A 72,089-nucleotide genomic window follows, 5' to 3' on the forward strand; every position below is an offset into this window, starting at 1 on the left:
CACATTCGGTGCATGACCATAAAAGATGTTACTCATAGAAATAGAACAACCATTATTCTCAGACTTAAAAGAGTAACCGTCTCGCAATAAACAAGATCCAGATATAATGTTCATGCTCAACGCAGGCACTAAATAACAATGATTTAAGTTCATCACTAATCCCGATGGTAGTTGAAGTGACACTGTGCCGACGGCGATTGCATCAACCTTGGAACCGTTTCCTACGCGCATCGTCACTTCGTCTTTCGCCAGCCTTCGTCTATTCCGCAGTTCCTGCTTCGAGTTGCAAATGTGAGCAACAGAACCGGTATCAAATACCCAGGCACTACTACGAGAGCCGGTTAAGTACACATCAATAACATGTATATCAAATATACCTGATTTTTCTTTGCCCGCCTTCTTATCTGCCAGATACTTGGGGCAATTGCGCTTCCAGTGACCCATACCCTTGAAATAGAAGCACTCTGTTTCAGGCTTAGGTCCAGCCTTGGGTTTCTTCGGCGGATTGGCAACAGGCTTGCCGCTCTTCTTCGAATTGCCCTTCTTGCCTTTGCCGTTTCTCTTGAAACTAGTGGTCTTGCTCACCATCAACACTTGATGCTCTTTACGGAGTTCAGACTCTGCGACTTTCAGCATTGCAAACAACTCGCCGGGAGACTTGTTCATCCCTTGCATGTTGTAGTTCAACACAAAGCCTTTATAGCTTGGCGGCAGTGATTGAAGGATTCTGTGAGTGATAGCTTCTTGCGGGAGTTCAATCCCCAGCTCAGCCAGACGGTTTGAGTACCCAGACATTTTGAGCACATGTTCACTGACAGACGAGTTTTCCTCCATCTTGCAAGCATAGAATTTATCGGAGGTCTCATACCTCTCGATTCGGGCGTTCTTCTGAAAGATAAACTTCAACTCCTGGAACATCTCAAATGCTCCATAACGCTCAAAGCGACGTTGAAGTCCCGGTTCTAAGCCATACAAGACTGCACATTGAACTATTGAGTGGTCCTCCTTACGTGCTAACCAAGCGTTCTTAACATCCTGATCAGCCGTAGCGGGTGGTTCATCTCCTAGCGCAGCATTAAGGACATAATCCTTCTTTCCAGCTTGTAAGATTAGCTTAAGATTACGAGCCCAGTCTACAAAGTTGCTTCCATCATCTTTCAACTTAGCTTTCTCTAGGAACGTATTAAAATTCAGGATGACACTTGCGTGAGCCATGATCTACAACACAAATATATTCAAAGTGGACTTAGACTATGTTCAAGATAATTAGAGTTCAACTTAATCAAATTATATGCTAAACTCCCACTCAAAAAGTACATCTCTCTAGTCATTTGAGTGGTTCATGATCCACTTACACTATCCCAAGTCCGATCATCACGTGAGTTGAGTGTAGTTTCAGTGGTAAGCATCCCTATGCTAATCATATCAACTATATGATTCATGATCGACCTTTCGGTCTCATGTGTTCCGAGGCCATGTCTGCACATGCTAGGCTCGTCAAGCTTAACCCGAGTGTTCCGCGTGCGCAACTGTTTTGCACCCGTTGTATGTGAACGTTGAGTCTATCACACCCGATCATCACGTGGTGTCTCGAAACGACGAACTGTAGCAACGGTGCACAGTCGGGGAGAACACAATTTCGTCTTGAAATTTTAGTGAGAGATCACCTCATAATGCTACCGTCGTTCTAAGCAAAATAAGGTGCATAAAAGGATTAACATCACATGCAATTCATAAGTGACATGATATGGCCATCATCACGTGCTTCTTGATCTCCATCACCAAAGCACCGGCACGATCTTCTTGTCACCGGCGCCACACCATGATCATCCATCAACGTGTTGCCATCGTGGTTGTCGTGCTACTTATGCTATTACTACTATAGCTACATCCTAGCAAAATAGTAAACGCATCTGCGAGCACATATGTTAGTATAAAGACAACCCTATGGCTCCTGCCGGTTGCCGTACCATCGACGTGCAAGTCGATATTTCTATTACAACATGATCATCTCATACATCCAATATATCACATCACATCGTTGGCCATATCACATCACAATCATACCCTGCAAAAACAAGTTAGACGTCCTCTAATTTTGTTGCTGCAAGTTTTACGTGGTGACCAAGGGTATCTAGTAGGATCGCATCTTACTTACGCAAACACCACAACGGAGATATATGAGTTGCTATTTAACCTCATCCAAGGACCTCCTCGGTCAAATCCGATTCAACTAAAGTTGGAGAAACCGACACTTGCCAGTCATCTTTGAGCAAAGGGGGTTAGTCGTAACGATGAAACCAGTCTCTCGTAAGCGTACGAGTAATGTCGGTCCAAGCCGCTTCAATCCAACAATACCGCGGAATCAAGAAAAGACTAAGGAGGGCAGCAAAACGCACATCACCGCCCACAAAACCTTTTGTGTTCTACTCGAGAAGACATCTACGCATGAACCTAGCTCATGATGCCACTGTTGGGGAACGTCGCATGGGAAACAAAAAATTTCCTACGCGCACGAAGACCTATCATGGTGATGTCCATCTACGAGAGGGGATGAGTGATCTACGTACCCTTGTAGATCGTACAGCAGAAGCGTTAGAGAACGCGGTTGATGTAGTGGAACGTCCTCACGTCCCTCGATCCGCCCCGCGAACAATCCCGCGATCAGTCCCACGATCTAGCACCGAACGGACGGCACCTCCGCGTTCAGCACACGTACAGCTCGACGATGATCTCGGCCTTCTTGATCCAGCAAGAGAGACGGAGAGGTAGAAGAGTTCTCCGGCAGCGTGACGGCGCTCCGGAGGTTGGTGATGATCTCGTCTCAGCAGGGCTCCGCCCGAGCTCCGCAGAAACGCGATCTAGAGGAAAAACCGTGGAGGTATGTGGTCGGGCTGCCGTGGAAAAGTCGTCTCAAATCAGCCCTAAAACCTCCGTATATATAGGTGGGAGGGAGGGGGGCCTTGCCTTGGGGTCCAAGGACCCTCAAGGGGTCGGCCGAGCCAAGGGGGAGGACTCTCCCCCCCCCCCAAACCGAGTTGGACTAGGTTTGGTGGGAGGGAGTCCCCCTCCCTTCCCACCTCCTCCCTTTTTTTTTTTTCCTTTGATTTCTTATCCTTGGCGCATAGGGCCCTTTTGGGCTGTCCCACCAGCCCACTAAGGGCTGGTGCGCCACCCTTATGGCCTATGGGCTTCCCCGGGGTGGGTTGCCCCCCCCCCCCCCCCCCGGTGAACTCCCGGAACCCATTCGTCATTCCCGGTACATTCCCGGTAACTCCGAAAACCTTCCGGTAATCAAATGAGGTCATCCTATATATCAATCTTCGTTTCCGGACCATTCCGGAAACCCTCGTGACGTCCGTGATCTCATCCGGGACTCCGAACAACATTCGGTAACCAACCATATAACTCAAATACGCATAAAACAACGTCGAACCTTAAGTGTGCAGACCCTGCGGGTTCGAGAACTATGTAGACATGACCCGAGAGACTCCTCGGTCAATATCCAATAGCGGGACCTGGATGCCCATATTGGATCCTACGTATTCTACGAAGATCTTATCGTTTGAACCTCAGTGCCAAGGATTCGTATAGTCCCGTATGTTATTCCCTTTGTCCTTCGGTATGTTACTTGCCCGAGATTCGATCGTCAGTATCCGCATACCTATTTCAATCTCGTTTACCGGCAAGTCTCTTTACTCGTTCCGTAATACAAGATCCCGCAACTTACACTAAGTTACATTGCTTGCAAGGCTTGTGTGTGATGTTGTATTACCGAGTGGGCCCCGAGATACCTTTCCGTCACACGGAGTGACAAATCCCAGTCTTGATCCATACTAACTCAACTAACACCTTCGGAGATACCTGTAGAGCATCTTTATAGTCACCCAGTTACGTTGCGACGTTTGATACACACAAAGCATTCCTCCGGTGTCAGTGAGTTATATGATCTCATGGTCATAGGAATAAATACTTGACACGCAGAAAACAGTAGCAACAAAATGACACGATCAACATGGTACGTCTATTAGTTTGGGTCTAGTCCATCACGTGATACTCCCAATGACGTGATCCAGTTATCAAGCATCAACACCTTGTTCATAATCAGAAGACACTGACTATCATTGATCAACTGGCTAGCCAACTAGAGGCATGCTAGGGACGGTGTTTTGTCTATGTATCCACACATGTAAATGAGTCTTCATTCAATACAATTGTAGCATGGATAATAAACTATTATCTTGATATAGGAATTATAATAATAACTATACATTTATTATTGCCTCTAGGGCATAATTCCAACAACATCACCCTTTCCGCTTCGAGGGAATACCAACATGCCGTAGTAGGAGTATTTCTGGCGCAATTGCCAGGGATACACAGCAAACATCAGGGCTCATAACGGCCCCGTAGTTGAGCATAGCATGCTCGGGGAGGCTTGGCAGCGTCGGAATCGGTGACGTGGCACGGCGGCGCCCGAGGAAGAAGAAGATGCCAAGCCGGCGCTGTGCTGGCTCCGGGCTTCCTCCCGTGGACTAGGATGAAGTCGTGGACGGAAGAAATGCTCCTGCGCAGTCCTAGAGTTCGGGGATGGTGGTGGCCACGGGGGCGACAACGGCCATGGCGACGGTGCCTCGGGCGTGCAACACATCAAGAGAGTGAGGGGCGAGGAGAGTGAATGGGGGGGGGGTTAGGGTTAGTCCCAGGGATCGCGGGGGGGGGGGGGGGGGGGATTTGTAGGGCGTCGGAGAGGGCAGGGATGGCCGGCGCATGGCCATCCATGGCCATGGACGTTCACCCGGCGTCCATGCTGGCTCGGTGAGGAGGAGGAAGGAGAAGAGGGAGTTGATGGGCTGGGCCGACACTGTAGCCAACAGGCTTAAGTGCACAGTGCTCCCTCGCCTTTTATGTTTCTTTTAAAAAAAAAAGAAAAAGCTTCTATTTTAAATTTAATTTTAATACCAAAAGACTTTTGTAAAATTTGGCATTGGGTCCATTTGTTAACTTGCATTATTAGGCTATGCTACAAATAGTTTGGGGCCCATTTGGAAATTGTGGAATTTTTCATAATTCAAAAGGCATTTAATTAATTGTGTTGGCCCCTGTTTTAATTATTTTGGGGCACTTATACACTTTATAAAATGTTGGTTTCTCCACCATAATTAACTATGGATTACTTGCAACATTAGGAACATTTATTTTTATGTTTGAAGAAATAATAATTAGACTTTAATTTAATTTTGAAAAATGGCTTTGATTTTTATCAATTAGCAATTTGGATTAGTTAAACTTGATGACCTGACATCATTAATGTGTGATTACTATAGCTTAACTATCGGGGTGTTACAATATTTCCCTTTCTTAAAGGGAGGGTTCTTTTCGTAATCGTGGTTAAAATGTCCAAATAGACCGATCAGTATATTTTGCAAAAGATTAGGCCAAAAATCAGTTGTTTCTCGCACAAATTTGTAAAAGGATATTTTTCTGGAAACGTATGTGTCAATGTGATGGGTTTCTACAATTAATTTGCTCCCGGTTGTTGTAAGAACATAGTCGACGCACCGACGGGAAATGCTGACGACCATTGTGAAGGACTTGCCTGCCGACGTGCTGGCCTATGCGCTGTCGTCGTCATGGTTCCTGAGCTCGCCCTTCCATGTGGACGCCATGGGACGTGGATTCTTAAAGCACGGGCTTTCGAACACCCCTTATCATTACCCTTCATGCTTTGAGATTCGTGCTATACAACTAACTTACAACATTAAATTATTATTTTTGCTTCTTCTAAATGAGACAACATCTGAACTTCAAACTTTGCAAGACATTAAAACATATGGCTTGCTTTGTCCCGATCGAGCTTCCTCCCTCTTGCAGTTCTTTTTTATATATTTTTAGTCTCAGTTCACTGTTAAAAGCAAAAAAAAAAATAGTGGGACCGGTATTCAATCCTAGTACCTGGGCACAAGGAACCTGCCTATTACCACTGGAATAGGCCCTAATTGGTGACCATGATAGGTTAAATTATACTCCATCCATTTCTAAATATAAGTCTTTTTAAAAAAATTACTAGGAGACTACATATGAAACAAAATGAATGAATCTACACTTTAAATTATGTTTATATACATCCGTATGTAATCCCCTAATGAAATCTTAAAAAAGACTTATATTTAGAAACGAAGGAAGTATATATATTTTTAACACTGTTTGATTTTGAATTGAAATATATCTGAGATTCTTCGAAAACCGGTCATTTCTCCCTACCGGAAAAAAGGGAACAAAAAGAAAAAAACTTGGTCGTTCTACGCTGAAGTCAGGTACCGGATGTCTGTACCTCGTGAAACATGTACTCGATCGTGCACTTAAGAAGTGACCCTCGCAAAAAAATAAAATAAAAATAAAATGAAGAGACATCCTATACTCTTGGACCTTAAAAATTAGGCAGTTGAAGACCGGACAGTCTCCATTGGGACTATTCTGCATGGTACCTATCATGGCTTGCACACACATCGACTGTAAAAGGGATGCATCAGCTGCAAACAAGAGTTTCAGCTTGTTTTATCAGATTGCAATGCACACAAATGAGAACACCTCTAGACAAGTCGGCTAAAAATAAATAAATACCCCTGTCAGTCAAAAATTAAGAATTTGTTAAACGAAACCATGAATACAACTCAGGAGCTAAAAGATGCGTTTTCGATGGCAGGGCATAAACGTGCATCATAACAGTCCCGGACGAGACAATGATATAGTTGCCCTTTTTTTTTTGAAAAGGAGGATTACCTTCGGTCTCTGCATCAGCATGATGCATACGGCCTCTTTATTAAAATAAACAAACGGATCTCGGTTCAACATAGTCTCCGACATAGCAGTATAAAAGTGAAAGTAAAGCAAAAAGTGCCACAACCGGCAAAACAGGCCTAAATGCCTAATCATCTATCCTGTTACTGGACTGCCATCCAAACCGGTTGAAGATATCCCGCGCTACCATCTTCCATCGGGTAGACCCAGTAACCAAAGGCTCCCTGGTTTCCTAGTTGTCCACTCTTGTTCATGGTATATCTTCTACAATTTCAAGCCTGTGTTGCAGGAAAGATTTGGCACATTCTTCCAATTCCAATCTTTCCCATGATTTAACATCAATCTCTAGTACCTGCAGTTTTCGTGGCAAGCTGTTTGTCCTGAAAGGAAGCCTCTTCAGTTCTTGACAATCATCAAGCTCCAGTCGCTCTAGGGATGGGAATGTCACATCGGGATCCCCAATATTGACCAGCGATACACACCTTGAAATTCTCAGATATTTGAGGCAGGGAAATGTCTTAGAACTGTTTTGTTCGCTACACTTGTTATCACCACGATCACTCAAAAATGTTTGCTGCATCAAAGAACAACCACCTATTATGAGTTGTTCGAGGCAAGGCAGATACATCGCCCAAGAGAGGTCATTTAGCTTCCCGCAGAACAACACCGTCAAACAAGCGAGCCTTGGAAATAGAGATGTTGGAGATGTTTTCATCCAAATTATCTCTCTCAAGTCTGACAAATGAAACAAAAGGAGCTGATTGAGTGTACCAAAACAGCAGCTTGGTTGTGCCAACTCTTGACTTAATATTATTTCCTTCATTTTGCACATTTGAATTCGCAGTTCATACAAGTTCCTTCGTGCAAAGTCATGTGATAGAATATCAGAGAAGTTGAGTGCATGTGTCTCTAGTCCCCGCAAATTTAAATACCTGATGGGGAGGTAATTGCCTTCTCTTAACTGCAGTATGTTATACTCCACAATGATACCAACTGCTTTCAAGTGTGGTATGGTGCCCAACTCTTGAAGCATTCTAGAAAGAAGTTCCTTAGGAACTGGACTAAAAAAATCAGTTCTGAAGTCGATTACCTGCAATGCTTTAAGGCTAGATATGACCCTCTCCGGTATCCTTTGTATGCTAGTCGATTCTAAGTACAAGAACTTGAGCTTAATGAGGTTTCCAAAGCAGTGAGGCACTTCGTCCACATCAAGATTATCCGACAAATCAAGGTGTTCCAAGTTTGCCAAGGAACATAATTCTTCAGGTATACTACTCAGACGGTTAAAGCGCAAATCCAGATATGTGAGTGAAGCAAATTTCTTGATTTCTCCAGCTATTATGCTTTCATGCAGCATATTATTTCCAAGGCATAAAATTCTCATGTAATGAGGATTAGAATCAACAGGGGGGAATTCCAACAAACGGTTCTGCACCAATGAGATGCATCGAACTTGGTTCCAAGGAATGCTAAACTTTTGGTCCGGGCCAACTCCTGCGCGAACAAACCACTTGCCATTGTTCTCACTACATCCAGAAGAGATCCATAATGCCATGTCACGAACCACATCATGCATTTTAACAAAGTCATACAATTTTCCACATCCATCTAACAAACATGAAGCTAAAAGCTCTCCAATCAAACTATAAGCTTTTGTATAGGAACTTTGTATGTCTGACTCAAACACTAGACCTAAGCCAATCCAGCATTTAGCGAGCTCTACTTTGGGAATCATCTGATTCTCTGGCCATAGTGCACAAGTCAAGAAACAATCCCTTAAAGTGTTGTTTCGCAAACAATCAAAACTAAACTTGACTTGGCTGAAAACAACTCTTTCCATATCCAAGGGGTCATCATTATCACAACATGTCCGTTTCATATGTTGGATGGCATATTCCCACTCAGCCGTATCAAATTTTGCATACATTGCCTTTGCAATAGTTATCAAAGCTAATGGCAAGCCCTTCATTTCCATCACAAGTTCTCTTGCGAGAGCATCAATGCGAGGACTATAAGAAAGAGTTTCGTGTCCGACCTTATCTTGGAATAACTGCCATGACTCCTCCTCTTGGAGACAAGCTACTTTACACTCTTTTCTCACTTCCATTTGACCACAAACTTTTCTTGATCTTGTTGTGATCACCACTTTTCTCCTGATTTGGTCTATACTTCCAAGGGGATATGGAATGCCAACTGCTTGTAAATCAATTTGGTCCCAAAGGTCATCCAATAGTACAAGAAAGCTTCTTTTCTTCAGGAAGTCAAAGATGGCATGACATTGAGATTGCACATTACCATCATACTTCAGATCAAGTTGACGTGCAATGTCAGTTCGGATCTTTTCCACTGAACACCCTCTTGAAGCTGTCACTTGTACAACATAGTTAAAGGTCATGTCTCCATCAAGTGCGTTCTTAATATTGTTCAAAAGGTGTGTTTTCCCCACTCCACCTGGACCCCATATTCCAATTACTCCCACGGGATCATCCTTAATGAATTGGAGAGCCTCTTGAAGGTTACGGTCCTCAGTAGAAATAGACAAAGCATACTCGGCTGCAACAATGTGAAGATCACCATTGAGAAATTCTTTGGCCTCTTGAAGGTTACAATCATTGGCAGACATAGATGGACCAGACTCGACTTCAACAATATGAAGATTAACATTGAGACATTCTTGGCCTGCACGAAGATTTTTAGCTATCCCCTGCCCGACAATAACATTCTTTTTGGCACTCTCATTCATAAGATGATCATTGTTCCTCCTAAAAAGCAAGTTGTTGGTGGCATCCTCCATATTTTCCTTCAAGGAAAAAAGTTTACACATGTAAACTAATACTCAAAATGGGCATTAAGTTCAGTTATACATTACACGAATAAAGTTACCAGTGCAATTGTTGAATAAGTCATGCCAGTTATGATACATTTATCTTCTGTTTCACCAAGCCTATCAATTATGTGTGATGTATCTGGTCTATTTGCTCTGTTAACATCGAGGCACTCTATCCCTATCTCAGTGCATAGCCGTATCTGTTTCAACTGCATGCCCCACTGTGATTCCCTTAACTTATTCCTCCAACTTTCAAGTACCTATTGAGATAGGAAACTTAAGTGTGTTAGATATGCAAAATAAGAATGGCCAATCTACATCTAGGTATAGTGACCCATTATGTATATGCAGGCATTCATGTACTAACACATCTCATTTGCTACATATTTAAAACAAAAACATTTACCAACTAGTTCGTCTGAAGTAACCTTTTCTGGTTGAAACCATAATATGCGTGCTTAAAGTAAACTGATATAACTCTAGCATTTATTAGTAGATTAACATAATGGAAAAATATCGACGGATTGTTGAAATATGTTCTACTATAATTATATGGCTTTAAAGTAGGTCGTTATACCTAGGTATATATATGTGACATTGTTTGTAAAACTAGTAATCTTACTCTACACCTGAGCTAACCCACAATGCTAGAGTGCAACCAATTCATCATGTCCTACTAAACCACCATCACTAAACCACCATTGTGCACCCCCATGGCCTAACAAACCCGTCCGTGAATTATTGACATTTGATCATGACTTTACGATCCATTAAAAATGAAAGTAATGTAAAACCCATATCATTCAGGATTGAGCAGCAAGAAAATTCCTCTAGAAATTTTGGGACTTTACTTATGACTCCATCTATCATCCACACATGTAGCAACAAAAATAAAGTATAGCTACAATATTGTGCATCTTGAAGATAGTAGATGTGTAAAACCAACAAGGTCCACAAATCATCCTATTATCTTCATTTTTTTTTTCATCCATTATTTTGCATTTGGAAGATTAATGTGCTCTCTAATATAACATTATCACGTATCTTACTCCTTGTGGATACCGTGTCAATTGTAAGATATGTGTTACTCTTTGTCATGTCTATCTTCTCTTTCTCGATTCACCATGTATACAAAAAAGACGACGTTATTGAATTTGGCTCTCTGGAGCCTTGTAAGATCTAGCACCATATAAATTGCATTTTCATGTTTCGCTATTTTTCATTAGAAATATAGGTTATCTTCCTAGAGATACTTTAATACATCTACTTGAGGATACATACTATGTAACACTTATATGCAAAGTAAAAGCAAAATATTGTTATTTCAAAACCAATTGTTCCTTTCTTTGATAGAGTTCTAGCCTTTATCATGGAACAACTGCGCACATTGTCCTTACATCATCAATATCAGGATATGCAGGATACCACTTTTTCCCTGTCAGCATCTCCATAATTACGACACCAAGACTATATATATCAGACTTGTATGTGATTATGCATACGTCTCCACTATGGAACTCTGGTGGCATATACCCCCTGCACGAAATTTTGTACTCGTATGAATGGAGGGGGAAAAGGAAAATAATGCAGTTTCTGCCTAAGATAAAAAAAAAGATTTAAGAGGCTTGGACAACTTACCACGTTCCGGACATATTTTTGGTAATAGCTCGGCTTTGCTTTTCATCAAAGCACCTTGATAAGCCAAAGTCAGTAATCTTCGGCACCAGATTGTCATCCAACAGAATATTTGCGGGCTTGAGATCTAAGTGAACAATATGATTCTGGTGAAGGTAATGTAAACCCTCACAAATTCCCTTTATTATTTGATAGCTCTTTATCCAGTCAAGTCCACAAGATGCATCTATAAAGGAGGGAGAATTGAAGAAAGTGTGGTTTTAGTATTTGACATATTTGAAGACTAAAGTGCTTAGTTTTCTAATACTAGATATAATATGGCACCGTAAGCGTCACTCATCTGTGGGCTGCTGGAACTAAATAAACTTTAATATATTCATTAAAAATGCAAAGTAAAGTTGCACACCGCATGATCCTACCTTTCATATACTCATCAAGATTTCCTTTCGGTACGTACTCAAAGCAGAGTAACCTTTGGCGTACATCTGCCATGACAAAATCTCCATTGTAGCCTACCATTTCACCTTGTATGTTAGCACAATATCCTAAAAACCGTACTATGTTTTTGTGCTTCACCTTCATCAAACAGCGAACCTCATCTTTGAATTTATCATCAGAAATTTCAAGCCTTTCAGACAGCTTCTTCACAGCAACAATCCCATTCTCAAGCTTTCCCTGCAAGTAACAAGATGCCTTGTCAACATCAACTTGAGTTCTCGGATCAACCATGGGCAGTTAAGAGTCGCCTTACCTTATAAACAACTGCAAAACCACCGCTGCCAATTCGATGGTTCTCAGAGAAATCATCTGTGATGTTTTCCAAAAGTGATAATGGCAATGCCCTTGGTTGTTCGTTTTCATGAGATAGCATGTGCTCGAGATCGTTTTGTGCAGCGCTAGCTTGGCGACGCATTGGCAGTTACGTACGGCGAGTATAGTAGTACCTTTGACACATGAGCAAGCATGCTATTTAGGAGGCCACTAGACAAGACATACATTCCCAGTTACTTGAACAATCATGAAAGGCATAACTCCGGAGCAGAGAAAAATCTTCTGTTTTGTTACTTAGAAAAACATGGATCCTTGAGAGTCTTTACCAATGGCTAAACTGTTTTTCCCTCACAGGGCAAACATTGTACAATAACATATCTCAATTAACATGAATAAGTGATTCCCGCTAAAAAAAACACGAAAATGTTATGAAGCAGAGCAAGCATAAGCACATCTCTTCCACAAAACTAAACACACACTCTACGAGGTAACAACAACAGGTCTGAAGCAAATAAAAAGTAAACATAGAGCTGCAACAGGCCTGCGTTTGGATGAATGTCCAAAAGGAACCCAAACAGGGACTAATAAGCAGGTTCTTAATCTCAAAGCTGCCGGTCAGGCAAGAAGAGCATATGTAGCAGCAGCCAGTTTAAATATACGGAGGGTATCTTCTCAAGGGGAAAACACAAGTACTCCATCACTAAAAATCCTTATAAAGGTTTATAGAGGGAGTACTAGACGACTAGTGGTGATTACCTGGAGAAGTTTTTGCTGCCAGTGAAGAGATGTTTTGATGTGCGCACCAGGGCGACAAGACAAATCGTTTCTGAAAACTGCAAAGAGAGGAAGGAGGGGTGATATCAGACCCATCCAACACTCACCGAGAGATGATTCCTTTCCAACGATAAATATACGCTTGATTAAGGAGCAATATATTTAATTATTCCCAACAATTTTAGAACTAATAACAAGAGATAATGTTAACCAAAAAAGATTGCAAGATCAGAAGTACTTACTGTGAATCTCCTGTCTTTCCAGAACTCGCTTCAAGAAAGATCAGCTTGATCACAAACCACCTTTCCAGAATTACACAAGTAAAACTGAAACGTGATCTGGAGTTACAGACACTAGGGGAAGAGCAAAGCACCGATCGCGCGGCAGGCCTGATAAGCGACCCAAAACAATCAGCGATACAAGAGTAAAGCCCCAGGAAGTCAAGCACGAGAGCTTTCATAGGCTGCACGTATGTTCGTTGGAATGATCCTTTCCAATGAATGCACCCGTTGTTGTGTGGAGTGGGTGGATGCACGATCCTTTTCAAGGGAAGGTAGGTATTTTGTCAATATATAATGCAGGCCACGAAAGAACGATTTGCTGACCTCGTTCGTTTTTTATCTGGTTCTATTTTTCTCCGTCCACGAACCTTGTCTTGTTTCGTTTTTTTCTATTGCAAACTGCGACCCAACTGTCTGTGTGTGCTAGCGTTTTGTTTGTATTTTTTATTGGGCTGGCCGGGCCTTCTTTTTGCTTGTTTCTTTTTCTTACTATTGCATTTTTTTTAGCATAGTATAATTATAAAGTCGTTCACATAACAAACGTACACTCACCTTTATAAATTCATACATGCATATCCTAATCCATCAACACTTTCGATTGACTGAGCCCGTACACCATCTTGAAGTAGACAAAGTCACCATAAACTATTTCATAATCGACAGACTTGAACTGTAATGCGCAGGGGATACCATTGTCTCACTGATCATTCAACCACGAGTTGGTTTGTGATTGTAATAGTTCTAACAGAGATTGATACCGTGAAGAAGATGTTTTTAAAAGATTTCATTATGAGAGTTTTTACGGTACCCTATACCACTGGTACAGGGGAGGGAGCGGTATATTAAATGCGACCACTTATTTTCTGAGGATAGGATAGGCATAGATTTGTTGTCATGGTAACCTCCGCTACGTCGTCAGTTAGCAAATAATGGCTACTGGAAATAAATTTGTTGTGGCACGACTCCTCCACGGTCTCCTTCGACCTTCTGGCTCCGGTAGCTGGAGCCTGGACAGAGGCGCCCCCGAGCGGTCGTCCTTGACCACGACCTCCGCGGCTCCGCCTCGAGCTCGTCTTCTTTATCGCGCACCCAAGGATCATTGCTAGCATCTGCGTGCGCTCTCTTCCGGAGGGCAGGCCGACCGCCGACGGAGTATATGAGCGCAAAGCTCTGACGCAGGGGCACCTGCGCGTAGGGGAGAGAGCAGCAGGGTGCCTGTGTATACGAAGACAAGCAATACTAGTGGCGGCCTCGCGGTGGAGCAACGGTGTCGGCATGGCAGGTCCTCCACCAGCGCCTAGCGGTAGGTTGAAAAGGAGGGGCGAGGGTGGAGTGGAGGGACGGGAGAGAGCAGCGGGACGTTGACGGCGAGGAAGATGGCCTAGCTAGCTGGACAAACCTCCTCATTCGCCATACAAGGCCCGGGGCGCGGTCGGAAACGGCCAGGGTGGGTCGGCGGAGTGGACTGAATTTTTTTTACTTTTCAAAATGCCCACGAGACTTGTATACTGGATAGGAGGGAGCCAAGCAGTGCAAGCTATACCGCTCGCGACCTCGTTGCCAAATTGAAGCAGTTTAGATCGGTCGCCACCATTAGATTTTATAAATGGACGGTCAATATTTGTCCCCGGGTACCATAAAAGAGCTCAACCGGAAAGATATAAAATGAAGTAGCTATGTTGATTCTTGACACGTGCGGAGACACACGGCGCAAAACAATTCTCTGAAAAGTAAGACACCCGAAAAAAACTGCAAACTTGTACTAATACTTATCCGCCTCTTAATTCCTATTTAAATCTGCACATTAGCATCCATCATTTGCCGTGCAACACCAACGATGGTTGAAAGGGTTTGGTAATTATCCATGTCCCGTGCACTGCCGGTAAGGAGTATACCTAGTTCCAGGTCTCTCATATCCTCCAAAGCACCCTGCAGTTTTGTGCTAGTGTTCCTGTTCTGGAATACTGTAATGCAGTCTGGCTTGCGTTGCATCATCCATGTACATAACTTTGTCACTGTCTTGATTATTATCAGGTACTCAACTGAGGGACCCTTCCCTTCCAAGCTATCAAAAGAGTGGCCCTTGCACTGTTCTATTATATGATTCAGTCTATCCACAAAGCCATCCATGGAAAGAGGAATGAGCGCAAGTGCATTATCAAAATCATCAGAGCTGATCTGCAGTTTGTCACATATCTGCAATGTAAGGCCTAAGAAGGCTGCCAGGGATTTTCTTTTAGCACCTTCGAGCTGAGAAACAACCGGCAAATTGTCACTGGGATTGTTTCTGTTAGCAGCGTGAGAGTGGTGAGCCCCGAGAAAACTGTTCAAGCGATAAAGTGCCCGAGAAAATGAGGGCGGGCCCCGGTTGTGCTGTGGAGAACCCGCCTGATTTGCGTTTGCTGCTTGTTGTTGCCCAAGGTTGTGCTGTGGAGAACCCACCTGATTTGTGTCTGTTGCTTGTTGCTGGCCCGGGTTATGCTGGGGAGAACCCGCCTGATGTGTGTTTGCTGCTTGTTGCTGGCCTGAATTGTGCTGTGGAGAACCCACCTGATTTGCATTTGCTGCTTGTTGCTGGACCGAATTATGCCCGGGAGAACCTGCCTGATTTACGTTTGCTGCTTGTTGCTGGCCTAAGTTGTGCTGTGGAGAACCCACCTGATTTGCATTTTCTGCTTGTTCAACATTGCATATAACTTTGAGCACCTGCCATGCCAAAAAACAATTCAGTAAAGAAGAAACCTCTTATTGTAAGAACAAGGGTGCATGTGCGATATTTCAACAGCAATGTTACATCAAGTAAAAAGAAAAATGGTCGTGCATATTCTACTCCTGATGTGTACTAATTAAAAACCAAGGTATGATAATATTCATTAGTCATTACCTTTTTTTTCTATAAACAATATTGTTAAGGCTCATGCCTTTTTATTGGAATTTCTGCTATGGAGTACGCATGGTCCCAACGAACTTTTGTGTTCCGTTTGGCATGCATCAGTCCAAAATACGTGAAGAAACAAAACGATTTTCTTTTTTTACTTTTGGGTTCCATTTGGTTCTGGTTTATGCTAGCCCCCATTTGAATTTCTGCTGATGTTTGGGAATTTGATTGTAGTAAACAGGTCCATGGTGGCACACTATAAAATGATATATTTTTTTTAGTAAAAGTTATTGTTTTTAGTATATATAGCAAAAGGGCCCATGCGTTGCAACGGAAGAAAGAAATACCACACGGCACACGCTCTTAATTTATAAAAAATGTCTATAATTTGAGAATTTATAGTTACGATACAAATAAAGATGGTCATATCCTACAAAAATGCAGTTTAAAATTTCACAGGTCTTCTATTTTAACACGGCTTGCATGTAGATTTAATACGTACAAAGAATCAGTCAAGTGACCTTCAGTTTCATCTCTAATCCTGATTTTGTTGACGTGTTCATCCCCAACCCGGATGAGTACCGGTATGAAAGAAAGACGAATAATGACTTATTTATTAAGATTGCACCCTAGATAGTATTTTTATTAAACGTTTAACAGATAAAATAATATCATATTTAAATTCTACATATTTTTCTAATCAAATTCCATGTATAATATGTTAAATTTGGAGTTACGGTTTAAAAGATATGAGTATTTTAAAAAATATTTAATATATACTACGAGTTTAATGTCATAAACAGTAAGGGTTTTTTTGTAAAATCACCTCGGTGGGTTTTCCGACGAAAGCGATAGCCTCTTTATTATTAGGTAAAGATATTTCATGAAAAAATCTAAAAGTTTTTCCCACATTCTAGTTAGAATGCTTTGTCATCCTAAAAAGTTTGAAATTCATATGTTCTTTTATTTGCAATAAACAAAAAAGTGAAAAAAGCTTGCACGAATCGTGATGCAGAAATGGATGGCCAGATAAGAAGGTGTACCAAAGCCTATGCTTTCTCAAATGTTAAGCACAATGAAGATTAGGACTACGAATTGTGGTGTCAGATCAAACCTAGACAATACATCAACCTAGTTCGAGAAAAAGTTGACTGAACTGTTAGATATAAGTTCAAAGATTTGTGTTATGTTTCATCACGCATGTTAATTACATGCTCTATCTGAAAAATGTGACGCAGATAACAAAGAATGAGATATAATAAATGAGTGACTTCACCATTCCGAACTGCTCTTTCGTATCTATGAAGCGTAGAGTACTAAGAGCAACTTCAAAGGGACGATCCGAACGACGGTGATTTTGTTTGCTTTTCGTCCTTTTGGGTCGGTCCTCCGTCCCGCATTCGTCCGTTTTTCTTTTTGGGTCGGTTGTGCGCCCAACACATGCGATCCATTTTATGTCCGCATATTTAGATTAAGAAGGCCTCCATGCCAACGCCCAAGAGTTCACGCCGGCACCATGCCAGCGTCCGACATACATTGCTAGCGTACAGAAAATGACCATGCACTTCATGCTGGCACACTTGCCAGCGATCGGCACGCATACCAGCATAGCAAAAAGGGCAGGAATTCGACCACGCCTAGTCGGCCCGTGGTCATGCCAACACACTTGCCGGCAAACAAAAACGGGACAGTGACTGACCTCCGTCGCAGATCACAGCTGGTCGAAGTTGAGCATTTCGGCGTGCATCTTCTCGAACCATAGCTTCTTCCTCGGCGACACGGTGTTCAGACCAACCTTCATGATCTTCACGCCCGTCTTCATGCTTGCGAGGGCCACTTCTTTCGCCTTGATCTTGTCATTCGTGGCCTCGATCTCGAGCATCTTGGCTTGCTTCGCCTCCTCCAACTCAAGGAACACCTACAATTCAAACCAAGCATATGTGGGCAAATGGACATGCAATCCACGGGAAAAATGTGTGGCGCCAAAAGGGAATGAGAGGGCATGCATATTGCATGATGAGGCCTCTCACGGGGCGTGCCTTGATGCTCTCGTAGGTGGCACAAAAATTGTTGCACTCTTGTTGAATCACCCTCCAACGCTTCGAAAGTGTCACCCATCCACGCTTTCTTTGCGTTTAGTACGGGGGAAACTTCTTGCGCTCATGGAACTCATGATGAACATGAGTCCATAGGCTGACCACTTTTGTTCGGCGCCGACCTTCGGGTCTTGCCTAATGTCCCTCCAAAACTCACAAAGGAGCTTGTCCTCGTCCGGCGTGTATGCCTTCGTCTGCTTGCTCTTGTTCTTTGGCTTTGCCCCGACAACAGTTTGGTTGGCGAGCTCCTCCTCGAACAAAGGCTCCCCATCGATGTCCATGTCATCATCCTCCTCCTCAAGGCCGTAGTCCCCCGGGAACTCATGGTCGAGCGAGAAGCCGTCTAGGCCTACCTGATCTTACATGAAGGCATCATGTGGATCATTGGTAGCTTGCATGAATGGCGCTCGGCCGTCCTGGCTTTGGGTCTGATCGGGATCATACGTAGCTGCAGGGTAAGCACCAGCCGCCAGCGCACCATCTTTGAAGATCATGTTCTCGAGGAAACGGTTGGCAGTGTCATCATCGACGGCAGCCGGCATTCCGTCGAACAGATTGTGGGCGCCGGTGAGTATGTCTGCTAGCATCTCGCGATGGCGTTTACTCATGCCTCCGGACGATGATCCGCCTGCCACCGGTGTGGTGTTGAGATCGATGGTCACCGGCGCGGGCGTGGAAGGGGCCACAATGCTTACCTCCGGCGAGCATTCCCCGAAAAAGCGGCTGCCTTGTGGGTAGACGTGGAAGCCGGAAATCGGCTATGTGGAAGACTCGCGCGGCGACTCTGGCAGTATCATCAGAGGATATGTTGACGAGCCTGTGCTGGCCATCACCGCAGCAACGGCGGCGACAAGCCCGTGCTGGCTAGGGTTTACCCCTAGGTACAACGAGGCCTCCCTCGTTGCCACCTTAACCCGGGCATTGGTGTCTTCCTGCTGCGCGGCGGCGACGATGGCGGTGGCGGCAGCAGCCTCACCCCTTGCATTCTGCGCGTGCCTCCGACCCTTCCTCTTGGCCGACTCCACGACCCGCTCCTAGGGCATCAACTCCTTCTTCTTATTCTTGGGCGGCGCGGCGGCCTTGCGGGGGACGCGACCCTTGCCTTTGGCTTCGGCGGCGGTACCGGACGAGGCGAAGGAGGCAACAACGGTGGCCTCAAGGTCGTCGTCCATGGCGGTGGGAGCGGGCGCGGGAGCGAGCTGGAGGGTTTGGGAAAATTGGAGGGAAAAAGTGGCCACTTTGCCGTCGACTTGCGGGCCTGGGAGGGGAGTAGGCGCGCATCGCGCGCGTCCGCGCCAACGCAAATCAAGCTCAAAATTGGGTCGGGAATGGGCCGGTAGGCGGACAAAAAGCAGACGTGCGTCCGTTTGGGTCGACGCGTTGGTTTAAATTTTTGTCCGCGCGGATCCAAACGAACGACGGCGGACGAAATGAGTCGCCCGTTGGAGTTGCTCTAATTGACTATTGGAAAAATGATATGGAAATCTAAATGTACTCTTACCTCATGTAGATTTGTTTTGACTGACGCGAGACGCTCCTCCCTTTCTGCAGGATTTGAATTTGCACAAAGTTGCATCAGCAGTTGTGCTATGGCAGTTTGATATAATCTGGCGTTTTCCGTAGGAATCATATCTGTGAGCAACTGAATTGTCTCTCTGCTGAAATCCATGATCCTCATACAATTGGCATTGTCCATTGCCAGTACTGCCAATGCTTCCCCTGCGGTATTCTTGAGTTCTTCACTCACATTTGCAGCAGCAAATAAGATACCCATCAAGTAGTTAATGAATATCGCTACGCCATCAAGTCCAAGGGTAGGTTGAGTGAACGTATCCAAAGATAGCTCCGTAAGGATCTTTGTTGCTGGAACCTTTAGCTTGTTGTACATGTGGCCCTTTTCCAAGATTGAGCGGATATCATTCACTGCTATCCCATTGCTACAAATCTCTCGGCGTATCTTTTCATTGGTTTCATCTGTGCCACTGACAAGCATGCTCACCACTTCCAGTGCCTTCTCAGTTATTTCCATGGTGATACCATCATCTCTGGGCATGTCATACACTTTATTTTTGACTGGAGATATTATCTTGGAGAGGAGACCCTTGTAATCATATATGTGTTTGCAGTTGTCCGGGTTAACTGCAAGCTTGGCAAGAATCAACAGGCCATGGATAATTAGAGGTTTGCTTTCAGCTCCACTGGTACCGCTGGCTAACTGAACAAGCCCCTGCGGGTCAGTTGTGATATCAATAGCTGTCTGATGGTCAATGTTGACATTGGTAGCTGGGGCTGATATTTTCGTGAAGTAGGGATTAATCATGGAAGATATGGACTCTGTTGCTCCTGATATGTCAGCCAGGCGCAGGTTGCTAGCAAGATGTGCCACAATTTCTGCGATGCATATTTTTGTCCTCTGATCAGTGCGGCTCTTTGAGGTAACCATGTCAAGCAGCCTGGAAACACAGAGCGGCGAGGATTGTATCTGGGATAGAGTTCTTGTTCTATGCTCCTCTTGGGATGTCAATGTATGCATCACCAAAACTGCATCAGTGTGATCCTGACTGTAGTCAGATTTAATCAAGTCTGATGCGAAGGAAGCCAGGTTCCTGTTGATGGTACTTGACACCCCATTCTTTATGGCCGTGCTCAAGGTTTTGTCCATATATTTGTCAATCAATTCTCTGTTGTCCTCAAGTCCGTACTTGCAGCTCACGTGGTTTGCAAGATAAGAACGATACAACTTGAGACACAACCACAAGATGAACAATCCACCTTGGAGAAGCACGAGAGCATAGAACAAGATGAGTGCACGAAACACATTGGAATCGTCATGATGTCCCGAAAGGAGGGCGACGAGGCGATAGATGGAAAGCGATATGCAGCCTAACCCTGCGACCATCGGAACTGCAAGGACCAATATTGCTAAGAAGGCCGTAAACATTATGACATCCCTTGCATTTCCAAGTGCCAGAATGAGATAGTTAACGAAATTTTGGCCAGTTGCTCGGCCAGTCAGCGGCCTACCTCGCCCCCATTTCGTGTAGTGCTCGGCGCCCAATTCGAGGAATGCTGGTGGAACTTGGTTGAAAAATTCTGCCTCGGGGCTTACATTTATGCCCACGACCCTGTTGGCCAAGAGAGGCGAACTAATTACTGGATCTGTTTGTATTACGACTAATCAACAGTCATAAGAAGAGGATGAGGATTGAGGAGGTACCTGGCTGTTTGTATGAAGACGATAGCGGTGATGACCCAGAAATCAGCTTTCTGTAGAGAAGTGGAGAAACCGCCAAGCAGGACGACGGTCGCCCAGACGAAGGCGAGGGCGCCGAGCCCCGTGGCAAGGATCTGCACAAACATCTCGGATACCATGCAGATGTTAAGCGGCAGCTCCGGTACCTGGTGCAAGGGCTTGCCTCCGCGCGTTGACCGTTGAAGGTCGAGCCCTCGAGCACCTTGCAGCTGGACTGCATCCCTCAAGACGACCACGAGTTGACCCAGCACATGCGAAAGCGCCGCTTCCATTCTGCTTGCGGTCTGATCAACCAAGCAGCCTCGTTCTCCTCTATCAAGTGTTCTAGTCTTCTAGCTCTAAATGTTGTCTGCGAAAGTGGGAATGCAAGCGCGTACATATATCCTGGAATCACAGAGACAACCACCATGTATTAACGCATACGAATTTCATATACCATCTCTTCTCTCCTTGACCAGATTCTAGGACTTGCTGCGTGTTACTATTCTATATCCAACTTGGAAGTAAAAATTGTTATGTGCAACGGCCACTATGATATCTTATTCATGGGTATCCACCATCACGTGCACGACCACGATGCACATCAACCGATCCGAATCATATTGTAGCTGGTAAAACATGATTATTGTCGAATGCTTTAGGATCATCTTCCCAAGTCACCACATGAACATTCATCCTCCCAGGTCGTTGAGGGCGATGACAGTACCAGCTGATGGAGTTTCATTTGATTGCAAATGAAGAACATAGAAAGAAAGAAATTATCCAGCTGGAGCAAAATGAGGATACAATTGTACGATATGACAATCTAAAATGGTATATCTCTAACTATTATAAACAACATTTTGCGGTTTCACAGGATAGTTTTGTCTCTCCTGTCGAACACGAGGTGGGGAATATTCCTCAGCTCAGGCTATACGAGAACGAGGTTTTAATCAAACAGTTCACGGAAAAAGAGGTATTTGAGGCCATACCGCAGATGAAGAATAATAAAGCTCTCCAAACCCGATGGATTCCCAGCAGAATTTTATAAAAAATGGTGGCATGGAGCATATAAATGTGGCTGTGCTACCCGCATAGCGAGCGGCATCTCGCTCGCAAGCTGATCCACCTCGCATGATTTGCATCGCTGTCCAATGAGAGCGTACGTTGCATCTCTCTGGTCAAAATCTGATCATTCGTTTTCCTGTACGCCGTGTGATTGTGCTAGAACCAATGAAAAAAATAGCGCGCTATATAAAGTAGCGTCGCCCTTAAAAATATAGTATTAGCATGATATTAGCGAGACATTGTACACTGATAAATTTAGCGAGACAATTTTGTAAACGCTATAGCGTGCTATTAACGACGGTATAGCGGGCTATTTTTTTCAGTGCCTAGAACCGATGATGGCTGGGCCAGCTTTGCGCATGGGTCCATCTCGCAGCAACACCGTGTGTGCGTGCCTGTGTCCAGGTGGAAAAAAGCAGCGGTGATCGTGGGTTGCGAGGGCAGGCCAATTTTTTTGTTATAACTTTTAAGCCAAACAAATTGCAGATTCGATCCCCGTTTCAAAAAAAAATAAAATCTGATCTGATCTCTTTACGTGACGCCAATGTCCCTGTCGTCTGGGTTGCATTGGAGACGCCAGGGACCCTGGCGTCTGGCGCGGGGCCCGCTCCATTCCCCCTTCCATTGACCGACTGACGTGGCAAAGGGACCAGGCGCCAGTGGCCATGGCGTCTGGACCCCGACCACACCCAAACGCCACGCACCCTGGCGTCTGGCCCCGATAACTACCAGGCCCACCCGCTCTTCTTCCTCCTCACCCCTCCCTATATATGTTTGTGTTCTCTATCTCTCTCTCGCCCCCACCTTCCTCCTCACCACCTGTCACGTCCAAGATGCGATCATATCCTCAATTTGGCACGGGGCCTCGTTAGGGATAGAAGCGCATCGCATCGTTTCGCACGAATGGATATCGTTACAAGTACATGTACTGAAAAGAAGAGATATATGGAATTGGCTTACACTCGCGACAAGCTACATCAGAGTCACATCAGTACAATGCATAAACATCATGAAGAAGAGCAGGGTTCGACTACGGACGAAAACAAACGAGAAAAGAAAAACGAAGTCCATCCATGCTATCCCAGGCTGCCGGCGTGGAACCCATCCTAGATCGATGAAGAAGAGGAAGAAGCAACTCCAAATGAACAACCAACGCGCTCGCGTCAAGTAACCTTTACCTCTACTTGCAACTAGTGTTGTAGTAATCTGTGAGCCACAAGGGACTCAGCAATCTCATTTCCAAAGGTATCAAGACTAGCAAAGCTTAATGGGTGAGGTATGGTTAAGTGGTGAGGCTACAACAAGCGACTAAGCAATGTATGAGGTGGCTAACTTACGAGTACAAGAATAAGAGGGGGATGATCTACGCATAACGGACGTGAACTACTGAAGATCAAATGAATGATCATGAACACCTACCTACGTTAGACATAACCCCACCGTGTCCTCAATTGGAGAAGGAACTCACGAAAGAGACAGTCACGGTTACGCACACAGTTGGCATATTTTAGTTAAGTTATCTTCAAGTTATCTAGAACCAGTGTTAAACAAAGTTTCCACGTTGCCACATAACTGCGGACACGTCTTTCCGAAAGATTTAACCCTGCAGGGGTGCTCCAACTGATCCATCACAAATTACCACAAGCCACATAGAAATCCTCGATCACGAAACTAGCGATCTCGTCGGACTCCTTAGTGGAAAACCTCAACTCTGAGATTACCCAAAGCATCACCGGAATCCCGATGCACAAGACATTCGTCAAAGGTAAAACTAACCCAGCAAGGCGCCCGACGTGTCGACGATCCCAATAGGAGCCGCGTATCTCGTTCTCAGGATACGACGGATGAGCGATGGTTACCACGCCAGACGCCGAGTTGCCCTGGGTAGCATTAGTAAGCTGCTCTGTTTTGGACCAGCACCATCAGCACTTGCCCTCCCTCTATTATGTAAAATTACTCCTCGGGTTCATGACGCCCTATGCTTTCAGTATTAACAAAATTATTATGTTGGGCAAATAGTACCAATGTTGGGCCTTGCCAGACTATCTTTAATCTAAAACGAATTATCAAGGGGGTCCCCATAACAACCCCGATCGTGTTAGGTGCGCTCAATTATGGAACATAACACCGGTAGCCGAAACTAAGGGGGCAAAGGTGGAGCAAAACACCAGGCTAGAAAGGCCAAGCCTTCCACCTTTTACCAACTATATAGGTACATTAAATTAAATAGAATTTAATAGGGTGATATAACAAGGAACCCATGTTTTCACATGGAAGCAACTGCACCTGCAACTAGCAATGCTTACACATGGTTAAGCAAGCGGTAACATAGCCAATCAGTGGTTTGCTAGGTTGTGAACAGGTTGAAGGTTTTCATGGCAATGTTGGGAGGCTGATATTTAACATGTGGTAGGCAACGAGGCATAATCAATAGAAACGGTAAAACTAGCAATGCAATGATAGTAATGGTATCTGGGGAAATGGTCATCTTGCCTGAGATCCCGCTGAGAAGAAGAATGACTCCGTGAAGCAGACGAACCGACGTAGTCGAACGGGTCCTCACTTTCCGACACGCTTGCGGAACTCTATCGAGACGAAGGAAACCGGAAACAAGAATCAACACACGATGCACAACACATATGATGCTTGAACGGAGAATATATGCAAGACATGGCATGGCAATTCACGACAATCAAACACTACACATTAAGTGAAGTTCAATATACAACGAGTTGCATATTGACGAAACTCCACATACGAATTATTCAGTTCTATCCCAATTAGGTACACGGCGATATTAAATGTGGTTACACTTTGCCGCCTCCAGATACACTTCGCCGCCTCCAACAACGTCGCCGAGTACGAAGCACTCGCTCATGGCCTTCGGCTTGCCAAAGAGATTGGCATCCGGCGGCTCCTCTGCTTCGGCGACTCGGATCTCGTGGTGCAACAAGTTTCTGGCGAATGGGACGCCAGGGACGCCAACATGGTGAGCTGTCGCTTCCTCATCCAACAGCTCAGCGGCCCTTTTGAGGGCTGTGAGTTTCATCATGTCTCGAGGGCGGACAACGAGGTGGCTGATACCTTAGGCAAGATCGGCTCTACAAGGCATGTGATTCCAGCCGGCGTCTCCCTTGAGCAACTGCACAAGCCCTCCATCAAGCCGTCTCTGGAGTAGGCGTCGATTTTTGTGCCGGCAGACCCTTTAGTACCAACGACGTTGGCTACGCCAGTTTCACCGGCTACAGCTCCTGTGCCGGCTACACTGGCTCTGCCGACTCCAACTGCTGCGCCGAATACAACTACCTCGTCGGCTGCGACTGCTTCGCCGGCTACAACAGCAATTCCGGCTACGCCAAGCCTCGAATCCTGTCGGCTCGACACCCAGTGGGTGGCTGTCATGGAGGTAGACAGCGTGCCGGCTGCCACAGCGGCATCAGAGACAGAAAGTCTCGAGCCTGCGACTGCTTCATCAAGCGCGGGGGCTACAGAAGCCCCCGATACTCAAGTCAAGACGGAGCCAGCCCTTGTGTCGGCTCCGTCGTGGGCTCAACCCATCTTGGCCTTCCTTCTTCACGGCGAACTTCCTCAAGATGAGGCGGAGGCAATGCAGATTCAACGCCAATCAGCAGCCTACGCCATCATCAATCGCGAGCTGGTTCGACGTAGCGTGACTAGTGTATTCCAGCGTTGCGTCGAATCAGAAAAGGGGCAAGAGATCCTCAGAAACATACATCTGGGTGAGTGTGGGCCTCATGCCGCCTCCAGAACCCTGGTAGCCAAGGCGTTCCGCCACGGATTCTACTGGCCCACGGCCCTCGAGGAGGCCGTGAACATGGTCAACAAATGTGAAGGCTGCCAACGCTTGAGCACGCAGAGCCACATGCCGGCTTCAACCCTCAAAACCTTCCGCCTGGCATGGCCGTTTGTTGTCTGGGGGCTGGATATGGGCCATTCAAGACCGCTCGAGGCGGCATGACGCACTGATACGTCTCCAACGTATCTATATTTTTTGATGGTTTCATGCTATTATCTTGTAAAACTTTGGATGTTTTGCATGCTTTTTATTTATATTCTCGGACTAACTTATTAACTCAGTGCCAAGTGCCAGTTCCTGTTTTTTCCATGTTTTGACCCCTTTGAGAAGAGATTTTGAAACGGAGTCCAAACGGAAGAAAATCCTCGAAAAGATTTTTTTTGGAACGGAAGAAGATCGAAGAACTTGGGAGCCAAGCCAGAGGAGCGCCAGGGGCCCCACAAGCCCCCACCCCGCGGCCAGGGGGGCCGCGCCATCCAGGCTTGTGGGCCCCCTGGAGGTCCCTTGACCTAGATCTTGCGCCTATATATTCCCAAATATTCCCAAAAAAAATCAAGAGACGATCCCAATCACTTTTCCGCCGCCGCAAGCTTCTGTCTCCGCAAGATCCCATCTGGGACACGTCCTGGTGCCCTGCCGGAGGGGGGGGGGATTCGGACACGGAGGGCTTCTCCATCAACACCATGACCTCTCCGATGATGCGTGAGTAGTTCACCATAGACCTACGGGTCCATAGCTAGTAACTAGATGGCTTCTTCTCTCTCTTGGATCTTCAATACAAAGTTCTCCATGATCTTCATGGAGATCTATCCGATGTAATCTTCTTTTGCGGTGTGTTTGTCGAGATCCGATGAATTGTGGATTTATGATCAAATTATCTATGAATCTTATTTGAGTTTCTTCTGATCTCTCTTATGCATGATTTAATATCCTCGTAATTCTCTTCGATTTGTGGGTTTTGTCTGGCCAACCAGATCTATGATTCTTGCAATGGGAGAAGTTCTTGGTTTTGGGTTCATACCGTGCGGTGACCTCACCCAGTGACAGAAGGGGTAGCGAGGCACGCATCGTGTTGTTGCCATCAAGGGTAAAAAGATGGGGTTTTCATCATTGGTTTGAGATTATCCCTCTACATCACGTCATCTTGCTTAAAGCGTTACTCTGTTCGTCATGAACTCAATACACTAGATGCATGCTGGATACTAATCGATGTGTGGAGTAATAGTAGTAGATGCAGAAAGTATCGGTCTACTTGTCTCGGACGCGATGCCTATATGCATGATCATTGCCTTAGATATCGTCATGACTTTGCGCGGTTTTATCAATTGCTCGACAGTAATTTGTTCACCCACCGTGATATTTCCTATTATGAGAGAAGCCTCTAGTGAACACTATGGCCCCTAGGGTCTACTCCACACCATATTTTCAGCCTTACACTTTTTACTTCATTGCTCTTTCCGCCTTCAGATCTCACTTTGCAAACAATCTTGAAGGGATTGACAACCCCTTTGAAGCGTTGGGTGCAAGCTTGTTTGTGTTTGCGCAGGTACTTTGGACTTGACGAGGCCCTCCTTCTGGATCGATACCTTGGTTCTCAAACTGAGGGAAATACTTACTTCTCCTGTACTACATTACCCTCTCCTCTACAAGGGAAAAACCAACGCAAACCAGAGAAGTAACAAGAAGAACTCCTAAGCGCCAGGGAAGGACTTTTGTTGCCGTAGCAGAAGAATTTATGGCGCTGTTGCCGGGGAGGAAGATCAAGTCAATAACTCATCCAAGTAGGTGTCGCAGACTCATCTCTTGCATTTACTTTGTTTCCCAGTTGCCTCTCGTTTTCCTCTCCCCCACTTCACCAATTTGCCTTTTTCGTTCGCCTTTTCGTTCGCCCTTTCCTCTCGCTTGCTTTCTGCTCGTCTGTGTGGGATAGTCTATCCTGATGGCTAGATCCACCACTTCGAACGATACTCCCGAGAGCGAAGTTCTCAATTTCATACAAATTGAGGGAGAAAACTTAAAGGACGCTTGGTATAGGATTTGCAATGCTCATAGTAGATCTACTCATAAGCAATCCACTACCGTCTTGCTTCGCAGTTTTTATGTGGGTATTTCTCCTTGGAGTAGATATATTCTTGACACCATTGTAGGGTGAAAATTCTTGGGTAGCCATACCGTTGATTCTTATGGAGATGTGATAAATTTGGTAGGCTCACCCCCACTCATGGTTAATGGAACTACCTTAACTTTGGAACATGTGATGCGTAGGCTGGACGCTATTGAAAATAAAGTTGCTACGATTGAACTCATTGGGAATTTGGATAAAAAGATCCACAATCAAATCAATCAGTATGGATCTAGGGTGGGAATGGTTTTGAAAAATTTAAAGGAGAAGGAACCCACAGTTAACGAAAAGCTAGATCATGATTCCGCTAAGATTGGCAAACTAGAGGATGTTATGCCGTTGTGCAGAATACTCCAAATTTTGCCCACAATAAGTTCATCAAGTCTGTCTTTGTTCCTAAAAGTAGTGGTGAATCATCTAGCAAGAAAGATGAGAACCTCAAGATGATAAGTGATCACGCCACTTATGGTTTGAGCACCAAAGACGACGATACGCGATTCTATCGCTTCTATGCCTAGCTAAGGGCGTTAAACAATAGCGCTTGTTCGGAGGCAACCCAATGAATTTATCTTTTTATTTATGTTTTTTTGCGTCCACACTTTCACAATTCTGTTGTGATTGTGTTTTTTGTGTTTCTTTTTGTGTTTGAGCCAAGCAAAACCTTTATGACTAGTCTCGGTAATGGTTGTTTGATCCTCTGGAAAAAGACAGAAAATTTTCGCTCACGAGATGATTTTTAATTTTTATTCAGAAAGATATTTTGAGTTGATTCTTTTTTCTGCTGATTGATATGCTTTTTCCTCAGGCCGTCGTAATTGTTCAGAGTTTTTGAGGTACTAGAAGTATACGAAGTATACAGATTGCTACAGACTGGTCTGTTTTTGACAGATTCTGTTTTTGTTGAGTTGGTTGCTTGTTTTGATGAAACTATGGTTAGTATCGGGGGTACTAGCCATGGAAGAGTGAGAATATAGTAGCCCATCATCAATATAGATGGAATTCAAGTTTGCTACAGTACCAAAAGAAGTGGTAGTTTGTTTCCTTGTACTAATGTTATCACAAGTTTCTGTTTTAGTTTTGTGTTGTGAAATTTTCAAGTTTTGGGTGACGTTCTTATGGACAAAGAGATAAAGAGTGGAAAGAGCTCAAGCTTGGGGATGCCCAAGGCATCCAAAGCCAAAATCGGACACCAGAAAGCCTAAGCGTGGGGATGCCCCGGGAAGGCATCCCCTCTTTCGTCTTCAATCCATCGATAACATTACTTGGAGCTATATTTTTATTCACCACATGATATGTGTTTTTCTTGGAACGTCTTGTATCTTAGGAGTCTTTTATTTTTTGTTGTGTCACGATCATCCTTGCTGCACACCTTTTTGGGGGAGAGAGACATGCATTCATCGTGATTTTGCTAGAATGCTCATAGTGCTTGACTTATATCTTTTGAGCTAGATACTTTTGCTCTAGTGCTTCACTTATATCTTTAGAGCACGGCGGTGCGTGATTTGGTAGTTGGCTTATGCTATGAAAGTAGTCCCAAATGTGCTAGGTACCCAAAGAGGATGCAAAAACCTCCATATTCATGTGCATTGAGTAGAAAGAGAAGTTTTGATTCCTCTCAATTAGTTTTGAGACGTGGATTCGGTAATATTGAGAGTTATGTTAGTAGGGTGTTGTGAATCTAGAAATACTTGTGTTGGAGTTAGTGATTCCCGTAGCATGCACATATGGTGAACCGCTATGTTAGGAAGTTGGAACATAATTGATCTATTGCTTGTCATCCTTTGTGTTGAGGTCGGGATCGCGCGATGGTTTACACCTACCAACCCTTCCCCTCGGAGTATGCGTTTAGCACTTTGTTTCGATTACTAATAAAAAACTTTCGCAACAAGTATGTGAGTTCTTTATGACTAATGTTCAGTCCATGGATTATACGCACTTTCACCTTCCACCATTGCTAGCCTCTCTAGTGCCGTGCAATTCTCGCCGGTGCACAAACCCACCAAATTCCTTCCTCAAAACAGCCACCATACCTACCTACTATGGCATTTTCATAACCATTCCGAGATATATTGTCATGCAACTCCCAGCGTTCTGTCTCATGACTTGTGCCGTCACTCTCATATTGCCATTGCATGATCGGACTAGATCGTTGCACATCCCGGTACACTGTCGGAGGCATTTCCTATGGAGTCATCATCATTGTGATCTTTGAGCTGTGAGTAAATAAAAGTGTGATGATCATCATTATTAGAGCATTGTCCCATGTGAGGAAATAAAAAAAGAGAGGCCAAAGAGCCCAAAAAGAAAAAAAAGAGAAAAGAAAAAAAAGAGAGGCCTAAGAGCCCAAATAAAAAAATGAGAGAAAAAGAGAGAAGGGACAATGCTACTATCTTTTTCCGCACTTGTGCTTCATGTTAGCACTATGTTCTTCATGATTGAGAGCTTCTTTCTTTGTCACTACCATATGCTAGTGGGAATCTTCATTTTATAACTTGGCTTGTATATTCCAATGATGGGCTTCCTAAAAATTTCCCTAGGTCTTCGTGAGCAAGCAAGTTGGATGCACACCCACTAGTTTTCCTCTTGAGCTTTCACATTGATATCTATTAATGGACATCTTCATAGCCTATTGATACGCCGAGTCAATGTGACCATCTCCTCCTTTTTGCCTCACAACCACCACCACAGTCTATTCCAACTATAGTGCTATATCCATGGCTCACGCTCATGTATTGCGTGATATATATAAAAGGTTTGAGAAAGTAAGAGTGCGAAAACAATTACTTGGCCAATTCCGGGGTTGTGCATGATTTAAATTAGTTGTGTGAGGATGATGGAGCATAGCCAGACTATATGATTTTGTAGGGATAACTTTCTTTGGCCTTGTTATTTTGAAAGTTCATGATTACTTTGCTAGTTTGCTTGAAGTATTACTATTTTCATGTCAATAGCAAACTATTGTTTTGAATCTTACGGATCTGAACATTCATGTCACGTGAAAGAAGTTGCAAAGGATAACTATGCTAGGTAGCATTCCACATCAAAGATTCATTCTTTATCACTTCCCTACTCGAGGACGAGCAGGAGTTAAGCTTGGGGATGCTTGATACGTCTCCAACGTATCTATAATTTTTGATGGTTTCATGCTATTATCTTGTCAAACTTTGGATGTTTTGCATGTTTTTTATTTATTTTCTGGGACTAACTTATTAACTCAGTGCCAAGTGCCAGTTCTTGTTTTTTCCATGTTTTTGACCCCTTTCACAGGAGATTTTGAAACGGAGTCCAAACGGAAGAAAATCCCCAAAAAGATTTTTTTGGAACGGAAGAAGATCGAAGAACTTGGGAGCCAAGCCAAAGGAGCGCCAGGGGCCCCACAAGCCCCCACCCCGCGGCCAGGGGGCCGCACCATCCAGGCTTGTGGGCCCCCTGGAGGTCCCCTGACCTAGATCTTGCGCCTATATATTCCCAAATATTCCCAAAAAACTCAAGAGACGATCGCAATCACTTTTCCACCACCGCAAGCTTCTGTCTCCGCAAGATCCCATCCGGGGCACGCCCTGGTGCCCTGCCGGAGGGGGGGATTCGGACACGGAGGGCTTCTCCATCAACACCATGACCTCTCTGATGATGTGTGAGTAGTTCACCATAGACCTACGGGTCCATAGCTTGTAACTAGATGGCTTCTTCTCTCTCTTGGATCTTGAATACAAAGTTCTCCATGATCTTCATGGAGATCTATCCGATGTAATCTTCTTTTGCGGTGTGTTTGTCGAGATCCGATGAATTGTGGATTTATGATCAGATTAGCTATGAATCTTATTTGAGTTTCTTCTGATCTCTCTTATGCATGATTTCATATCCTTGTAATTCTCTTCGAGTCGTGGGTTTTGTCTGGCCAGCTAGATCTATGATTCTTGCAATGGGAGAAGTCCTTGGTTTTGGGTTCATACCGTGCGGTAACCTCACCAAGTGACAGAAGGGGTAGCGAGGCACACATCGTGTTGTTGCCATCAAGGTTAAAGATGGGGTTTTCATCATTGGTTTGAGATTATCCCTCTACATCATGTCATCTTGCTTAAAGCGTTACTCTGTTTGTCATGAACTCAATATACTAGATGCATGCTGGATAGCGGTCGATGTGTGGAGTAATAGTAGTAGATGCAGAAAGTATCGGTCTACTTGTCTCAGACGTGATGCCTATATGTATGATCATTGCCTTAGATATCGTCATGACTTTGCGCGGTTCTATCAATTGCTCGACAGTAATATGTTCACCCACCATGATATTTGCTATTATGAGAGAAGCCTCTAGTGAACACTATGGCCCCTAGGGTCTACTCCACACCATATTTTCAGCCTTACACTTTTTACTTCGTTGCTCTTTCCGCCTTCAGATCTCACTTTGCAAACAATCTTGAAGGGATTGACAACCCCTTTGAAGCGCTGGGTGCAAGCTTGTTTGTGTTTGCGCAGGTACTTTGGACTTGACGAGGCCCTCCTTCTGGATCGATACCTTAGTTCTCAAACTGTGGGAAATACTTACTGCTCCTGTGCTGCATCACCCTTTCCTCTTCAAGGGAAAAACCGACGCAAACTAGAGAAGTAACAAGAAGAATTCCTAAGCGCTAGGGAAGGACTTTTGTTGCCGTAGCACGCACCTTTTGGTGGTTGTTGACAAATTCACCAAGTGGATCGAGGCTAGGCCCATAAATAAGCTTGACGGCCCCATGGCCGTCAGGTTCATCTAGGAAATCGCTGTCCGCTATGGCGTCCCCCACAACATCATCACCGACAACATCACCAACTTCGTCAAGGGTGCTTTGGCACTCTATTGCTCCAAGGAAGGCATCCGGATCGACTTGGCTTCGGTGGCACACCCGCAATCCAATGGCCAGGTGGAGAGGGCCAAGGGCCGGATCCTGGCCGACATCAAGCCAAGGCTGGTGGCGCCACTTGTCCGGTCAGCCGGCTGCTGGATCGAAGAGCTGCCGGCTGTGTTGTGGAGCCTCCGCACCACGCCGAACCGGTCAACTGGCTTCACACCATTCTTTCTGGTATACGGGTCCGAGGCAATCATCCCCACGGATGTCAAGTTTGACTCGCCTCGGGTCACCTTATACACAGAGACAAGAGTGAAGGAGGCAAGAGAAGACGGCGTTGACCTGCTCGAGGAGGCACGTGATCTAGCCTTGAGTCGGACAACCATATACCAACGGAAGCTGAGGTACTACCACAGCAAGAAGATCAAGCCTCTCTCCTTCAGAGAGGGGGACTTGGTGCTCAGAAGAATCCATCGAACAGCCGGCCAGCACAAGCTCTCTTCTCCATGGGAGGGACCTGTCATCATCAGTCGGGCACTGCATAACAATGCATACTACCTGATCGACACCGAGAAGCCAAGGAAGCGCAAGAGAGACGACTCCGGCCAGGAGACGGAGCGTCCATGGAATGCGGTATTGCTTCGCCCGTTCTATTGCTAGAATGCAAGAAAGAAAAAAAGAAAAGAGCACGTACGCATGTATCTTCCTCCCTTTTCGGGATCTTCAATGAATGCAATGGGTGTTCCAAGCCGATGCTTGAGAGATGCCTCTTTTGGATTCATGGCAAGAGTCTTTCACTCATTTGTGAATCTCCTGGTCCGGCTCCACGGGCTTGGGGGCTCGCTAGCCAGTCCGAACAATTTCCTTAGTTGTAGATGAGCGTATAGTGTACGCCGGGTCGAACCTTGCCGTCTCGCAACAGCTACAGACCGGCTCCCGGCTGTCCGGCTAATGAGGCGGTGGCAGGGAAAGCTGGTTGCATGAAAAGTTGTAACACCTTGATTTTTCAAACTTTTTCTTTTCAAAGTATTTTGGATTTTCACTTGCAAATTGGCGGATTTTCAAATTCTTTCAAGCAAGTTGGATTGTGAGTCTCTGATTTCTTGTCCCATGCAACCCAAAACCTTTTTCCTCTTACCAAAACCTTTCTTGGATTAATTTGCAATATTTAATTCTTTCAAATAATTCTTTTTCTATTTTGGGGAATTATGGCATCACCATAGGTTGTGAAGCAACCTATAGTTGGGATAAGCTATAAACCCCAAAACTTTTTCCACATATTCTCAGTATCATATGATTTGAAAATCTTCAAAAACATTTCCTTGCCGAATGTAAAATTTTGGCCAGAATAATTATTTCTTTTCTAACCAGAATTGTCACTTTGTGAAGCAACCCTATTTTTTATGTTTTAGAAAATTCCCAATAAATTCCCTTAGCTCCTAGGGATCCTACTCAGTTCAAATATGTAAAAATATCTGATGGTCCAGTACAAGTTTTGAGCAGGAAAACATTGCTAAGTGTGTGTTAAAACTGAACCTTTGTGAAGGAAGTGCTAGATAGGGGTGCAAAAATGATCTATAAAGTTTTGGGCATGTGTGCACTACCAAATAAAACTCCTCCACCATGTTTCACCTTTAGCAGGGCTTGCATGTGAGTGCCATGAGCTCATTTGCATTCTGGACCAGAAAGGTGGTTTACGAAGGAACTATATTCATTTGATCTTCAAACCTTTTCAAACTTTGCCAGTTTGCAGTCCTTTCTGTGCTGATTAACCCAGACATGCTAACTTGCTTTAACCCTAACCCATTTGAGCTCTAGAACCTCCCCAAGTCTGCAGGCAGAAGCTGTAGTTGAAGCCTACACTTCACAGGAGAGTGTGACTAGTTGAACCAGTGGTGGATGGTGACTAATGAGAGTCGAGTCGACGCAATGGACAAGATCTCCAGGCTTGCGTGGCCTTGTGGAAGCCGTAACCGTGGTGACCACGGTACTGACATGCCACATCGCGTGCTCTGCGCAGTTCCTGTGACAGCCGAGCCGCCCGATCCGTCTTTTGCTGCCCCCCTCCTTGTCCATGGTGTCGTCGGTGTTCCTAGCAGCCGCGTGGCACCTCCCAAAGGCTCTGGGTCACTGGAGAGAGCCGCCGTCGCTCCCAGCCAAGCTCCTTCACGGAACGAACAGTCGGCTCCGGCCACTATGGTCGTCCGCGAGCATCCCATTGACTCTCTGCCCTCCTCCATCCCTCAGGTCGCTCCGCGTCGGCCAGCTCATCCCCCGAGCTCCAGTGGCCGAGCTTATCCTCGCCACCTCGGGAGAGATCGGCCGAGCTCGTCACCGGCCTATTTAAGGATTGGCCAGACCCCGTCGAGCTCTCCATCCTCCTCCAGCCACCTCCAATTGGCCTCTCGAAGAGCGAGCCAAGGCCAAGAGGCCCTCTGGCCTCGAGTCATCATTGGAGCTCCGCCGCCTGCAGCCCCTCTGTCGCCAGAACCAACCACCCTCCCCAGATCCCATTCAACCCCACCATCGAGCTCACGGCTTCCCCTGGTGCTCCTCGACCCCTCGCCCAAGCCAATCTTCGCCGGATTCAGCGTCTCCGACGACCACCCGAAGCCGCCGCCGACGGAGAAGAAGGAGACGACGCCGCCCGTCCATCTCTCGTCGCGCTGCGTGTACGTGTGTGCTCGTCGCAGACCAGCCGTTCCATTCCCTCTATTCCCAGGCATCCGCCGTCGTCTCTATCACCGGCGGCCATCGCCGTAGAGCCGCCGCACCCCTGTCTCCTCCTCTCTCTCTGTTTAAAAGGGGCAGGCCCCACCTGCCAGTGGCTGAGGCCCGTGCCCGAAGCGGTAAGTGGAGGCACCTTCTCCACTTTACGCTTTCGACGTGGCCTCTGTCAGAAATCTTTTTATTTTATTTATTTTTAGAATTGACAAGCAACTTTGACCATTTATATCTTTTTATTCCTAAGTCCAAATCAATTGATTCCTTTTGCATTGAGTTGGTACTGATCCCCTCTATTTTCTGGTAAAATTTGGTATTTTTCTTACACTCATAGAATTTCTGATTAATAAAAAGGTATTATATGACTTTTTCTTTTCTTTTGCTATTTCAAATGTATTTCAGAGGGAAGCTTTGGTGAAGACGAGGAGTGTTTGAACAACCCCACTGATCAAGGCAAGCCATTATACCCATGTGGTGTAGTATTGCATAACATAGCATATGTTCATGCATTATTCTCACTTATTTGCTATAAACTAAATGCATAGTAAATCAATAAATATAAATATTTGCTTATAGTTATAAATCACTATGTTTAGTGGTTGATCTAGAGTCACCTATCCGGGCTTAACCGTACAACCACATCTTGCCGGTGTGGGGCGGCCGTGACTTGAGCTGATCGTGTGATCTTTCACCGGTACCTCCAAAGAGGGAGGGTTATGCACACGTGCTACCCTGATCAGGTAGGCGGTGATAACCCTGTGATCCCAGTTGAGCTGTTTGGACCCATCCTCGGTTGGACAGTTTAGTTTGGCCACGATGATGGCAGGTGTCATGAGGACATAAGGCCACCCAGGGCAGGACTCCGGGGAAGAATGATTGCCGGGGGTACGATGAGAGACTCACGGGTCAGGCATGTTTCGTTGGAGCAACACTGGTCCACCCGAATGGGATCACGAGGTCAGTGCTCCATAGTGTGGGTAAAGTGTGCAACCTCTGCAGAGTGTCAAACCTATTCGAATAGCCGAGTCCACGGTATTGGACAACCTGACCAGACCTCAGTAGATGTTCAACCATGTTAATCTTAGTAATGATGGAAGTACTCTTCAAATGATTGGAGATGCTCGATGAGTATGCTGGGTGTTGTGAGACAACCCCCATATGAGTAAGCTGATAAGTGGTATAGTCAGTAGTATTGTTTAATAAATTATTGCCATGCTATTGTTTGCTGCATTACTTGGTTATTGTAAGCTTGCGAGTACATTCCAAGTACTCACCTGGCGTATCATGCCAGATGCAGGAGAAGCCAAGGATGGAGGTCCTGATGGTCCGTACTAGGAAGTGTCCACAACAGTGTCCCTGTGTATGGAGTTGCCGCTATGTTCCGCTACGCCGTAGAAGTACTTAGTAGTATCGAGGCCCCACTATGTTCCATAAATAATGTAGATACTGTTGCAGCACCAAGGGTGCCTTTGGCCTCGTTATCATTGTAAGATATGTACTTGTAACCTTATGTTATCAATAAAGTCAGCTCAGTTCTGTTCCAAGTTGTTGAGTGTTTCCAGAAGACATGATCTCTGGGTTGGAAACACTGGTAATCCGGTTCTCTGAATCGGGGTGCCACAAAAGTTCAACTACAAAAAGGGTTGCCGGCTCGGGTTGGTTTGATCATCTTTCGATCTTATTATTCTAGTCGGCCTTTGTTGGCTCCTTTTTGAATCTTAAAGTCTTGATGGCTTCGAAAAATCTAAGTCCAAAATTCTCAAAGGCAGAAGCCTCGTCCCAGTCACAGACCAGCTCCCGCATGTCGGGCTGGCGAGGCGGATGTTAGAGAGAATAAAGGGGTTGGAGAAAAAGAAGTCAATCAGGAATCAAAAGATGAAAATACGAGTCAACAAGCATGGTGTTTACGAATTTAATGCAGAATGACATAACATATGTTACATTCGAAAGCATTCAAAAGGCCCACGGCCGAAGTTCATTACAATAGACACAACGAGTGGGTGGAACTGTTGGACTGACGATACAATGTAGACAACGCAAAACAAAAAAGGACCAGCTAAGGGGCGGCGGCTTCGTCTGCGGCCCCGGCTGTAGCTCCTAAAGTGGTGGCTTCACCATCGCCGGCTACGCCCGAGGCGGATGCGCCGTCTCCACCACGAGAGCCTCCGGCACCGTCCTTCGCAGCCGAGTCCACATAAGCCTCGCTGCTGAAATCGGCAACCTACTCCTCAAGGGCCGCCTCGGCAGAGCTGCCATCGGCGTCATACGGCTGAAGATGGAACAAGTCCTCAGGGATCACGTTGCCATCTTCATCACGCTCCAAGTTGAGCTCATCCCAGGCAGCAAAAGAAGCAATGTCACTGGCCCTCATCTGCAGCTGGTCCTCCATGGCCTCCAGCTCCCCCTCCGAGCCGTCGCCCTGGGCTGCGAGCTTGCCCAACTCTAGGTTTCGATACCAGGACTTGGCCAAGCGAAGCACCATGTATGCACCAGCGCACGCGGCTGAGGCGTGCCAGGCGTCGAGGCGGGCGCTGCCGGCTTCAAGCCAGCGGGACATCCGGCTCATTGATGCCGGCTCCACGGCTTCGGGCCACAACGCCCTTATCATCGACGAGCCTGTGCTTTGGAGCCGCTCCAAGGAGTCGGCCAGGACGAGCATGCGGGCCCTGATGCCAACGACAATCTCCTCCACAGACCAGCCGACGTCGACATCCACCTCCTCACCAGCAGCGCGGCCCTCCTCGCGGCTGGTCTCCACATCCATTTCAACCGCTTCCCGTGTCCCAGGAAAGATTCCTAGGGTATGGGAAGTGGTGCGAAGAAGAATAAGAGGGGAGGCCAACAACAAAAAAGAAGATCAAGACAAGATAAAGAAGGGCTTACGGTTGAAATGGATGTCGGTCTTGCGAGCTTCCTCCAGGGCCTCGCGCTCCCCCACCGTGCTCTCTCGAGTCACGCGAGAGAGCTCGCCTGGGAGGGCCTCGGTCACCTCTATCGCCTTAGCCAGCTGCGCCTGCCTTTGGATCAGGGCATCCTCCTTCTCCTTCAAGGCAGCTTCCTTGAGCTTCATCTCCTCGAGATCAGCAGTCTTAAGGCGCTCCTTGTCGGCAGCGTAGGAGGTGTCCTTCTCCTGAAGGGTGGTGCACAACAGCCCCAGTTCGGCTTGAAGAGCCGCCTCGCGATCCTTCTTCTCCGCCTGGAGAAGACTCAGCTGCTGCTGAGCTGCATGTCCGCCTCGGGCAAGGCATCTCGCTCCGAGACGGCAGCACCCATCCGGCCCTGAAGATCAACGACTTGGCCATCAGCCGCCTGGGTCTGGGCCCGCAGCATGTTGTACGCGTGCACTTGGGCGTCATGAAGCTCCTACGAGCAAGAGAGAGAAATCAAGAAGTAAGATTCGGCCTGGCTAACTCTTAGCCGACCTGATTCTCGGGGGATACAGCCAGTGGGTGCGCTACCGTGCCCCCACTAAAAAAAGCAAAGATGAGCATAACACAAGGAGATTCGTCCCGACCAATGCTTGGCCGGCCCGATTCTCGGGTGCTACACCCAGTGGGTGCGCTGGCATGCCCCCACTGATTCAAGACGAGAAAAAGAAAAAAAGCCAAACCAAGGAAGATGCACAAGACAGAAGACTCACCCTGGTTCGCTCTTCAAGGCGTTCTAGGTCGCACTTGGCCACCAGGGCCGCCTGCTTCACCTTGTCATGGCTGTTGGCGAACAAGGCCACCAGCTCCGGGACGCCGCTGAGGTCGGTGCCTGTGGGCAATGCTGTGCGCTCAGCATTGGCCACGCACCGAGTCCTCATGGGCCGGCTCCCGGCGATGGGGCGGGCTCCTGGGGCGGCTCGGCGGTGGCTGGCCACGACGATGGTGCCATCTCCAAGTGGTGGGTTGGTGGCCGGCTCCCTCCATGTTCCAGCCGACGCCGTCTCCGCAGCCGGGGGTGGATCGGCCGTCTCTGGCGCATCCATGGACACCTCCGGCGCATCCATGGTCATATTCGGTGCGCCGTCTACACCAGCTTCCGGCATATCGGGGATCACCTCGAGGTCCGCTGGCGTGGAGGCGGCCGGCTCGGCGGCCTTGGCTCGCTCGGCCCCCTGGGCGCGCTTCGGAGCCACATTGCTAGTTGGCTCCTCCACTCATGCTCGCTTGGCGGGGTCGTGCTTGGTCTTCGACCGTTTCTCCTTGGTGGGCGGCTTCTCGGTCCGGTTGGGCTTGGATTGGCCCGCGGCCGTCTTGTTCGCCGCCGTCTCCCAACGAAGGGCGGACTCGTCGTCCAACGCCTTCTTGGCAGCGACGGCAGCTGCCCAGCCGGCTCGCTCGGCGGCGGAGGCGGTTTCTTCCTCCACGTCTTTTGCCTCCCTGCCAAGCACTATTTGAGGAATCTATCCTCACGCAACAAACCAAAAAAGAGATAACAAAGGACTCTTACCCCGCCACGACGGGCACCCGCTTCCTGTCGGCGCCTGTGCGGTGCTTCTTAGCGCCGCCTCCTCGCCCTCCAGCTGCAGGACCCATTGCGGCACGCTTGGGGGCTGGCTTGGATGTGGCTGCCCCCTTGCCATTGTTCCTGGCCGTCTCGCCAGGCGCTGCCGTCTCACCAGCCTTGCGGCGGCCCCGTGTCAACGGAGGGCTGGTGACCTCCTCCAGATCCTCTGGATCCTCCCCGAAGGCTGCATCAGGCGATGTAGGCGTTGTCTCGTCATCATCCGTCCAGTCAATAAGGGAGGGCTTTAGGTGCTCACGAGGCGGCTCGGAGCCCTCCGACTCGAGCGCTTCCTCCGAACCTTCGGGGATGGCGGCTCGCGGCTCGATCACCCCCTGATCCTCGATTTCTGAGGGGTCCGTCGTCTCCAAATCGGCGGCTGGTGGGTTGAGCACTTGCAGGCTCTCGAACAACTAAGCAATGGAGTCGACAGCCGGCTCAAAAGAGAGAACAACAAGTTCAAAGAAAAACAAAGCAAGATTTGCGAAGGTACTTACCATCGGGGCCGTACGGGCTCGGTCGAAAGGGGTCATCCCCCATTCCCAGTCTCCACCTTCGTCCATGTTGGCGGAGGAGATCAGGTTCACGTTCTGAGCCACCGCGCCGGCTCGGAATTTCTTGGTGGAGAGCCGGGAAGGATCGTTCTGGCCGCCCATCTGCTACTTCTCAAACAACAGTGTGAGAAATCGATACTTACTTGGATGAGTTCTTGACTTGATCCTCCCCGACAACGGCGCCAGAAATCCTTCTGCTACTTCTCAAACAACATCGCTAGAAATTGACACGTTGACGGAGACTTGCTTGCATTGGTTTTTCCCTTGAAGAGGAAAGGGTGATGCAGCACAGGAGCAGTAAGTATTTCCCTCAGTTTGAGAACCAAGGTGTCAATCCAGTAGGAGAATCTCGTCAAGTCCAAAGTACCTGCACAAACACAAAAGAGCTTGCACCCAACGCTATAAAGGGGTTGTCAATCCCTTCAAGATTGATTGCAAAGTGAGATCTGAAGGCGAAAAGTGCAACGTAGTAAAAGAGTAAGGCTGAATATATGGTGTGAAGTAGACCCGGTCGCCATAGTGTTCACTAGAGGCTTCTCTCAAGATAGCAAATATTACGGTGGGTGAACAAATTACTGTCGAGCAATTGATAGAACCGCACAAAGTCATGACGATATCTAAGGCAATGATCATACATATAGGCATCACGTCCAAGACAAGTAGACCGATACTTTCTGCATCTACTACTATTACTCCACACATGGACCGCTATCCAGCATGCATCTAGTGTATTGAGTTCATGACGAACAGAGTAACACCTTAAGAAAGATGATTTGATGTAGAGGGATAAACTCAAACCAATGATGAAAACCCCATCTTTTTACCCTTGATGGCAACAACACGATGCGTGCCTCGCTACCCCTTCTGTCACTGATGAGGTCACCGCACGGTATGAAACCAAAACCAAGCACTTCTCCCATTGCAAGAATCATAGATCAAGCTGGCCAAACAAAACCCACAACTCGAAGAGAATTACAAGGATATGAAATCATGCATATAAGAGATCAGAAGAAACCCAAATAAGATTCATAGATAATCTGATTGTAAATCCACAATTCATCGGATCTCGACAAACACACCGCAAAAGAAGATAATATCAGATAGATCTCCATGAAGATCATGGAGAACTTTGTATTGAAGATCCAAGAGAGAGAAGAAGCCACTTAGCTACTAGCTATGGACCCGTAGGTCTATGGTGAACTACTCACGCATCATCGGACAGGTCATGGTGTTGATGAAGAAGCCCTCCGTATCTGAATCCCCCCTCTGCCAGGGCACCAGAACGTGCCCCAGATGGGATCTTCCGGAGACAGAAGCTTGCGGTGGCGGAAAAGTACTTTTGACGATCTCCTGATTTTTTCTGGAATTTTTGGGAATATATAGGCGAAAGACCTAGGGGAGAGGAGCCCCAGGGAGCCCACAAGCCTGGGAGGCGCGGGCCCCCTGGCCGCGGCTAGGGGGCTTGTGGGGTCCCTGGTAGCCCCCTACCTTGGTTCTCAAGTTCCCCGATCATCTTCTGTTTTAGAAAAAATCTTTTTGGATATTTCGTTCCGTTTGGACTCCGTTTAAAATCCTCCTCTAAAAAGGGTCAAAAACATGGAAAAAACATGAACTAGCACTTGGCACTGAGTTAATAAGTTAGTCCCAAAAAAGATATAAAAGGCATACAAAACATCCAATGTTTGACAAGATAATAGCATGAAACCATCAAAAATTATAGATACATTAGAGACGTATCAAGCATCCCCAAGCTTAACTCCTGCTTGTCCTCGAGTAGGGAAGTGAGAAAGACTAAATTTTTGATGTGGAATGCTACCTAGCATAGTTGTCCTTTGTAACTTCTTTCATGTGACATGAATGTTCAGATCCGTAAGACTCAAAACAATAGTTTTCTATTGACATGAGAACAATAATACTTCAAGCAAACTAGCAAGGTAATCATGAACTTTCGAAATAACAAGGCCAAAGAAAGTTATCCCTACAAAATCATATAGTCTGGCTACGCTCCATCATCCTCACACAACTAATTTAAATCATGCACAACCCCGGTATTGGCCAAGTAATTGTTTTCGCACTCTTACTTTCTCAAACTTTTTATAACTATCACGCAATACATGAGCGTGAGCCATGGATATAGCACCATAGGTGGAATAGAGTGTGGTGGTGGTTGTGAGACAAAAAAGGAGGAGATGGTCACATTGACTCGGCGTATCAAAGGGTTATGGAGATACCCATTAATAGATATCAATGTGAATGAGTAGGGATTGCCATACAAACGATGCACTAGAGCTATAAGTATGTGAAAGCTCAAAAGGAGAACTAGTGGGTGTGCATCCAACTTGCTTGCTCACGAAGACCTAGGTCAATTTGAGGAAGCCCATCATTGGAATATACAAGCCAAGTTATATAATAAAGATTCCCACTAGCATATGGTGGTGACAAAGCAAGAAGCTCTCAATCATGAAGAACATGGTGCTATTACGAAGCACAAGTGTGGAAAAACATAGTAGCATTGTCCCTTCTCTCTTTTTCTCTCGTTTTTATTTGGGTTCTTTGGCCTCTTTTTTGGCTCTTTGGTATTTTTTTCACATGGGACAATGCTCTAATAATGATGATCATCACACTTTTATTTACTCACAGCTCAAAGCTCAGAATGATGATGACTCTATAGGAAATGCCTCCGGCAGTGTACCGGGATGTGCAACGATCTAGCTTGGCGTATGACGTCGAAACATCTCGCTAGCTATCTTATGATCATGCAATGCAATATGAGAGTGATGGCACAAGTCATGAGACAGAACGGTGGGAGTTGCGTGGCAATATATCTCGGAATGGCTATGAAAATGCCATAGTAGGTAGGTATGGTGGCTGTTTTGAGGAAGACATATGGTGGGTTTGTGCACCGGCGAAAATTGCATGGTACTAGAGAGGATAGCAATGGTGGAAGGTGAAAGTGCATCTATACCTTGGACTCACATTAGTCATGAAGAACTCACATACTTGTTGCGAAAGTTTTTATTAGTAATCAAAACAAAGTGCTAAACGCATACTCTTAGGGGAAGGGTTGGTAGGTGTTAACCATCGCGCGATCCCGACCTCAACACAAAGAATGACAATCAATAGATCAATTATGCTCCGACTTCCTAACATAGTGTTTCACCATACGTGCATGCTACGGGAATCACTAACTTCAACACAAGTATTTATAGGTTCACAACACCCTACTAACATAACTCTTAAAATTACCAAATCCACGACTCAAAACTAATTGAGAGGAATCAAATCTTCTCTTTCTACTCAATGCACATGAAGATGGAGGTTTTTGTATCCTCTTTGGGTACCTATCACCTTTGGGACTACTTTCATATCACAACTCAACTACCAAGTCACGCACCGCCGCGGTCTAAAAGATCTAAGTGAAGCACATAGAGCAAAATTATCTAGCTAAAAAGATATAAGTGAAGCACGATGAACATTCTAGCAAAATCACGATGAGTGCATGTCTCTATCAAAAGGTGTGCAGCAAGGATGATTGTGACACAACAAAAAGAAAAGACTCCTACGATACAAGACGCTCCAAGCAAAACACATATCATGTGGTGAATAAAAATATAGCTCCAAGTAATGTTAACGATGGATTGAAGACGAAAGAGGGGATGCCTTCACGGGGCATCCCCAAGCTTAGTCTTTTTGGTGTCCTTGAATTTGGCTTGGGATGCCTTGGGCATCCCCAATCTTGAGCTCGTTCCATTCCTTATCTTTTTGTCCATGAGAACATCACCCAAAACTTGAAAACTTCACAACACAAAACTTAAACAGAAACTCGTGATAACATTAGCACTAGAAAACAAACTACCACCTCTTTAGGTACTATAGCAACCTTGATTTCTATTTATATCGGTGTTAGATTACTGTATTCTCACTTTTCCATGGCTAGTACCCCCCTATACTATCCATAGTTTCATCAAAACAAGCAACCAACTCAACAAAAACAGAATCTGTCAAAAACAGACCAGTCTGTAGCAATATGTATACTTCGTATACTTCTGGTACCTCAAAAATTCTGTAACATTACGACTGGCTGGTAAAAAAGAATATCAACCAGCAGCAAAAATAATAAACTCAAAAGCTCTTTCTGTATAAAAATGAAAAATAATCTCGTGAGCAAAAAGTTTGTGTCTTTTTCCAGCAGGATCAAACAACCATCACCAAGACTAGTCATAAAGGTTTTACTTGGCTCAAACAGAAAAAGAAACACAAGAGACACTGTCATAACAGAATTATGATGGTGTGGACGTAACAAAACAGAAAGAAAAAGATAAATTCATTGGGTTTCCTCCCAACAAGCGCTATTGTTTAACGCCCTTAGCTAGGCATAAAGCGATAGAATCACGCATCATCGTCTTTGGTGCTCAAACCATAAGTAGCGTGATCACTTATCATCTTAAGGTATTCATATTTCTTACTAGATGATTCACCACTATTTTTAGGAACAAAAACAGAATTGGTGACCTTATTGTGGGCAAAGTCTGGAGTACTCTGCACAGCGGCAAAAGCGGAACCCAAGTTGGTTATAACATCCTCTAGTTTGCCAATCCTAGCGGAATCATGACCTAGTTTTTCGTTAACTGTGGGTTCCTTCTCCTTTAAATTTTTCAAATCCATTCCCACCTTGTATCCGTACTAAGTGATTAGATTGTGGATCTTTTTATCCAAATTCTCAATAAGTTCGATAGTAGCAACTTTATTTTCAATGACGTCCAGCCTACGCATCACATGTTCCAGAGTTAAAGTAGTTCCATTAACCATGAGTGGGGGTGAGCCTACCAAATTTATTACAGCTCCATAAGAATCAACGGTAAGAAATTTTCGCCTACGATGGTGTCAAGAATATACCTATTCCAAGGAGAAATACCCACATAAAAACTGCGAAGCAGGACGGTAGTAGATTGCTTACGAGTAGATCTACTCTGACCATTGCAAATCCCATACCAAGCGTCCTTTAAGTTTTCATCCTCATTTTGCTTGAAATTGAGAACTTCGTTCTCGGGAGTATCGTTCGGAGCAGTGGGTCTAGCCCTTAGGACAGGTTGACTAGCCCACACAAGCGAACAGAAAGCAAACGAGGGAAAAGGGCGAACGAAAAGGGCAAACGAAGAAAAGGGCAAATATTTTTTTGTAATTTTTTGTTTTTCAGAAGTGTGGGAGAGGAAAACGAGAGGCAAAAAAAATTAAATGCAAGATATGAGTTTGCGACACTTACTTGGATGAGTTCTTGACTTGATCCTCCCCGGCAATGGCGGCAGAAATCTTTCTGCTACTTCTCAAACAACAGCGCCAGAAATTGACACGTTGACGGAGACTTGCTTGCGTTGGTTTTTCCCTTGAAGAGGAAAGGGTGATGCAGCACAGGAGCAGTAAGTATTTCCCTCAGTTTGAGAACCAAGGTATGAATCCAGTAGGAGAATCTCGTCAAGTCCAGAGTACCTGCGCAAACACAAAAGAGCTTTCACCCAACGCTATAAAGGGGTTGTCAATCCCTTCAAGATTGATTGCAAACTGAGATCTGAAGGCGGAAAGTGCAACGAAGTAAAAGAGTAAGGTTGAAAATATGGTGTGAAGTAGACCCGGGGGCCATAGTGTTCACTAGAGGCTTCTCTCAAAATAGCAAATATTACGGTGGGTGAACAAATTACTCTCGAGCAATTGATAGAACCGCACAAAGTCATGACGATATCTAAGGCAATGATCATACATATAGGCATCATATCCGAGACAAGTAGACCGATACTTTCTGCATCTACTACTATTACTTCACACATCGACCGCTATCCAGCATGCATCTAGTGTATTGAGTTCATGACGAACAGAGTGACACCTTAAGCAAGATGATTTGATGTAGAGGGATAAACTCAAACCAATGATGAAAACCCCATCTTTTTACCCTTGATGGCAACAACAGGATGCGTGCCTCGCTACCCCTTCTGTCACTGATGAGGTCACCGCACGGTATGAAACCAAAACCAAGACTTCTCCCATTGCAAGAATCATAGATCAAGCTGGCCAAACAAAACCCACAACTCGAAGAGAATTACAAGTTTATTAAATCATGCATATAAGAGATCATAAGAAACCCAAATAAGATTCATAGATAATCTGATAGTAAATCCACAATTCATTGGATCTCGACAAACACACCGGAAAAGAAGATAACATCAGATAGATCTCCATGAAGATCATGGAGAACTTTGTATTGAAGATCCAAGAGAGAGAAGAAGCCTCTTAGCTACTAGCTATGGTCCCGTAGGTCTATGGTGAACTACTCACGCATCATCGGAGAGGTCATGGTGTTGATGAAGAAGCCCTCCGTATCTGAATCCCCCTCCGGCAGGGCACCAGAACGTGCCCCAGATGGGATCTTCCGGAGACAGAAGCTTGCGGTGGCGGAAAAGTACTTTCGATGATCTCCTGATTTTTTCTGGAATTTTTGGGAATATATGGGTGAAAGACCTAGGGCAGAGGAGCCCCACGGAGCCCACAAGCCTGGGAGGCGCGGCCCCCCTGGCCGTGGCTAGGGGGCTTGTGGGGTCCCTGGTAGCCCCCTACCTTGGTTCTCAAGTTCCCCGATCATCTTCTGTTTTAGAAAAAATCTTTTTGGATATTTCGTTCCGTTTGGACTCCGTTTAAAATCCTCCTCTAAAAAGGGTCAAAAACATGGAAAAAACATGAACTAGCACTTGGCACTGAGTTAATAAGTTAGTCCCAAAAAAAAAGGCATACAAAACATCCAATGTTTGACAAGATAATAGCATGAAACCATCAAAAATTATAGATACATTAGAGACGTATCAAGCATCCCCAAGCTTAACTCCTGCTTGTCCTCGAGTAGGGAAGTGAGAAAGACTAAATTTTTGATGTGGAATGCTACCTAGCATAGTTGTCCTTTGTAACTTCTTTCATGTGACATGAATGTTCAGATCCGTAAGACTCAAAACAATAGTTTTCTATTGACATGAGAACAATAATACTTCAAGCAAACTAGCAAGGTAATCATGAACTTTCGAAATAACAAGGCCAAAGAAAGTTATCCCTACAAAATCATATAGTCTGGCTACGCTCCATCATCCTCACACAACTAATTTAAATCATGCACAACCCCGGTATTGGCCAAGTAATTGTTTTCGCACTCTTACTTTCTCAAACTTTTTATAACTATCACGCAATACATGAGCGTGAGCCATGGATATAGCACCATAGGTGGAATAGAGTGTGGTGGTGGTTGTGAGACAAAAAAGGAGGAGATGGTCACATTGACTCGGCGTATCAAAGGGTTATGGAGATACCCATTAATAGATATCAATGTGAATGAGTAGGGATTGCCATACAAACGATGCACTAGAGCTATAAGTATGTGAAAGCTCAAAAGGAGAACTAGTGGGTGTGCATCCAACTTGCTTGCTCACGAAGACCTAGGTCAATTTGAGGAAGCCCATCATTGGAATATACAAGCCAAGTTATATAATAAAGATTCCCACTAGCATATGGTGGTGACAAAGCAAGAAACTCTCAATCATGAAGAACATGGTGCTATTATGAAGCACAAGTGTGGAAAAAGATAGTAGCATTGTCCCTTCTCTCTTTTTCTCTCTTTTTTTATTTGGGTTCTTTGGCCTCTTTTTTGGCTCTTTGGCCTCCCTTTTTTTCACATGGGACAATGCTCTAATAATGATGATCATCACACTTTTATTTACTAACAGCTGAAAGCTCAGAATGATGATGAATCTATAGGAAATGCCTCTGACAGTGAACCGGGATGTGCAACGATCTAGCTTGGCGTATGACGTTGAAACATCTCGCTAGCTAACTTATAATCATGCAATTGCAATATGAGAGTGACGGCACAAGTCATGAGACGGAACGGTGGGAGTTGCGTGGAAATATATCTCGGAATGGCTATGAAAATGCCATAGTAGGTAGGTATGGTGGCTGTTGTGAGGAAGACATATGGTGGGTTTGTGCACCGGCGAAAATTGCACGGTACTAGAGAGGCTAACAATGGTGGAAGGTGAAAGTGCATCTATACCATGGACTCACATTAGTCATGAAGAACTCACATACTTGTTGCGAAAGTTTTTATTAGTAATCAAAACAAAGTGCTAAACGCATACTCCTAGGGGAAGGGTTGGTAGGTGTTAACCATCGCGCGATCCCGACCTCAACACAAAGGATGACAATCAATAGGTCAATTATGCTCCGACTTCCTAACATAGTGTTTCACCATACGTGCATGCTACGGGAATCACTAACTTCAACACAAGTATTTATAGGTTCACAACACCCTACTAACATAACTCTTAAAATTACCAAATCCACGTCTCAAAACTAATTGAGAGGAATCAAAACTTCTCTTTCTACTCAATGCACATGAAGATGGAGGTTTTTGTATCCTCTTTGGGTACCTATAACCTTTGGGACTACTTTCATAGCACAAGTCAACTACCAAGTCACGCACCGCCGTGCTCTAAAAGATCTAAGTGAAGCACATAGAGCAAAATTATCTAGCTCAAAAGAGATAAGTGAAGCACGATGAGCATTCTAGCAAAATCACGATGAGTGCATGTCTCTATCAAAAGGTGTGCAGCAAGGATGATTGTGACACAAAAAAAGAAAAGACTCCTACGATACAAGACGCTCCAAGCAAAACACATATCATGTGGTGAATAAAAATATAGTTCCAAGTAATGTTACCGATGGATTGAAGACGAAAGAGGGGATGCCTTCACGGGGCATCCCCAAGCTTAGTCTTTTTGGTGTCCTTGAATTTGGCTTGGGATACCTTGGGCATCCCCAAGCTTGAGCTCATTCCACTCCTTATCTTTTTGTCCATGATAACATCACCCAAAACTTGAAAACTTCACAACACAAAACTTAAACAGAAACTCGTGATAACATTAGCACAAGAAAACAAACTACCACCTCTTTAGGTACTGTAGCAATCTTGATTTCTATTTATATTGGTGTTAGATTACTGTATTCTCACTTTTCCATGGCTAGTACCCCCCGATACTATCCATAGTTTCATCGAAACAAGCAACCAACTCAACAAAAACAGAATCTGTCAAAAACAGACCAGTCTGTAGCAATATGTATACTTCGTATACTTCTGGTACCTCAAAAATTCTGAAACATTACGACTGGCTGGTAAAAAAGTATATCAACCAGAATAAAAAATAATAAACTCAAAAGCTCTTTCTGTATAAAAATGAAAAATAATCTCGTGAGCGAAAAGTTTGTGTCTTTTTCCAGCAGGATCAAACAACCATCACCAAGACTAGTCATAAAGGTTTTACTTGGCTCAAACAGAAAAAGAAACACAAGAGACACTGTCATAACAGAATTATGATGGTGTGGACATAACAAAACAGAAAGAAAAAGATAAATTCATTGGGTTTCCTCCCAACAAGCGCTATTGTTTAACGCCCTTAGCTAGGCATAAAGCGATAGAAGCACGCATCATCGTCTTTGGTGCTCAAACCATAAGTAGCGTGATCACTTATCATGTTAAGGTATTCATATTTCTTACTAGATGATTCACCACTATTTTTAGGAACAAAAACAGAATTGGTGACCTTATTGTGGGCAAAGTTTGGAGTATTCTTCACAGCGGCAAAAGCGGAACCCAAGTTGGTTATAACATCCTCTAGTTTGCCAATCCTAGCGGAATCGTGACCTAGTTTTTCGTTAACTGTGGGTTCCTTCTCCTTTAAATTTTTCAAAACCATTCCCACCTTGTATCCGTACTAAGTGATTAGATTGTGGATCTTTTTATCCAAATTCTCAATAAGTTCGATAGTAGCAACTTTATTTTCAATGACGTCCAGCCTACGCATCACATGTGCCAGAGTTAAAGTAGTTCCATTAACCATGAGTGGGGGTGAGCCTACCAAATTTATTACAGCTCCATAAGAATCAACGGTAAGAATTTTCCGCCTATGATGGTGTTAAGAATATACCTATTCCAAGGAGAAATACCCACATAAAAACTGCGAAGCAGGACAGTACTAGATTGCTTACGAGTAGATCTACTCTGAGCATTGCAAATCCTATACCAAGCGTCCTTTAAGTTTTCTTCCTCATTTTTCTTGAAATTGAGAACTTCGTTCTCGGGAGTATCGTTCGAAGCGGTGGGTCTAACCATGAGGACAGGTTGACTATCCCACACAAGCGAACAAAAAGCAAACGAGGGAAAAGGGCGAACGAAAAAGGCAAACGAATAGGGCAAACGAAGAAAAGGGCAAATATTTTTTTGTAAATTTTTGTTTTTCAGAAGTGTGGGAGAGGAAAACGAGAGGCAAAAAAATTTAAATGCAAGATATGAGCTTGCGAAACTTACTAGGATGATTTCTTGACTTGATCCTCCCCGGTAACGGCGGCAGAAATCTTTCTGCTACTTCTCAAACAACAGCGCCAGAAATTGACATGTTGACGGAGACTTGCTTGTTGGTTTTTACCTTGAAGAGGAAAGGGTGATGCAGCACAGGAGCAGTAAGTATTTCCCTCAGTTTGAGAACCAAGGTATGAATCCAGTAGGAGAATCTCGTCAAGTCCAGAGTACCTGCGCAAACACAAGAGATCTTTCACCCAACGCTATAAAGGGGTTGTCAATCCCTTCAAGATTGATTGCAAAGTGAGATCTGAAGGCGGAAAGTGCAACGAAGTAAAAGAGTAAGGCTGAAAATATGGTGTGAAGTAGACCCGGGGGCCATAGTGTTCACTAGAGGCTTCTCTCAAAATAGCAAATATTACGGTGGGTGAACAAATTACTCTCGAGAAATTGATAGAACCGCACAAAGTCATGACGATATCTAAGGCAATGATCATACATATAGGCATCACGTCTGAGACAAGTAGACCGATACTTTCTGCATCTACTACTATTACTCCACACATCGACCGCTATCCAGCATGCATCTAGTGTATTGAGTTCATAACGAACATAGTAACGCCTTAGGCAAGATGACATGATGTAGAGGGATAAACTCAAACCAATCATGAAAACCCCATCTCTTTACCCTTGATGGAAACAACATGATGCGTGCCTCGCTATGCCTTCTGTCACTGGGTGAGGTCACCGCACGGTATGAACCCAAAACCAAGCACTTCTCCCATTGCAAGAATCGTAGATCAAGCTGGCCAAACAAAACCCACAACTCGAAGAGAATTACAAGGATATGAAATCATGCATATAAGTGATCAGAAGAAACCCAAATAAGATGCATAGATAATCAGATCATAAATCCACAATTAATCAGATCTCGACAAACACACCACAAAAGAAGATTACACCAAATAGATCTCCATGAAGATCATGGAGAACTTTGTATTGAAGATCCAAGAGAGAGAAGAAGCCATCTAGCTACTAGCTATGGACCCGTAGGTCCATGGTGAACTACTCACGCATCATCGGAGAGGTCATGGTGTTGATGAAGAAGCCCTCCGTATCTGATTCCCCCCTCCGGCAGGGCACCAGAACGTGCCCCACATGGGATCTTGCAGAGACATGAGCTTGCGGCGGCGGAAAAGTACTTTCGATGATCTCCTGATTTTTTCTGGAATTTTTGGGAATATATAGGCGAAATACCTATGGCAGAGGAGCCCCAAGAAGCCCACAAGCCTGGGAGGCATGGGCCTCCCTGGTCGCGGCTAGGGGGTTTGTGGGGTCCCTGGTGGCCCCTTGCCTTGGTTCTCATGTTCCCCGATCGTCTTCTGTTTCGGATAAACTCTTTTTGGAAGTTTCGTTCCGTTTGGACTCCGTTTAAAATACTCCTCTTAAAAGGGTCAAAAACACAGAAAAAACAGGAACTGGCACTTGGCACTGAGTTAATAAGTTAGTCCCAAAAAAGATATAAAAGGCATACAAGACATCCAAAGTTTTACAAGATAATAGCATGAAACCATCAAAAATTATAGATTCGTTGGAGACGTATCAGGCGCCAAGTGGTGCAGCTGCAAGCCGAAGAAGATGAGGAAGTTGGCGAAGAAGTTGCTCGCCGGGAGCCCGAATCCACGGTATAAGTGTTCACCGAACACGACTACCTCTCCCTCCCTCGGCGTCGGGGAGTTTTCGGCTCCTGGCACCCGCGCAGCCACAACGGACGCGGGAGGCAACATGCGGCGTTGGCGGAGCGCCTCGATATGGCCGACGCAAATGTCACTGCCAAGCCAAGCACCATTGTGATGTCCCTTCTTGGGGGCGCTGCTCCACATGGCGGTGGACGACGAAAGCTTGAGGTGGTTGACGGTGACGATCTGCGCAACGACGAAGACGAAGCGAAGCTCTTTCTTTCTCTGGGCTCAGGGAAGGAAGGGGCGCAAGTGCGGGGCGAGAAGGGGGCGAATGGCCTCCTCGGTACCCCCGCACCCCATTGAAACCCCACGATGGATCGTGGGGAGGGGATCCGGTGTTGACATGGCCCACCTCCCGCGATTATTACGGGCACATTAACGATTCCCAAAACCCAACCATCGCGGAGTAAATCCGCAGAGGATCCTCCGCGCGGGGGCCGAGGGGGCGTCGTGGCGGTACCCAGGGCTTAGGCCCAGTCCCGTCATCTGAGCAAATCATCATCACGCCAGGCCCGGGGCCTGGCACGTAGTGCAATCTGCGCAACTTACGACGAAGCCGAGGCGTCCCTCGGAAGCCAGACGGCTTCCGAGCCGGTGCCTCCTATCGCACGCGGCGAAGGAAGATTAACAGCAAACAACTCAAGCCGGCGAGGCCTTCCACTCCGAGGCGGCGGGCCTCCCCTGCTTCGGGGACTACTGACGGGGGGATAACCCCGGGGTAGGCTCATCGAGCCTACTCCTTTGCCTTCTACCTTGAAGGAATAGTACAACTTATTCTATGAAGCCCAATCTCCCTGGCCAGATGGTACGTCTCTGTCGTATCTACTTTTCCGAACTCTTTTTCCCTTGTTTCGGACTCAAATTTGCATGATTTGAATGGAACTAACCCGGACTAACGTTGTTTTCAGCAAAATTGCCATGGTGTTGTTTTTGTGCAGAAATAAAAGTTCTCGGAATGACCTGAAAATTAACGGAGAATTTTTCTGGAATTAATGAAAAATACTTGCGAAAAGATCCACCGGAGGAGGTGAGCCGGTGGACCACATGCCCAGGAGGTGCGGCCACCCCCCTGGCCGCGCCTGGCAGGCTTGTGGGGCCCACAGAGCTCCACCGCCTCCAATCGCAGCTCTATATATTCCGTTTCGTCCGGAAAAAATCAAGGAGAAGGATTCATCGCGTTTTACGATACGGAGGCGCCGCCACCTCATGTTCTTCATCTGGACGGCAAATCTGGAGTCCGTTCTGGGCTCCGGAGAGGGGAAATCGTCGCCATCGTCATCATCAACCTTCCTTCATCGCCAATTCCTTGATGCTCTTCACCGTTCGTGAGTAATCTCATCGCAGGCTTGCTGGACGGTGATGAGTTGGATGAGATCTATCATGTAATCGAGTTAGTTTTGACGGGGATTGATCCCTAGTATCCACTATGTTCTGAGATTGATGTTGCTACTACTTTGCCATGCTTAATGCTTGTCACTAGGGCCCGAGTGCCATGATTTCAGATCTGAACCTATTATGTTGTCGCCAATATATGTGTGTTTTAGATCCTATCTTGCAAGTTGTAGTCACCTACTATGTGTTATGACCCGGCAACCCCGGAGTAACAATAGTCGGAACCACTCCCGGAGATGACCTTAGTATGAGGAGTTCATGTATTCACCAAGTGTTAATGCGTTGATCCGGTTCTTTATTAAAAGGAGAACCTTAATATCCCGTAGTTTCCATTAGGACCCCGCTGCCACGGGAGGGATGGACAATAGATGTAATGCAAGTTCTTTTCCCTAAGCATGTATGACTACATACGGAATACATGCCTACATTAGATTGACGAACGGGAGCTAGTTACATATCTCTCCGTGTTATAGCTGCTACATGATGAATCACATCCGACATAATAATCCATCACCGATCCAATGCCTACGAGTCTTTTACTACTGGTCCTTGCTACGTTACTTTGCTGCTACTACTGTTGCTGCTGTTGTTGTTACTCTGTTGCTACTGATGTTACTCTGCTGCTACTGGTTACTGTTGCTACTGCTGCTATCATACTACCTTGCTACTGATACTTTGTTGCAGACACTAAATCTTTAAGGTGTGGTTGAATTGACAACTCAGCTGCTAATACTTGAGAATATTCTTTCGCTTCCCCTTGAGTCGAATCAATAAATTTGGGTTGAATACTCTACCGTCGAAAATTGTTGCGATCCCCTATACTTGTGGGTTTCTGGCGCCGTTGTCGGGGAAGCACAACTATATTCTCTGAGTCACTTGGGATTGACGTCTGTTGGTCAGTATGAGGAAACTGAAAGATCCAAGAACTAAAGTCTTGCCCTCAACTACGAGGACAGGTAAGGAACTGCCATCTAGTTTTGCACTTGATTCACCTTTAGTAATGAGTAAGTTTGCAACATCACCTCCTGCTAGAAATCTTGATATGTCCCATGTGCTTGATGATGCTACTTCTGCTGCCCATGATGCTTATGATGATGCTATGCTTGATACTGCTTTGCCTGATGATGCTATGCTTGATACTGCTTTGCCTGATGATGCTATGCCTCATACTACTTTGCCACTAGGTGCATTCCTTGATGCACAAATTGCTAGAGTTGCTGCTAGATGTGATGATACTTCTGAAACTGCTGATACTATTGAAGTAGAACCTGCTCTTTTGCCTGCTAGAACTAGCTCTCCTATGCTTGAATTGCATGTTATGCCTGAGCGCCATGTTATGGAGGGAGAGATAGCTGAGGATTTTCTTGCATGTAAGGATAGCTATGATGTTGAGAAATTACTGCTCAAGTGGAAAGAAAAATCTCTGAACGCTAGGATGAAATACGACCCGAAGTTTGCTACTTCGCCTATCTTTGTGGCCGATAAGGATTATGGATTCTCTGTCGACCCTGAGTTAATCACTCTAGTCGAATCTGATCCTTTTCACGGTTATGAGTCTGAAATGGTTGTAGCCCATCTTACCAAACTGCACGATATAGCCACCCTATTCACTAGTGAGGAAAAGATCCGCCACTACTGTATCCTCAAGCTGTTTCCTTTCTCGCTAAAGGAAGATGCTAAGACTTGGTTCACTTCTGTTGCTCCTGGTTGTGTGCGTAGCCCCCAGGATATGGTCTACTACTTCTCTAAAAAATATTTCCCTGCCCATAAGAAGCAAGCCGCCTTGCAGGAAATATACAACTTTACTCAAACTGAAGAAGAGAGTCTCCCACAAGCTCGGGGGAGGCTCATCCAGCTACTGAATGCTTTGCCTGATCACCCTCTTGAGAAGAATGAAATACTTGATATCTTCTATAATGGACTTACCGATGCTTCCAAAGACCACCTAGATAGTTGTGTCAGTTGTGTTTTTAGGGAACAAACTATAGAACAAGCTGAGATCCTATTGAATAACATCTTGTGCAATGAGAATGCTTGGACTATTCCTGAACCACCTCCTAAGCCAACTCCGAAGAAAAGAGGTATTCTATTCCTCAGTCCTGAAGTTATGCAAGAAGCCAAGAAATCTATGCGAGACAAAGGCATTAAATCTGAAGATGTCAAAAATCTACCACTTATCGAAGAGATCCATGGTCTTGATAACCCGATGCATGTAGTAGAAGTAAATTCTCTCCGTAGGTTTGATGAGAGTGATATTCCTTTTGATAAACCTGCTAGCTTATGCTTGGATGAATTTGATAACTTTGTTGCCAAACAACAGAGTTTCAATGATTATGTTAGCAGACAATTGGAACAGAATGCTCATATGCTTAGTCATTTAAGTGCTTGTGTGGACAGAAACATCAACGATCTTAAGCTTCTGAGTAAACATGCCTCTATGGCTACTACTCAGGTAGAACAAGTACTTAAAGCTCCAAATGACTTGCTCAATGAGTTGAATGACAATTCTGTCAGAGTCGTCACTAGAGGCGGTAGAATGACCCAGGAACCTTTGTATCCTGAGGGTCATCCAAAGAGAATTGAACAAGATTCTCAAGGAGTTAGCACTAATGCACCTAGTCATCCTAGAAAGAAGAAGAAAGATGATAGGAACCTGCACGCTAGCAACCCTGTTGCTGCTACACCTGAGAATCCAAACGACATCTCTGTCTCTGATGCTGAAACACAATCTGGTGATGAACATGACTTTAATGATAATATCAATAGTGATGTTCATGTTGATGCTCAACCTAGCAATGATAAGGATGTGGAGATTGAACCTGTTGATCTTGATAACACACAACCTAAGACTAAGAGATACGATAAGAATGACTTCACTACTAGGAAGCATGGTAAATAAAGGGAACCATGGGTTCAGAAACCTATGCCCTTTCCTCCCAAACCATCCAAGAAAAAGGATGATGAGGATTTTGAGCGATTTGTTGAAATGATTAGACCTGTCTTTCTGCAAATGCGTCTGACAGATATGCTCAAAATGTCTCCATATGCTAAGTACATGAAGGATATTGTGACTAATAAGAGGAGGATACCTGAGGTTGAGATTTCCACCATGCTCGCTAATTATACCTTCAAGGGTGGAACTCCTATGAAACTAGGTGATCCTGATGTGCCCACTATACCTTGCTCCATTAAAGGCAACTACGTTAGAACTGCATTATGCGATCTTGGAGCCGGTGTTAGTGTTATGCCTCTTTCTCTTTATCGTAGACTTGAACTGGATAAGTTGACACCCACTGAAATCTCTCTACAAATGGCCGACAAATCAACTGCTTTCCCTATCGGTATTTGTGAGGATGTGCCTGTTGTGGTTGCTAACGTCACTATCTTAACATACTTTGTTATTTTGGATATTCCTGAGGATGATGCCATGGCGGTCATCCTCGGAAGACCATTTTTAAACACTGCAGGGGCTGTTATAGATTGCAACAAAGGCAATGTCACTTTCCATGTCAACGGTATTGAGCATACGGTGCACTTTCCGAAGAAACAATATCGAGTACATTGCATCAATGCTATCGAAAAAACTTCATCGATTCTTATTGGGAGCTTTGAATGCACTATTCCTCCTGTTAAGATGAAGTATGATTTGCTTGTTGGGGAGATACACATCCCCATTGAGGTAACCTAGTGACTGTTCGAAAATTCTCCGTTCTCTTTTGCGATTCGAAAAGGTTTGTCGAGGAGACTTGATCAACCTCATCGACGGATTTCCTTCAATGACCATGAGATGAATGAATCGAGAAGTCACAAACCTCTGTTCCAAGCTTTCACCTTCGGTTGCTTAGAAGAAAAATGATAGGTTTAGTTTAATTTTCCTTGTTTTCTATTTTAGCATCCAGTAGAAAAGTACCCCGAAAATAGAAGTTCTCCGAACGTCCTGAAAATCAAGTATGATTTTTCTGGAATTTTTGAAAAATACTGTGACAAAGAGCTTGCCTGGGGGCTGCACCAGTGGGACACAAGCCCTGGAGGCGCGGGCACCCCCCTGGCCATGCCACCCAGGCTTGTGGGGCCCACAGGAACCCCCTCCACTCATCCTTGCTCTTATCTGGTTCTCCTACCTCCAGAAAAAAATCGTTTCGCAGCTCAAACCCATGTTCTTGCTCCTCTTGCTGGGATTTTCGATCTCTTTGCTCAAAGCACTATTCTCCGAACTGTTTTGGGGAAATTACTCCTTGGTAAGTGACTCCTCCATTTGTCCAATTAGTTTTTGCTCTAGTGCCTTATACTTCGCGTAATTTTGCTTCCTTGGTTACCATGTTCTTGAGCTTTGCATGCTAATTTTAGCTGGTCCCAAGTAGTTTTGATGTGTAATATGGCCTCTACGCACTTGTTGGAGTAGTTGCTATGAGTTTTGTTGAGCCTTGTTCACTTTTCCTTAGAGTCACTAAAAATTTCAGAAATTTTCAGAGATAGAAAAGGGAAAAGATGAGGAGGTTCTTAAGAGGCTCTTCAAGCCGTGACCCCAAGGATGATGGAAGTGAGAAGAAGCCCAAGTATCTGGTCCCTCGAGTCGCAGAAGTTCGAGCGTGTGAGTGGCCAAGCGACGTGTTCTTACGCGCCGCTGGAATTTATGAGGACCTTTATTACTTGGTGGAGAATGCAGGCCTTACCGCCTTCGTTGAAGATAAGTGTCCGCAATACCTCCTCCTCACTAATATCTTCGTACAAAGCTTTAACTTCTATCCGAGGAAGAATCCCCCTATGGTTGAGTTCAAACTTTATGATATCCCCCAGCGCATGTCACTCCAGGATTTTTGCAATGTTTGCAAATTGCCTTTTGTTGGGGATATTCATGAACCTCGTCCACGGGACTTGGAAGCTTTCATCAATACAATTTCTGTAGGAGAGGAGAGAGGAGTGTCTTGTGCTAGAGATGCTAGCATACATTTTCCCGTGCTTCGGTACTTCTCATTATTCGTGGGAAAATGTTTGATTGGCCGTGGGAAAGCTGGGTCCCTTAGCTCCCCAGATCTTGCGGTCTTGCGCGAAGCCCTTTATAATCACAAAACTTATAGCTTGGGCGCTATAGTAGCTCAACGGTTGAACACGAACCATTCTAAAGGCATTGTCTATGGAGGTATCTATGCTACTCGTCTTGCTAGACACTTTGAGATACCTATTAGACTGGACGAGGAAGAAGAGATTCTTCTTCCTGAGAGATATCTAGATTATGATAGCATGGTTCGCCATGACTTTCTTGATAGAGATATAAATAGAAGGATGATTTATAACCTGGTATTTAGTTAGGGTACTTGTGAGACTATTACTTTGCCTGCTCCTTCTTTGTTACTTTGCCTGCTCCTTCTTTGTTCAATCTTCATGCAGGCAGGTACATTATTATTCCCTCAGACATCTACACATATTGGGGCTTGGCCCAACCACAGGTGCCCGTGCCCGAGCCACCAGTCGAGTACCAGACGCCAGTTTATCAGTGGGAGCCGGAGGAGCTCACACAGCAGTGGCATCCTCAGTCCGCTCCGGAGTACCCCGGAGCTGGTTATTTCCCTCCTTGGGAGTGGACCAACTTAGGCCAAAAGCCTAAGCTTGGGGGAGTACGTGTTTCTCACCGACTTTACATTCTTGCTTATGCTTTCACTTTGTTCCTCGGTGTTCACACTTTGCCACTGTATCATCCATGCTAGTTTATTTTCTTTTTCTCGTTTTCTTTTCGTGTGTATATCTAGTTTGAGAAAACCCAAAAAGATTTTCTTGTTCTTCTTTTGCTTGTTGGGATCTTTCTCGTGTAAATAGTTTTCTTTTTCTTTGGGTCAAGGTAGAAGACCATGTCTACAATGTTTAGTGGGTCTCGCATGCATACCTGTTTACCTGTATTACATCTACGTTTTCTGTTTTACTTTCTTTGCATTTGATGAATAGGAACACCGTACTGTTAAAGGGGGTCAAAGTAACACTATGGAATGGATTTCCTCATGATGCTCAACCCAAGCCTAATCCTACCAAAAGCCTCAAGTGAGGAATATGAGTGACATGAGGACTCTCACAGTTGAGGGTCCCGACCGTTTCGATAACCACGCCAATTCACTGGTCTTATCCACTCCAACGGTCATATTATTTAAGGGCATTAGTGTCAAATCATGTCGGGATGCTCCCAGGCTATAAATAGCCACCCCCCACAACCACTAGCTGGTTGGCTGCTCCGTTAGAAACTGACACTTGTCATAAGAGCAACCCAAATTCCTCAGAGCCTTCGAGAGTAATTCATCAGTGAGGAAATACACCACCCACCGAAACCACAAACCAAAACTAGTGATTGAGCATCACTGAAGAAGTTGTTCCTGTGTGGGACTGAAGCCTTTTACCTTTGAGGACTATGCATCCTCCAGACGGTTAGGCGTCAAGGTCTAGAGCAATCCAGCAGTCAATTGTGGATCGCCGGGTGATCGAGTTTGTGAGGGTTTGGAAGTCTGCCCTGAAGACTTACCACGAGTGTTGGGCGAGGACTGTGTGTCCTTAGCTCAAGGAGAATACGGTAGGGACTGTGTGTCCCGGGACTGGGTGTCCTTTGGTTTCAATACCAAGCCGCTCCAAACCAGATGTACAACTGTCACAGCAGTTGGAACTGGGTCATCAACGACTGTCTTCTCTGAGAATCGGGTTCTAATTCCTCAACTCTTTACTTTCTCTGTATTATGTGTTGATGACTTTCACTGTGACTGTTTGAAGAATTTGTTGAAGACTTTCTCTAAATTTCCTCAACCCCAAATTCTTCACAATAGTTAATCATCATCTGTATTCTGCATGCCTGCTTACTGTGTAATCTGTTTTCACATTCTTCACTTTGAAATACTGCTGGTGTGAATGTTTGCACATCTGATCCTTTACTGTTTCCGCTGTAAGTTAGTCATCAGTGAGGAATTTCCTCAAAAGGAATTTCCTCAGTGATGAAATTCTAAAAATCTCCTATTCACCCCCCCTCTAGTCGATATAACGCACTTTCAATTGGTATCAGAGCAAGGTACTCCCTTGTTCTGTGTGATTTTGGTTTAACCACCTGGAGTTTTAGTTATGTCGACTGCAGGCATGTTCAAGGTGACTGCACCATGTCCCACCTACGAAGGGAAGAACTTTCCTTTCTGGAAGAACAAAATGCAACTGCATCTACAAGCTATTGATAATGATCTCTGGTATATTGTGGAAAATGGCGTCCCCATCATTTCTGCCAGTGTCACTGCAGCTGATGTGAAGAAATTCAAGCAACTTGATTCTCAAGCGAAGAACATCATCTGTGGCTATCTGAGCCCTGGCCAGTTTGGAAGAGTAAGTGCTTTAGGCTCTGCAACACTGATCTGGGAGAGACCGTGCAAGGTAAATGAAGGAGTATCAATCCAGCGTGACTCTCGTGTTGATATTCTTCGCAATCTCTTCAATCGCTTCAAGAGACATGATAATGAATGCTGCCAAGACACCTTTGATCGCCTCATTGATATATCAAATGAACTGCAAGCACTGGGAGCTCGAGACATCACTGATCACGAAGTTGTGAAGAAACTGCTGAGATCCTTGGATTCTTCATTTGACACTCTAGTTCTGATGATTCAAGAAAGACCAGACTACAAGATGCTAGATCCAGCTGATATCCTTGAAAGGCTAAATACTCATGAATTCCAGCAAGAAGAAAAGAGAGATCTATATGGACAAAGCTATTCCAGACCATGTGCACTGAAGGCTAGAGCAATTTCCTCATCTGAAGAAGAAGACACAGATGACAGCAGTTCTGACCCTGAAGAATTTGGACAGGAGCTTGCAATGCTTGTGAGGAAATTCCAGAAATTTACACGCCGAGGCCAGTTCGGTAAATCATCAAGAAGAGACATGAGGAAATCAGAATCTGCATCTGAGGACTACAAGAAACGGACCTGTCACAAGTGCAAGAAATCAGGTCATTACATTGTTGATTGTCCCCGCTGGGGAAAGGAATCAAAGAAGAAGAAATACAAGGATGATAGTTCTGATGACTCGAAGAAGAAGAAGAAATCTTCAAAATCCTCATCTTCAAAGTCCTCTTCACACAAGAAGACTAGCTTCAGAAAGGCTCGGGCACTTATTGGCAAGGAAATGGATTCCGAGGCAGAATCAGAGGAATGTGATGAAGAAGAAGGCTCTGGAGAAGACTCAGAATCCGGACAGGCTAGTCTTGCACTAGCAACCAATTTCGTCAGCAAGTCAATCTTCAATCTTGAAGAAAATGATTGCACAATCCATACTGATGACTATGCTGATGACATCGCTCCAACCTATTGCTTCATGGCAAAAGGTTCAAAGGTATCAAATAATGCCTCCTCCTCTGATTCAAGTGACTGTGAACATAATGATTATAAAAAACCCAGTTATAGTAAACTTGCCATCATTGCCACTAAACAACAAACTGCTCTGGAAAAGCTTCAAAAATGCTAGACAAAAGTGATGATCTGTTGAATGATGAAATGAATCTTAATCAAATCCTCGCTGATGACATGAAAAATCTTCAGTCTAGATTTGATATTCTTCAGGATTGTTATGATACACTCCTCACTGATCATGAGAAGCTTTCCTACGAATTTCTTCAAAGGAAGCTTGATCTTGAGAAGCTCAGGATGTCTCATGATGATCTTCGCATGGAAAATGATTCATTACTAGCTCAACAGATCAGCGCTAGTCAAGTTGAATTTATTCCTCCATGTCTTAAATGCATTGAACGTGAAACTGCTAATTCCTCACCAGAATCATCAAATGCTACAAATTCTTCAACTGCACCTGTTGTGTCTATTTCCTCACTTGAGGAAAACACAAATGTTACTGATGAAAATGCAGGGTTGAAGGAATTGTACGTGACAGGCATGTACAAAAGCCTCAAAGGACACCAAACCCTTTGTGATGTGCTCAAAAAGCAGATCTTGAACAGGAACCCGAGGAAAGAAGGAATTGCCTTTGAGAGGAAATTAAATGCTGATGGAACTTATTGGAAACCTGAGCAGTATCCCAAAATCTCATGGGTTGTTGCTACTGGGCCTCCTTTTGATCCTATTCCTCGGATGAGTCATTTGATTCCAACTATAAACTGTTCAAAAACCAATCTGGTGAAGTATTTTCTCGATATGTTGGAACTAACTGCAGGAATGGCCCTCCTCTGAGGAAAATCTGGGTTCCCAAAAGTTGTCTTGAAAATCTTCAGGTGAATGTCCTCATGACACCACCTTTGAAGAATCTGAACCCCAAAAATTCCTCAGGAGGACCAAAGTCTTCAAGAGGATCAAAATCCTCAACTGGTCAAAACTATGCTCGTACCCGTGCTTATGCGTCTAACATGCAGGGAAACTACAAGGAATATGAATATGAGCGTTACTCCTCAAATCATTATGTTCATAAATCCTCAAACCAGTTCTCTGCATACTCATATGAGTACTTTAACCCCCCTACTGTTAAGAGAAGTGCATTAGCTTCAATGCCACCTTTCTCATATGGTGCTCGCAGGATGATGAACGCTTTGCCACCCCTTTAGATGTGGGTGGTGAAGAAATCAAACTAATCACTTCTGCAGGTCAGGTCTCCAGATGAAAATCATCATCTGAAGAATTTGCTGGAGACCTGAGGAAATGCTTGATAGGACGCAAGCTAATGATTGATGAAATAGAAATATTTCACACGTCCTTACATTTCTGTTATGATGAAATTACTGAACTGATGAAATTAGTATCATATTCTTCAAATCTGAAGCATATGAGATGGTAAGCTGTACTAATTCATCTGCAGGATGACAAACCCAAAAATACTGAGTGGGTTCTCGATAGTGGCTGCACACATCACATGACTGGTGATAAAAGCCTACTGATGAATATGCCACTAACTCCATCACCTCTAAAGCAAATCACATATGCTGACAAAGGTAAAAGCAAGGTATTGGGACTTGGCAAAGTAGCTATTTCCAAGGATAGGCATATGGACAAAGTGATGCTTGTTGAATCCCTTGGTTTTAACCTCATGTCAGTCTCGATGCTTTGTGATCTTGATATGATTGTTATCTTTGGTAGATATAGATGTGTAGTCATCATGGAATCTGGCAGATCCAAAGTCTTTGAAGGTGTAAGAAGAGGGTATTTGTACATTGTTGATTTCTCTACAGGTCCTCAACCAGCCACTTGCTTACTAGCAAAAACCTCAGAAGGATGGCTGTGGCACCGAAGACTAGGTCATGCAGGCATGAGGAATTTGCACACGCTTGCAAAGAAGAAGCATGTCATCGGCATCGAATCTGTCAAATTCCTCAAGGACCATCTCTGCGGTGCTTGTGAATCTGGGAAAATGACCAGATCCAAGCATCCCTCTAAAACCATCATGACTACTACACGTCCATTCGAATTGCTTCATATGGATTTATTTGGACCTACTCACTATGCCACACTAACCAATGCAGCATCTTTATATGGCTTCGTCATAGTTGATGATTATTCCAGATATACTTGGGTGCATATCATAGTATATAAAACTGAAGTGCAGGAAATCTTCAAACAATTTTCTTCAAGGGCCTCGACGAACTTTGGCATCAAGATCAAACACATCAGGAGTGATAATGGAACCGAGTTCAAAAACACTGGTCTTGATGATTATCTTGATGAACTTGGTATTACTCACGAATTGTCTGCTCCTTATACTCCTCAGCAGAATGGTGTCGTCGAAAGGAAGAACAGAACTCTGGTTGAAATGGAAAGAACTATGCTTGAAGAATATCAGACTCCTCGTCGCTTCTGGCCTGAAGCAATCAACACTCCATGCCATATCATCAACACGGTATATCTTCACAAATTCCTCAAGAAAACCACATATGAACTCCTCACTGACAAGAAACCCAATGTAAGTTATTTCTAAGTCTTCGAAGCAAAATGCTGGATTAGAGATCCTCACCATAGCTCAAAATTTGCACCTAAGGCACATGAAGGTTTTATGCTCGGTTATGGAAAGGACTTGCACACCTACAGAGTCTTCAACAACTATCACAACAAAGTTGTTGAGACTGTAGATGTGCGGTTCGATGAAACTAATGGCTCGCAAAGAGAGCAATTGCCTTCTGATCCAGATAAGTTGTCTCCTGAGGAAGCGATACAGCTTAAGCCTACTGAAGACATTGTCCCCATTGAGGAAATTGGTGAAGAAACGATCCCCATCGCTGATAAAAACCAAGAAGATGCTCCTGAGGAAATTGCAACAGCACCACTTCCTCAGCCCAGACAAAATCCTCAACCAGCTCATCCGAGGATTGCAAACGAAGTAGAACTTGACAAAATCCTCAAAGACATCAACGCGCCAGGTCCTCTCACACGCTCAAAAGCTTCACACTTAGTTAACCTTTGTGGGCATTTTTCTTTTGTATCCATCACAGAACCCTCAAAAGTAGCTGAGGCTTTTCTGGAACCGGAGTGGATCCAAGCCATGCAAGAGGAACTTCTTCAATTCAAGCTAAATGACTTATGGGAGCTCGTCAAACGACCAGATCCTCGCAAGCATAACATCATCGGCACCAAGTGGATTTTCCGAAACAAGCAAGATGAGGATGGTCAAGTGGTGAGGAACAAGGCACGACTTGTAGCTCAAGGCTACACTCAGGTTGAAGGAATAGATTTCGATGAAACTTTTGCACCTGTTGCTAGACTTGAAGCTATTCGAATACTACTTGCTTATGCTAATCATCATAACATCACCTTATATCAAATGGATGTGAAAAATGCATTCCTCAATGGTAAGCTTGAGGAAGAAGTATATGTTGCTCAGCCCCCAGGTTTTGAGGATCCAAAGAATCCAAACAAAGTCTTCAGACTCAAAAAGGCTCTGTATGGCCTCAAGCAAGCCCCTCGGGCATGGTATGATACATTGAAGGAATTCCTCATGAAGAAAGGCTTCAAACCTGGTTCACTCGATCCAACTCTTTTCACAAAATCCTATGATAATGAGTTGTTTGTATGTCAAATATATGTTGATGATATCATATTTGGCTGTACTGACAAAAGATACAATGATGAATTTGCCTACATGATGAGTGAAGAATATCAGATGTCCATGATGGGGGAGCTGAAATTCTTCTTAGGTCTTCAAATTCGTCAACAAAGCAATGGAATCTTCATATCACAGGAGAAATACCTCAAGGATGTTCTGAGGAAATTCGACATGCACGAATGCAAAGGTGCCAAGACTCCAATGCCTACCAACGATCACCTCGGCACTGATGAAAATGGTAAAGATTTCGATCAGCAGGTATACCGTTCTATGATTGGCTCTTTATTGTATCTATGTGCATATAGGCCAGATATAATGCTTAGTGTTTGCATGTGTGCACGTTTTCAAGCAAAACCGAAGGAATCACACCATAAGGCTGTGAAACATATTCTTCGATACTTAGCTCGCACACCAACACTAGGATTATGGTATCCAAGGGCTCCAATCTTCATCTGGTAGGGTATTCTGATTCAGACTATGCTGGTGACCGTGTGGATCGCAAGTCAACTTCTGGCACATGCCATTTCCTCGGAAGATCACTAGTTTACTGGTCCTCAAAGAAGCAGAACTGCGTATCACTCTCCACTGCCGAAGCTGAGTACATTGCTGTTGGTTCTTGCTGTGCTCAATTGCTATGGATGAAGCAAACCCTCAAGGACTACGGCATCAACATGAAGAATGTGCCTCTCTACTGTGACAATGAGAGTGCTATCAAGATTGCATACAACCCAGTACAGCACTCGAAGACCAAGCACATCCAGATTCGTCATCATTTTCTTCGGGACCATGTCCCCAAGGGCAATATCCTCATCGACCATGTGAAGACTAATGATCAACTGGTTGATATCTTCACTAAGCCCTTGGATGAGAAAAGGTTTTGCAAGTTGCGGTGTGAGCTAAATATCTTAGAGTCTTCAAATGTTTTGTAAAAACATGCACACATCCTAACACTTACGCAAAGTTGATGACTTAGATGTGCAACACATGATGAAACGATTTTCTTCAAGTGATGAAGAAAGTCACTCTGAATGTGAAGAAATTAACGAAGAAATTGATTCTCAGGGCCCTACGACAATTGTACGTGGCGTCTGTAATCAACATTCTTATATGGTGGGTAACGCCACCGCCCAATGTGAAATTCCTCAAGATTGATTTCCTTCAAATGATCAATTTCCTCACAATGCATTTTTCTTCAAAACAGTTGTTCTTCATTGTGATGATCTATTACAAAATCTTCAAAAACACTTGGTGACTTTCATTTTCCATAGATAGACTGTGATTTCTAGTCCTCAACAGCATTCACTTATTGCTATTTCTTCAAGTTGATGTTTCTGCTAAGTGAATGTGATCGGACCCCACTTTCCCTCTATGCTATACTTATCCAGTCTATTCAATTCCTCATATGCGTTCTACTTGAAACTTTGTTCAAAATCCTCAGTGCATCCTTGTCAGCTGATGATTTTGTAACGGAAATCCTCAAATCTTCAAAAATTGTTTTCTTTAAAGGCACAGTAACTGAACCCCCACTTCCCACGATCGGATAACCACGATCTCCACTATCTCCACCGCATCGTACGGGAGCTACACGTGTCCTGCGGAGACGTAGAGGCAGGGGCTATTTGGTCCGAAACTTTCGCGCCAAACAGTAACTTTCGGGCTATAAATATGTCCTTATCCCCCTCGGTATCCTCTTCTTCGCCTCATCGCTCTCCTGCCACAGCACACTCCACCGAACCCTAGCACCACCGCTGGTAGTCTTGTCGCCGGTGAGGAAGAGCTTCACTGCCTCGACCTTTTTGTCGCCAGGATCACGCCGGAGTCGGACCATCTACGTCCGTCGCCGCCGTAGACGTCCTCTGCCGCCAAGTTAGGGTGCATTGGACAATCGACCGAAGAGCCTCTCCAACACTACTTTCTGTGTTCTTCGTTCGCATCTTCCAGGGTAAATATATCCCATTTTTACAGCAGATTAGATCTGAAATTTTACCTCTTCTATGTGAAATCTGTTTTTCCTCAAGATACGATGCGCACATGATTCCTCAAACACTACCTGTCACCGCAATCATTGATGAACTAGCTAAGCATCTAAGATTTTCACGAGATTCCTCAATTGTGCGAATTTTCGGATCTGTACAACTCTGGAACCCAAGAACAATATGCTTAGACAAATTCCTCAACCACTAGTTATATTCCTCAAACTGTCGAACTTTTTCATTTTCTTCAAATCTGAGAACGCATATGACCTCTCCAAATTCCTCGCAACTATACTCTGTTCACAGGTACACGCATGTCAGCTGATGAATCTCTCGGTTCTCATCACATTAACTCATTTGCAGCGTTTCTAGAAGAAACTCTTCAAGGCTCATCAGAATCCTCAAGAGTTCAAAATCATCAGCAAATTCCTCGACTGAAGAAAATGGAGGAAAGAAACTGGAGCAGAACACAGCTGCTGATATTCCTGAGGACATATACTTGGACTATTGTACCCCTGATGAAGAACCTAAGACAATGGCCAAGAGAAAAATTAGGCTACAGAACATTGAACGCAGATGGGTGAAGGAATGGAAGGAGTACAGGTTTGTGACTCCAAAATATGCGAAGAAATTCGCTTTGAAGCCTCCTGGCAGAAGGGCCCCACTTGAGGATCATCAAGTAGCACATCCCTCAAGTCTTATGACAATTGATAACTACCCAGATGAGAAAGAAAGGCATCTGGCCCAGCTCAAGAAGCAAGCTGAAGCTGCAGTGAGGAAATTCAATGAATCCTCAGCTGCTGCCTCCGGTGCTGCAAATTCCTCAGTGGCAGAAACCTCAGGCTCAGAAATTCCTCACACGCATTCTGTGCCATCAAAGCAAAGGGCTCCCAAGCCTCAAGAGAAGTCTGTTCAGGCTTCTGTCACAAAACCCTCAGCTCCAAAATCCTTAGCTCCAAAACCCTCAGTTCCAAAACCTTCAACACCAAAACCATCAGCGCCAAAACCCTCTGCACCAAAATCCTCAGCTCCACCTCCAAAGCCTCAAGAAAAACCAGTACAGAAGCATGTCGTGAAGCCTACGACCGCCAGCTCCAGCTCCTCACTCCCAGCTGCAACTAGCTCGGAGACAAAGTCTTCAACACCACTTGTGAAGACTTTGACAACTGCTCAACCTGCACCTGTGCCGAGCCCCAGCAAAATCATCGCAGTCCCGTCTGCATCAGAGGGAAGTGATGATTATGATGATGAAACCCTGCAAGTCATCATCAGGAACAAGCAAGAACGGGTAGCACAAGCATCAGGTAGTGCTATTCCTTTGGCCATGGACCCCAAGGTCCTCCTCGACTACATCAATATATGGTATGAGGACCCAAACACGCCCATTGATGGTTTGAAACTTCCTCCTGGCATCAACCACATGGTGGCCACCTTCATAAATGAAGCCAAGTGGAAGGAACAGCATGCCAGGCAGGCAAAGGTTGCAAAGGCCAAAAAGGAGAAATTCCTCAGGCAGAATCTCCTCAAGCTGACTCCTGATGCACTGGTGTCAACCCAGGCAGAGCTGCAAGTACTGACTGACAAGTGTGACAAAATGTCAGATCGCAAAAGCATCAAGCGCAATTTCATCAAGCTAGCCACTAGTGCTGTTGATGACTACAACAAGAGAACCGCACAACCAGCACCAACTCCTCAGCCCCTGGTTGAGCAGCCAGCAGATGCATCTCCTGATGAGGAGGAAACCCTTCAAGCTGAGGAAGAACACCAAGAGCGCCGTGCTGATGAACCGGCCATTGAAGAAATCATCACCGAGACTGCAACTGATGAAATTGCAACCACTAATGAGACCGCTCCTGATCCAACTGCTTCATCAAAGCGGGCTGATGACTCTGTTCCAGCTGGTTCCTCACTACCAGCTGAAGAATCTGCAGAAAGAACACCTTCACCAAAAGCTTCAAAGGTGAAGAAGATAATCCCGTCTGCATCAGACGCGAAGAAGACAAGGGCTGCTGAGAAGGAAGCAAAGAAGAGAAAAGCCTCCTCAGCAGTAGAAATGACAGAGGCAAAGCGCCTCAAAGAAACTGAAGAAACTGCTCCTCTGGATCCAGTACCTCTGAATGTCGCCCCTTCATATGAGATGGTCGTCATTGATGATCCAACTACAAGGGCTGATGAGGAAATGAAGGATGTCGCCTCTGAGGAACACACTGATGAGGAAATCCAGATTGATGACAGTCCTCAACCTCATGTTCCTCAGACAGAGACAACTCAAGCTTCAGCTGCAGCAGCTGATGAAACTGCTTCTGCCACAAAGCCAGCTGAAGAAAAACAAGCTGAGGAAAATGCACATTCTGAGCAGACTCCTCATTCTAAACAGGCTGACCCAACTCCTCAAGCTAAGAAAGAAGCAGAAATTCCTCAGCATGAAGCTCAGCCAGAGCAAGAAGTACCAGCTGATGAAATTCCTCAACCTGAGGAAAATGCTGAAGAAAATGTTCCCGCCGAAGACAATGAATTCATTGTGCTCAACCCAGAGACTGCCATGGTTGTTTCCCCTCCCATTCCTGAGCAGAATCTTAAGCCAGTTCAGCGCCAGCCATTCTCCAAGCGTCCAAAGTTTCAGAAAGAAGATTTCTTTGAAGAACGCATGTATTTCATCGGAGAGAACCCTTATCACAAGCCTCAAATGAGGCATCTGGAGTTTTGGACAAGAACTCAGATGAACTACTATTCCTCGGTGCTCTGTGGCCGCAACAAGATATTCCAGCACAGGCACATTCCTCATGTTGAGCTTGAAGCAATACCCTGCCTGGAACCAGTCCTCAGTGTACTCCACGATGCAGGTTTGCTCCCTATGTGCTCCGACATATCAGACTGGAATAGTGAGCTTATTCTTCAGTTCTATGCAACTCTGCACATCTCTGGCAACGCTGATGACATCAACACTTGGGTGTTTGATTGGATGACCCAAAACACTCACTACAAGGCTCGTGCTTCTGAACTCCTCAGAGAACTGCCCGTACCAATTCCCTCAGACGGGGCAGTGAAGCTTTATGGTGAGCGTGAGCTGCCAAATGGAATGATGGAAGTTCTCATGAAGCCTTTGGCTGCAGGAAAACCCTCAAGAACCACATTCCTCATCCATGAGCTCAAGTACACACCCCGGTCTGTCTACAGAATACTCTGCAGTGTGCTCGCTCCAATCAAAGGTCATGACGATGAAGAAGATTTTGTAGGCCTCATGAAGAATATCCTCTTCAACATCATTCATGGTATTCCTATCAATATCCATGATTTCTTCTTGAGGACTTTGGCTAACAATGCCATGTGCCCCTATGATCACAAGATTTATGCCCCATGGATCATGAGATTCATCAGGACAAAGACAGGCATCAACTTCCACCCTGATTTCCAAAACCACATGGGTTATATGCCTCCTATCTGGGTAAACAAGAAGACTTTCGAGCCCATCGAAGGAAAAGGAAAATCTGTGATTGAAGAAGGCAGCAGGCCCCTTGATGGCCAGTTCAAAGAGCCAAACGCATATTCTTCATGGGACGATACTGAGACTCGTCCAGCAAGCCCTGTTCCTCCTCACGTGCTAACCACCAGAGAGCTTCTCCTCAGTCTTCATCAGAAGGTGGATCACAACCACA

At 45.0% G+C, this 72,089-nt stretch overlaps 2 protein-coding genes across 5 annotated transcripts; both read right to left on the minus strand.

Annotated features, from left to right (window-relative positions):
• Positions 1-6,779: 6,779 nt before the first annotated feature.
• Positions 6,780-13,304, minus strand: LOC123453051 (probable disease resistance protein At1g61300). Of its 4 annotated transcripts, XM_045129814.1 has the most exons (9): positions 13,051-13,304; positions 12,791-12,867; positions 12,015-12,207; positions 11,683-11,938; positions 11,267-11,489; positions 11,026-11,164; positions 9,685-9,888; positions 7,892-9,601; positions 7,454-7,536 (listed from the first exon to the last, which is right to left on the minus strand). In XM_045129814.1, the coding sequence occupies exons 3-9, from the start codon at positions 12,174-12,176 to the stop codon at positions 7,531-7,533; spliced, it is 2,700 nt and encodes an 899-aa protein (XP_044985749.1). In that variant the 5' UTR covers positions 12,177-12,207; positions 12,791-12,867; positions 13,051-13,304; the 3' UTR covers positions 7,454-7,530. The 4 variants fall into 4 exon arrangements, with proteins under 4 accessions (XP_044985746.1, XP_044985747.1, XP_044985748.1 ...); XM_045129811.1 differs by having other exon boundaries at positions 6,780-9,601; XM_045129812.1 differs by having other exon boundaries at positions 6,780-9,601; positions 12,015-12,244.
• Positions 13,305-14,682: 1,378 nt separating this feature from the next.
• LOC123453052 lies at positions 14,683-20,952 on the minus strand. Its single transcript, XM_045129815.1, has 2 exons — positions 19,565-20,952; positions 14,683-15,795 (listed from the first exon to the last, which is right to left on the minus strand). Exons 1-2 carry the CDS (start codon positions 20,723-20,725, stop codon positions 14,881-14,883), a joined length of 2,076 nt encoding a protein of 691 aa, XP_044985750.1. The 5' UTR covers positions 20,726-20,952; the 3' UTR covers positions 14,683-14,880.
• Between the last annotated feature and the right edge of the window lie 51,137 nt (positions 20,953-72,089).

This window comes from Hordeum vulgare, chromosome 5H (genome assembly GCF_904849725.1).
Source record: "Hordeum vulgare subsp. vulgare chromosome 5H, MorexV3_pseudomolecules_assembly, whole genome shotgun sequence".
Lineage (NCBI taxonomy): Eukaryota > Viridiplantae > Streptophyta > Magnoliopsida > Poales > Poaceae > Hordeum > Hordeum vulgare.

What these genes read in the sequence shown, in the direction of transcription:
- LOC123453051 (XM_045129811.1), bottom strand. Translation starts at nt 12,176, where the DNA reads ATGCGTCGCCAAGCTAGCGCTGCACAAAACGATCTCGAGCACATGCTA. An exon ending in GTTTTGCAGTTGTTTATAAG is followed by an intron (nt 11,939 to 12,014) that starts GTAAGGCGACTC and finishes TGTTACTTGCAG; the next exon opens with GGAAAGCTTGAGAATGGGAT. An exon ending in CTTATTCAACAATTGCACTG is followed by an intron (nt 9,602 to 9,684) that starts GTAACTTTATTC and finishes TTTTCCTTGAAG; the next exon opens with GAAAATATGGAGGATGCCAC.
- LOC123453052 (XM_045129815.1), bottom strand. Translation starts at nt 20,725, where the DNA reads ATGGACAAAACCTTGAGCACGGCCATAAAGAATGGGGTGTCAAGTACC. An exon ending in TCAAAACAAATCTACATGAG is followed by an intron (nt 15,796 to 19,564) that starts GTAAGAGTACAT and finishes TTGGCATGGCAG; the next exon opens with GTGCTCAAAGTTATATGCAA.